This window comes from Mangifera indica, chromosome 5 (genome assembly GCF_011075055.1).
Source record: "Mangifera indica cultivar Alphonso chromosome 5, CATAS_Mindica_2.1, whole genome shotgun sequence".
NCBI lineage: Eukaryota > Viridiplantae > Streptophyta > Magnoliopsida > Sapindales > Anacardiaceae > Mangifera > Mangifera indica.
Genome location: NC_058141.1, coordinates 17,638,557 through 17,706,060, shown reverse-complemented (window position 1 = coordinate 17,706,060; position 67,504 = coordinate 17,638,557). Strand labels below are relative to the sequence as shown.

General features: G+C 35.2%; 14 protein-coding genes, 1 long non-coding RNA gene, 1 other non-coding gene and 1 pseudogene across 18 annotated transcripts in view; 9 read left to right on the top strand and 8 right to left on the bottom strand.

Annotated features, from left to right (window-relative positions):
• Positions 1–2,139, bottom strand: part of LOC123216897 (S-adenosylmethionine synthase 1) — a 2,759-nt gene extending 620 nt beyond the window's left edge. Inside the window, exons 1-3 of one of the 2 annotated variants that reach the window (XM_044637552.1) lie at positions 1,988–2,048; positions 1,096–1,177; positions 1–904 (exon numbers count right to left, since the gene is read on the bottom strand). The exon at positions 1–904 is cut by the window's left edge and continues 620 nt beyond it. In XM_044637552.1, coding sequence (XP_044493487.1) covers positions 1–895 — 895 coding nt within the window. In that variant the 5' untranslated portion in view covers positions 896–904; positions 1,096–1,177; positions 1,988–2,048. Of the gene's footprint in view, positions 905–1,095; positions 1,178–1,987 lie in introns of both variants that reach the window. The other variant, XM_044637551.1, reaches the window with a different exon arrangement.
• Positions 2,140–9,395: 7,256 nt separating this feature from the next.
• On the top strand, positions 9,396–11,509 carry LOC123216506 (autophagy-related protein 8i-like). 2 transcript variants are annotated; one of them, XM_044636929.1, is made up of 5 exons: positions 9,396–9,527; positions 9,653–9,708; positions 9,948–10,000; positions 11,026–11,144; positions 11,252–11,509. In XM_044636929.1, the coding sequence occupies exons 1-5, from the start codon at positions 9,488–9,490 to the stop codon at positions 11,368–11,370; spliced, it is 387 nt and encodes a 128-aa protein (XP_044492864.1). In that variant the 5' UTR covers positions 9,396–9,487; the 3' UTR covers positions 11,371–11,509. The 2 variants fall into 2 exon arrangements, with proteins under 2 accessions (XP_044492864.1, XP_044492865.1); XM_044636930.1 differs by lacking the exon at positions 9,396–9,527 and having other exon boundaries at positions 9,647–9,757.
• Positions 11,510–11,823: 314 nt separating this feature from the next.
• LOC123216505 (E3 ubiquitin-protein ligase ZNF598-like) lies at positions 11,824–16,463 on the bottom strand. Its single transcript, XM_044636928.1, has 7 exons — positions 16,058–16,463; positions 15,048–15,350; positions 14,353–14,561; positions 14,209–14,257; positions 14,015–14,104; positions 13,826–13,888; positions 11,824–13,694 (listed from the first exon to the last, which is right to left on the bottom strand). Exons 1-7 carry the CDS (start codon positions 16,223–16,225, stop codon positions 12,054–12,056), a joined length of 2,523 nt encoding a protein of 840 aa, XP_044492863.1. The 5' UTR covers positions 16,226–16,463; the 3' UTR covers positions 11,824–12,053.
• Positions 16,464–16,901: 438 nt separating this feature from the next.
• Positions 16,902–19,061, bottom strand: LOC123215407. Its single transcript, XM_044635479.1, has one exon. It carries the CDS (start codon positions 18,921–18,923, stop codon positions 16,977–16,979), a length of 1,947 nt encoding a protein of 648 aa, XP_044491414.1. The 5' UTR covers positions 18,924–19,061; the 3' UTR covers positions 16,902–16,976.
• Positions 19,062–19,166: 105 nt separating this feature from the next.
• TRNAA-UGC lies at positions 19,167–19,239 on the top strand. Its single transcript has one exon. It is a non-coding gene; the product is annotated as a tRNA-Ala (tRNA).
• An 852-nt stretch (positions 19,240–20,091) lies between these two features.
• On the top strand, positions 20,092–21,663 carry LOC123215409. The gene is made up of 3 exons (XM_044635480.1): positions 20,092–20,887; positions 20,961–21,082; positions 21,268–21,663. The coding sequence occupies exons 1-3, from the start codon at positions 20,132–20,134 to the stop codon at positions 21,368–21,370; spliced, it is 981 nt and encodes a 326-aa protein (XP_044491415.1). The 5' UTR covers positions 20,092–20,131; the 3' UTR covers positions 21,371–21,663.
• A 2,928-nt stretch (positions 21,664–24,591) lies between these two features.
• Positions 24,592–29,220, top strand: LOC123216250 (short-chain dehydrogenase reductase 3b-like). Its single transcript, XM_044636653.1, has 7 exons — positions 24,592–25,058; positions 25,382–25,535; positions 26,464–26,604; positions 26,758–26,874; positions 26,962–27,438; positions 27,622–28,136; positions 28,243–29,220. The coding sequence occupies exons 6-7, from the start codon at positions 28,123–28,125 to the stop codon at positions 29,012–29,014; spliced, it is 786 nt and encodes a 261-aa protein (XP_044492588.1). The 5' UTR covers positions 24,592–25,058; positions 25,382–25,535; positions 26,464–26,604; positions 26,758–26,874; positions 26,962–27,438; positions 27,622–28,122; the 3' UTR covers positions 29,015–29,220.
• A 2,278-nt stretch (positions 29,221–31,498) lies between these two features.
• LOC123216819 lies at positions 31,499–34,884 on the top strand. Its single transcript, XM_044637403.1, has 8 exons — positions 31,499–31,953; positions 33,183–33,216; positions 33,315–33,551; positions 33,739–33,828; positions 33,986–34,051; positions 34,243–34,334; positions 34,439–34,486; positions 34,561–34,884. Exons 1-8 carry the CDS (start codon positions 31,613–31,615, stop codon positions 34,676–34,678), a joined length of 1,026 nt encoding a protein of 341 aa, XP_044493338.1. The 5' UTR covers positions 31,499–31,612; the 3' UTR covers positions 34,679–34,884.
• A 2,061-nt stretch (positions 34,885–36,945) lies between these two features.
• Positions 36,946–37,663, bottom strand: LOC123216820 (ubiquitin-40S ribosomal protein S27a-like). Its single transcript, XM_044637404.1, has one exon. The coding sequence runs from the start codon at positions 37,571–37,573 to the stop codon at positions 37,103–37,105; it is 471 nt and encodes a 156-aa protein (XP_044493339.1). The 5' UTR covers positions 37,574–37,663; the 3' UTR covers positions 36,946–37,102.
• A 1,308-nt stretch (positions 37,664–38,971) lies between these two features.
• On the bottom strand, positions 38,972–40,240 carry LOC123216420 (peroxidase 5-like). Its single transcript, XM_044636831.1, has 2 exons — positions 40,001–40,240; positions 38,972–39,901 (listed from the first exon to the last, which is right to left on the bottom strand). The coding sequence occupies exons 1-2, from the start codon at positions 40,238–40,240 to the stop codon at positions 39,128–39,130; spliced, it is 1,014 nt and encodes a 337-aa protein (XP_044492766.1). The 3' UTR covers positions 38,972–39,127.
• A 3,578-nt stretch (positions 40,241–43,818) lies between these two features.
• LOC123215856 (tRNA:m(4)X modification enzyme TRM13 homolog) lies at positions 43,819–46,681 on the top strand. The gene is made up of 9 exons (XM_044636120.1): positions 43,819–43,996; positions 44,082–44,147; positions 44,255–44,575; positions 44,652–44,877; positions 45,002–45,059; positions 45,391–45,477; positions 45,614–45,748; positions 45,921–46,059; positions 46,196–46,681. Exons 1-9 carry the CDS (start codon positions 43,923–43,925, stop codon positions 46,428–46,430), a joined length of 1,341 nt encoding a protein of 446 aa, XP_044492055.1. The 5' UTR covers positions 43,819–43,922; the 3' UTR covers positions 46,431–46,681.
• A 304-nt stretch (positions 46,682–46,985) lies between these two features.
• Positions 46,986–48,812, top strand: LOC123217783. The gene is made up of 2 exons (XR_006502533.1): positions 46,986–47,574; positions 47,777–48,812. It is a non-coding gene; the product is annotated as an uncharacterized LOC123217783 (long non-coding RNA).
• A 162-nt stretch (positions 48,813–48,974) lies between these two features.
• LOC123215267 (probable protein phosphatase 2C 49) lies at positions 48,975–51,424 on the bottom strand. Its single transcript, XM_044635292.1, has 4 exons — positions 51,095–51,424; positions 50,335–50,532; positions 50,016–50,251; positions 48,975–49,907 (listed from the first exon to the last, which is right to left on the bottom strand). Exons 1-4 carry the CDS (start codon positions 51,284–51,286, stop codon positions 49,334–49,336), a joined length of 1,200 nt encoding a protein of 399 aa, XP_044491227.1. The 5' UTR covers positions 51,287–51,424; the 3' UTR covers positions 48,975–49,333.
• An 861-nt stretch (positions 51,425–52,285) lies between these two features.
• LOC123216419 (short-chain dehydrogenase reductase 3b-like) lies at positions 52,286–53,663 on the bottom strand. Its single transcript, XM_044636830.1, has 2 exons — positions 53,591–53,663; positions 52,286–53,112 (listed from the first exon to the last, which is right to left on the bottom strand). The coding sequence occupies exons 1-2, from the start codon at positions 53,661–53,663 to the stop codon at positions 52,286–52,288; spliced, it is 900 nt and encodes a 299-aa protein (XP_044492765.1).
• A 2,396-nt stretch (positions 53,664–56,059) lies between these two features.
• Positions 56,060–57,248, bottom strand: LOC123216020 (annotated as a pseudogene).
• Positions 57,249–58,711: 1,463 nt separating this feature from the next.
• LOC123217305 (shaggy-related protein kinase alpha-like) lies at positions 58,712–62,902 on the top strand. The gene is made up of 13 exons (XM_044638249.1): positions 58,712–58,922; positions 59,673–59,864; positions 59,970–60,062; positions 60,165–60,224; positions 60,349–60,621; positions 60,831–60,905; positions 60,984–61,040; positions 61,124–61,264; positions 61,352–61,402; positions 61,717–61,812; positions 61,878–61,961; positions 62,278–62,380; positions 62,479–62,902. The coding sequence occupies exons 2-13, from the start codon at positions 59,751–59,753 to the stop codon at positions 62,559–62,561; spliced, it is 1,230 nt and encodes a 409-aa protein (XP_044494184.1). The 5' UTR covers positions 58,712–58,922; positions 59,673–59,750; the 3' UTR covers positions 62,562–62,902.
• Positions 62,903–64,838: 1,936 nt separating this feature from the next.
• LOC123217575 (polygalacturonase At1g48100-like) lies at positions 64,839–67,032 on the top strand. Its single transcript, XM_044638669.1, has 5 exons — positions 64,839–65,739; positions 65,834–65,878; positions 65,964–66,171; positions 66,267–66,348; positions 66,434–67,032. Exons 1-5 carry the CDS (start codon positions 65,026–65,028, stop codon positions 66,933–66,935), a joined length of 1,551 nt encoding a protein of 516 aa, XP_044494604.1. The 5' UTR covers positions 64,839–65,025; the 3' UTR covers positions 66,936–67,032.
• Positions 67,033–67,504: the final 472 nt, after the last annotated feature.

Here is a 67,504-nt window from a genome sequence, read left to right as displayed (position 1 = left end):
CTAGACCATTTGCTACAATACTCTTGGCAGCCTGCCTGACAATGTATGCACCACTCCTATCCACCTTGGTAGGGTCTTTTCCGGAGAAGGCACCACCACCATGGGCTCCCCAGCCACCGTAAGTGTCTATGATGATTTTACGTCCGGTGAGACCAGCATCACCGTGAGGGCCACCAATGACAAAACGGCCAGATGGGTTCAGGTGGAAGATGGTCTTCTCGTCTAGGTACTTCTCGGGGATGACAGGCTTGATTACATGTTCCTTAAGATCAGCAGCAATTTCGTCATTTGTGACAGTCTCATCATGTTGGGTGGAGATGAGAACTGTGTGAACGCGGACTGGAACCATGGCGCCATTCTCGTTGTAGTACTCCACTGTGACCTGGGTCTTACCATCAGGCCTTAGCCAAGGGCAGTTACCGTTTTTCCTAACCTCTGTGAGGCGAGCACCGAGCTTGGTTGCGATGACATGGCTTAGAGGCATTAATTCAGGGGTCTCATCAGTGGCATAACCAAACATGTGACCCTGGTCACCAGCACCTATCTCCTCTGGGCGCTTAGTGAAATGACCGTGAACACCCTGGGCAATATCAGGGCTTTGTTGCTCAATGTTAACCAGGACTTTGCAGTGGTCAGCATCAAGACCCACGTCTTCAGAAACAAATCCGATGGAGCGGCATGTATCACGAACAATCTTCTCGTAGTCTATGTTAGCCTTGGTGGTAATCTCCCCGAAGACCATGACCATGTTGGTCTTGGTGCACGTCTCACAGGCAACCTTGCTGTCAGGATCCTGCTCAAGGCAGGCGTCAAGTACCGCATCAGAGATCTGGTCACACAGCTTATCTGGGTGGCCCTCGTTCACAGATTCAGAGGTGAATAGAAAGGTCTCCATCTTATCTAACTGCACAATATAAAAGCATCCAAGGATGAGCTATTGATGGAAATTCCATAGATATTTGAGAAGAATAAAGAATAAAAATAAGCATCTTCTTTACTGATAATTCTTCACACTTAATACAATTTACAAATCCAATTTCAGCACGTCATATGCTTTATCAAAGATCAATATTCCAGTGTAATAAAGAATAGTACCGTATTCTATAACCACTCCCATGAGATAGAGGATCCTCAACGATATCTCCAAGTTTAAACTAAGCAGCATATTGTACAGGCACTATAATTGCGGAATATTTTTATTAGTGTTAGAAGTATCAACCATTGAGCTTAAACAATTGGAGCATACAAATTCTTATCAATAAAACTATGTATACCTATTTTAATTACATAAATATATATACACTTATATGTGATATCATTTTATTAAATAATTTAAAATTTAAAATAAAATAATATTTAATCGTATAATAACTATATATTCAAAATAGGTATGTGTGGTATTGTCCAAACTTATTTACCCTGGCTGCTCAATCAAGATGGACATCTCATTGAGGACTTTCTCTCAGTCGGATCATTTGACCATTCAAAAACTTGGAAGGGATGCTTAGTAAATACAGTTTGACCACAATAACCTCTAGTTGATAAAATGAAAAAGGACCTCGACATGGAAGATCTAACCAAGGACAAACCAAACAGGGAAAGACGACAGCATTTCACTATCCAACAATCAAAACATTAACAGAATTTGCAGATCTTCACTCACAGCTCACACATGTTAAATAAAATATTAAAAAGTTAACATCAGATCTACTACATACAATAACAGTAACAAGTGCAAAAATACGGACTAAAACATGTTAAACTTGAAATCTTTAGATCCTTAAATATCCAAACTGAAACTTTCAAATCACACAAAATAGCATTGGACTTCAGATCTATCAGTACGTAAATCAAAACCAAAAACTCAAACTCTTAGTTGAAGCATAAAACAGTTCTAACAAAGAGAAACCTAATCAAACAAGTTAAAAAAAGAAAAAGAGAGAAAGAGAGAGAAGAGAAATTAACGTAGCATGGGATGATAAGATACCTGAGGCTAGTGTTTCGGTGCAGATCTAGATTGTAAGGTTTATGCAGTCTAGACCAGACCCCGAGTTGAAGCGGCACTCGACGACTTAGGATGCCTCTTCTGTTTGTCAAAATCCTCTATTTATAGATAAATGGAGCTACTGCCCGGTTACCGGACACAACGGTTATGATTCTTGCTGGAATCTAGATCTGCTTCATTACTGAATCGTCTACTCCTAAATTCTAGCCGTTGGATGCAAGATTCATCACAGTTGATATTGGTTGGGGTTGGTGGGCGAGAAAGACATTTCGCTGTTAGTCCATGTATTTTGCTATTATTAAATTCACCGGGAATAGCCGGTTTCTTATTCTCACCAACCCTCCGAACCGAGCTCAAGCTCGATTCGATTTATATATAACTAAGCTCGGTTAGGTTTTCATATAGTTGAGCTCGAGTTTGAGTTCATAAAAACCAAGCTCAAACTCTATTCGATTCATTTTTCATTATTAAAACGATGTCATTTTAATAAATATTACTCAAAACGATCTCATTTTATATTAAAATTTTTAATTGAAAATTTGACAAGTAGCTCGAGCTCAATCAAGCTCGTATAGAGCTAACTCATTTCAGACTTATTTGAACTGAGTTTGATTTTAAACAAACTCGATTTAAATTCAACCCTACTTGCCGGTCCTCAGCTGGAGTTGAGTAATTGGCTTCAACATGGCTTGCTTCCCTGTGTGTCCGGTACCCACACAAGATGGGTAAGGTTACAGGTTACTCGGGGTGGGACCACCGAATTAATGTTTTAAATTTATATGGTAATCTCAATTATTTTGTTGACTTACATGGTATATTAATATTTATAGGCTTAAACATGACGATATAGTGACATTTTCATTAAAAAAAAAATCTTTGTCAACCTAATTTGTTAGATGAAACTGAAGATAAAATAAAATTATATTAGATATTAAAAAAAAATTAGAATAATATTAGGTTTTTAACTATTATATATTAAAAATACGACAAAAAAATTTTCTTGGATTAAACATGTTATTTTATCTGCTGGGTGAAAATCATTTTTACGGAAAACATTTTTCAACCTTTTTTTATAATTAATTATTGTTTATTTTATTTGTGATCAAATAAGACAGAAGGTTTTATTTTTTTGTCCTTTGAAAGGGTGTTTTTGTCAGTGCACAAAAATGCAAAGCCGCCGACAAAACAGTGGCACTGGCGATGGCATATTGAGCTGGAAACCTACAAGTTGAAAGGGATATATCAAGTATATATTTATATTCTTTTGCTTTTTACAGCAAAAAGATGCATGCAGCAGAAAGCATGATATTTACCGAACAAGAATTAAAAATAAAAACTTAAAAAATAAAAAATGAAAGGAAAAATCCGACATCATGATAATCCTTGTATAAATAGCACAGACAAAATTTGAGAAGTCTCGTTTTGGGTAATATTTTTTTTTATTAAAATTAAATGGTTATAATAAATTATTTTAAGAATTATTAAATATAAATTATTATTATGTTTAATAAAAATAAAAAAATATAAATAATTATTATGTTTAATTAGAGATACTAAAATAATATTAATATATTATTTTACTTAAATATTTTTAGATATAATTATTTTAAAATATTTTTTATATTATTTGTTATATTAATTAAAAATAAGATTATTTTTGTCCTATTATCCTAAAAAATTAATAAATAAAAATATAATTATAATAAAATTAATATTACATTAGTAATTTTTCAATACTTAAAATAGAAGTAGTAATCAAATTTTCTCTTATATTAACTGTTATATTACCATTTGTAATAAAAGATCATTATAATTTTTTATTACTTACAGATCAAACAAAATAATATCAACAATAAAAAATATATTACTAAAGTGATATTTAGAAACCCTTTAACCAAACGTCTCCGAAGAGATAAAAAATATTCATTGAGTAATGTTATATATATAAATAACAATATGTCATCATATGATTAGATATTAAAAATTAAAGATAAAAAATAATTAATTATATAATAACACATCATTATTTATATATAAAATTATTCATATAATTTTATTGTTATTTTTTTACCTTCGTATCATCTCTAATTAAATATATTGACGGATGGAGGGGGTGTCAATGAGGGTCATTTGACTCTCCCTGCCTTTTTTAAAATCTCTACAAGTTTATATAAAATTTACATTATACCTTTTGTATATGTTTTAATTGATATGTCTTTATTTCTATTTTGAAAAAAATTAGTGTTTTACTCTCGCTAGTTCCATTTGTGGTTCAAATTTAGTTCGAATAAAAAATGATTTGATTCAACTTAAGTTCAATTTAAATTTATGATTCGAATCAATAACTTGAATTTATAGCTCGGATTTGTGGTTTTAGTTCATGACTCATTTACGAAACAATATCATTTTTCTGTTATTTATGTAAAACAACATTAATTTGTTAATGAGTTTTGAATTCGAACTATAAATCTAAATTATTAATTTGAGTCATGAATTCAAGCTAAACTTTAATCGCAAATTTAAATTACAGATTTCAGCTATAAATTCAAATTTAATTCAAATTGAACATCTTTAACCCGACTTCAATTTAGTTTAAAAAATAAGTCAAATATTCCTATCCAAATTTGATTTAAATTCAAATTAATCTAACTTAAATTGAGTCAATTTATGAGATCAAATTAAGTCAATTTAGTTCAAATCCTAATTGTATTTATTTTGATTTAAAATTTATTTATATTATTTTAATCTTGGCCCTCTTAAATTTTATTTCTACTTCTACCGTTAGTTAAAGATTTGGTATATGTGAAGAGTTTCTGTTGGTGAGGGTTGTTGGGAGAAGTAATATCATCTCGCTTATCAATCTAATGAAAATGACCTGCCTTCTACTCAAACTATGACAATTAATTATAACTATAATTTTTAATTAGAGTAATGTGATATGTATAATTTTTATATATAAATAATATTATAATATTATATAATTAAATAATTAAAAATTAATATCAAATTATATAATAATATATTATTGTTTATATATAAAATTATATATAAAAATTATACACATAAATTTATTATTCTAATAAATATTATTTAAATTGATAATCACTTTATTTATGGGTTGCGTAAAAACTGATCTTGTTTTATTTATTTATTTTTTTTTTAGGAATAAAATTCATAATAGAGATCTTCTAAAGAATACAAATCACAGTATCAATTACAAGTTGTGATCGGCTTGTTTTAAGATTTGCCTTTAAGAATAAGAATTTTTCTTTTTTTTTAAGAAAAAAGAATCTTAATATATAAATAAATTTTTCTGTTGTATGGGTAACGTAAAATTTTATTAAAAATTATGATAATTATCGAGATAAATAAATAAATATTAAAATAATAATTATTATGTTTAGTGAATATTGTAATTTTTTTAATTTTTTAATTTATATTAATTTGGTTTTGCCTGACAATTGAACAAGAAAATCAACCAATAATTTTGACTATTGAATTGATATTAAGTGCAATAAAACTATATTTACACTATTTACGTATATAAAATTGGTATATAAATAATATATTATTATATAATAGAATTATTTTAAATTAAAAATAAAATAATATTTAATTATAAGATAATATAATATATATATATTTATATTATATATTAAAAAAATATACAAATAGTATTGGCCTATTTAGTATATATAAAATAATACTAGGTGAAATCATATGTTGAACAACTTCCGTCTCTGTTACAATGTAAATGTCCAGAATCATAGTAAGACAAGGAACGGATAATGGGTTTGGCCACCAACCAAATAACCACTTGAAAAAGCAAATAAAACCAAAATAATAAGTTAAAGCCGAGACCGAGAGAGCAAGTGAAGCGGGAAATTGAAAATAAAATAAAATAACATGACTTGGCAGCAACTAAAGAAAGAGGGAAGAAATAGGATTGGAGAAAAGTGCTTGGGAGCAGTTGGGATTCATTAGCGGCTAAGCGAGGTGCTCTCCTACGCGCAAGCATTGCAATTCCCAAAAGGTTGGACTTACAGTGGCCACGTGGCGGTCAATTCAAGCTGATAAGATGAGATGGGACGGCCGTCTCAATCAATACTATACTCAATGATTTCCATCTGATCTAACCCTCTCCAGACATAAAATCTTTTTGGATACTCCTTTGATTTTCAAGCGAAGTTTTGATTCGATGAGATGAAAACTGTGGACCCTTGTTTGAAAATGCAAATGCAAATGAGAGGATGATGCGTGCATGGGTGTCTGTGTTATTGGTGTCAGTATTAATGGCTTCTTTATTGATTAGGGCTCATCCTACTTCATTGGCGCTGCTTAAATTATTGTTCTTTCAAAGTATAACAGGGCATGCTGCACGCATAAGTGAATCTGAGCACAAGTGTCTAAATAAACCATTCATTTATGAATGACCAGTCATCAATGCATTCTTCTTTATGAATATTTTCACCTGGTTATGCGGGCACAGTATTATAATTTATCTATTTTTCCGATGAGGATGCACGTTGCCTGCAGCATGCCGCGACAATGCTCAGCTTCCTTTCGGTTATTGGCTCTATTATTATATGGCACAAAAAAAGGAAAAAGAAAATCTTGATTACCTCATACTCCAACATTGGGAACAATAAATTAGTAAAGCTCGACCTTTTGTGTGACCAATTCTGAATTAAATGCCTGCTGTACTTGTAAAGAATTATTTAAGAATAGTCTTATTTTGCCAGAAACTAATGGGTCAACTGTCAAACCACAAACAAGATACCTCGCTGTCTTTATATTCACTGTATGTTCAGCTCATACATAAGAATTTTGTCAAGTCGGTGTTTACTGTTAACTTGGCTCGGCTCATATTGATAAGTTTGCAACTTCACCTGGTTGAGCCATCTACGAAGATTATCTTGGAATCTATATTGTAATCTTGGTATTTTGTTAATGACTTTGAATGTATGACTCAGAGTCAAATTAAACCCAGATAACGGAAAGCTAGGGTACAATTCCAATGGTCAATTCCTTATTGACTAAAAGTGAAAGATATAGTTCATTTAGCTCTGAGAGAAGACACTGTAGAGTAGTGGGTTAGTAATAGGCTAATTTGCTCTTTAGTTATGGGGGTACCCAATAATTCGAAGAAAATCCAGTGTACCCTTAATTGATAGGTTGGGGGATGAGTTAGATTTTGTATCCTTGTTTCTCATGAACCAATCAGGAAACAGGTGAAGAACTTCATGGATCGAATTGTGGACCTCACCACACCCTACATAAGACCAATCTTATAACACCAGTAAGCTCATGCTGTAGCAAAAGCCCCACTCACCGCACCCTACATAAGGCTAATCTTATAACGATGATGGCTATAACATGACCATTAACAGGGAAGACAGTTCCTTTGAATGCAGACAGTTTTCAGCAGCCGTCCAAAGCGCCAACGGTAGAATCGCAATGAGGAAAGACTGCTGCCCCCTCCGGAAGCCCCTGGTATTGTTCTGACTTCTGACCGTGTCAAGTACCTTGAAACATTCTCTGGAAAGACCCCACTTTGCCTGACTGGTGGATCCCCTGGTGACTACGGGTGGGACACAGCCGGGCTATCAGCAGATCCTGAAACCTTAACCAAAACAGAGAACTTGAAGTCATTTATGCCAGTGGGCAATGCTTGGTGTAGCTTAAATTATAGACTTCCCTGAAAATTACATACAGAACCCCCAGCTAGTTGTAACATGAAAGAAAAAAGATGCGAATAAGAGAAGTAAATCAACATAGATTTGCTAGTTAACTCAAAACTCAAAATTTGGCTGATCGGTATTTAGTTCCCCTCGCTTAAAGAGTCACGTAGCTCCAATTTTCACGTGTCAAATTGCCAATTATGACACACTAGTTAAAACTATAAGAGACAATCTGGCTATGCTGAAATAATTGGTTCCCTCATCAACTCGAGTATATGGATTGAAATCACAATCACTAGAAGCCACTTTATTGTCTCACATTCACAGCATGAGAAGCAGAGAACTCAGCTAATTGCATTCCTCTTCCAGCTACAGCAATCTGATATCGGTTTCTGTAGAGGGAAAAAAAAAAAAAGCTCCCATGAAAGATACACAAAGCAAATTGTTTTTGATAATGCACAGCATAATCACCCTTTCACATGGGACTGCTATACATTGAAAGCTGCATGTAAGATGGTTCACTCACCTGCCACAAGCTCGAACATCCAGTGCTTCGGGCTCTGGCACACAAACAATTGAATGGCCATACTCGGTCAGTTTACGGTGCTCCTCCAGGAGCCAGAACATGACTCGCTGATAAAGACCAGTAGAGAACACCCAGGCTCCATCTGTCCAAATTCCTTCATGAAAGAAAACCAAAATTTAATCCACCTAAAATCAATTAGCAATGAAAGAAGCTCACATGTAATACATTGTTCAGAAAATATATACGTCCTTTTTTCAGCAGGGCAGCATCAAGTCTTAAAAAGCATGTCTATCATAAATTTGTACATTTTGTCGCAAATTAATTTATAAACCATCATTCAAAAGCTTTTTGATATTTACAATTAATAGGAATATTCAGAATATTCAAAATATTCATGCCACTCAGTGTCTCTTAACAAAACGTCAGCAACCAAAACAGGGGAGGAAGTCTAAGTATTTAGAGAGAAATTTCTACGATAAAAAAAAATAATAATTGCCAGAAAGGTTCCAAATAATCAAACTGTAAGGAAAGCAATGGACAAACAACAAAAAGATAAAAACTTCATAGTTAGGAAGGATTTATGTGGATTAGTTATTTTACCTTTTATAGCAGAGCCGTGAGCAGAGGAACTCTGTAATGATTAAAAAATCTGATCCTATATTCTGGTTCAGCTTTTGACCATTATAAATTACGTTTACATTTCCAGGTTCAGTGTTCTAACTTTCAACATCTGGTGCAATAATCTTGCAATCCAGACCAGTAGACAGCAGAGACAAATCAAATCTAAGACAATAAATAGCTTGATCATCACCTCCACTTACCACACACAACTGAAAATTACAGTCAGTTCTTCCACAATGAGTGTGAGTTTTCAAACAGTACGGATCACGCGGGATCACGTGGCAGGAGGCTGAGTGTGAATTTATGGGCTATGGGCTGAATTGAGCTGACCCATGGAAATTCACCAATGTTGAACTATACAATCTCATGGGCTCTGTTTAGATATGGCCTGACAAACAAATGGGTTGTGTAGAAAACCACACACAGAGTACATGGCTAGCCGAAAAGAAAAATAGAATGGGCTTATAACATAAGTGGGCTATAACTGAGCCCATAACATGGATGGAACACGTGACGAACATGTTCAAGTCAAAAAATTTTTTATAATTCATTTAAATATTAGAATCCAATTCCATACCGTAACTTGACAACTCAAAATACTGGATCGTGGTGGATTATCCGTCTTGCTATCTTTCTCCTCGCGTACGGTGAAACATGGGAAAGACGAAATCTTTCAAAGATGAATTCACCTTTGGTTTGTTCTCTTCTTTCTTCTAAGGCTTACAAACAATCTTCTTTTGCTGTCTTCTGTATGTCTGTTTTTTTTTTTTTTCTCTTAAAGAAAATTATGCCCTCCATTTCTATATGTACAAATTTCAGAGCAAAGATGCGAAGAATCACGCGATATTATTGCAAAATATCCTGATCGAGTCCCCGTAAGTCACAATGGAAGAGCCACAGCTGTTACTTTTTTCTGATTGCGTGGTGATTAACTTAGAACGAACATTTATAATTTGGTTAAAATGTGTGCTTATATTATCTCAGACAAATGGAAATTCAATCATATATCCCTAGGTTCTTGCAGAAAAAATAAAAAAAGTCATGGCTAGCCATTTGTATCATCTTTATATTTTTTTAATTTTACTTTTTTTTTTTTTTGGTTATGGTTTTATAGGTAATTGCTGAGAGATATTCAAAAACCGACCTGCCTGAAATGGAAAAGAAAAAGTAAGTTTTCAGCTTTACCTTAAGTTTCCAATAGGATTAGTCCAATAGGGCTGTTAAGTCTATAGGTATCTAACGACATTGTAGAATATTTGTGTTCACTGCGTTTCTCTTTTAAGAAATGGAGTTGTTGATTGTGATGGTTTTCTCAGCTCTATCGTTAGCAGCCTGACTAGGAGTAATAGTTGGAATAGATTATATTTTCTGTAAGAGGGGCCTTATGAAGTTTTTATGGTGTGTACTATTTATTTCTGCTTGATTGGCTATTTTAGTGTTGTATAAAAAGTCTTTTGGTAGGATACTACTCTTATCAGGAAATCAAGTGGTTTGGTTTAAATCTGTAAATTTAAAAAAGATCAAGAAAAGAGTTTTCCTTTTTTAAAAGAATAAAATAAACTAGATACTGTGGAAGTGTTAGATATGTACAGTATCATCGGAGTTCTTAACATTATTGTTAAAACATTTGGGAAGCAATGGTTTTAATAATTTTGGTAGCCATGCTTTAATGCTTATATAACAAAGGTAATATTGTGGAGTGGTTTTCTATTAGAAGGATAATTCACAGTTTAATCACTGATCTAGTTCTTGGATCCTTTTTAGTGCATCCTATGGTTAGTGATTGCATTAACTAATCTAATTATGTATATTAGGTGGTGCTACAGTTATCTAATTCTTCCATCTTAAATAGGGGAAAATATTTTATTTTCATTTCTCAAAGAAATGGAATTGTGGCAATTTACTTGTGTAATTGGTAGTGTTTTCCAAATCTATGATAAATCTAGTGCTTCAATAAGTTATAGAAGGGCAATTTCTGGTTGGCAAAACTTCTGAGACCTAAAGTTTTAGTAAATTTCTTATCTGTTAGGACTTGGTTAGCCAAATTTTCACTGAATATTGCAGCTGTGTTCTTTAACGTGGAGAGTTGAAAAGGCTAATACAGTCAGAGACGTTTTTATGGAACTGAAACTTCATTTTCAATATTTTTCTCGACCAACTTAACTTAGTTTCCTATTGTTATTTAATAACAGATTTCTGGTACCCCGAGACATGTCTATTGGTCAATACATTCACATTTTAAGCAGCAGGCTTCATCTGACGCCCGGAAAAGCTCTCTTTGTATTTGTGAAAAATACATTACCTCAAACAGGTGAAGTTGGGATAAAATCTGTGTTGTTTGTCTTTTGGATATTATATTGCATGACCTTTTATCTTAGATAATCTGTTTAAATGTTAATTTACGACTGTAATCTGCAGCTACTCTGGTGGACTCAGTCTATGAATCCTTCAAGGATGAGGATGGATTTCTCTATATGTGCTACAGCAGTGAAAAGACCTTTGGCTATGCTGGAATTTATTCTTGTGAATGTTACTGAACTTCGTAAAGTAATGCTAATCCTGTATTATTCTGTGTGCAATTATGTGTTCTAGTGAATATGCCCTGTGACATCTTCCAGCTGATAGTATGGACCCGTGACATATGTTTCTTTTATCATATATTATCATAACCACCAACCTGGTTAGTCTTTTGCCTCGTCCATAAAGACTTTGAAAGATTAAAAATATTTCAAATTGATTTCATTTCATTTAGCAAAATCCTGAATGAATAAAAAATAATATAATTGCTGCATCACAGGCTACTGTTTGAGCCCCAATCTTCAGGCAGACACCCAGAAACTAGACATGACGAAGACATTCCAAAGTCCAGACTTGAATAAGGGGCAAAATTATTCGCAGTGATAACTTACGGAAAATAAGAAATGAATCACGTTACGAGCAGTCCTGTAATGCTACAACTCAAGATAGATCTACAAAGCACAAACCAAAAATTTCAAACTCTGTATCATATATTCTTGTTTCTATGAAAACTTGCGAAAGAAGATGGCCCATTCGGAATGTTGTTCAAGTGATTCAACTTTGTAAAAAATTCAAAACTTGAATCGGCTAAAGCAAACATGCCAACCCAACTTAATATTTGCATTTGATGCTACATGAATTTGGGATGAAAACAAGCATACTGGTGATATTCCATTCCTTTAAAGATTTCTTGAACCATTGCTCACGAGAAGAGTTTCTGGCCTCCACCCCTCCGCCAAACACCACGTACAGGCATCCCTTCAGCAAAGTTATGGTTGCTATCTAACCTGTTATTCAATGGATTGGGCTCAGGATCGGGATCTGAATTTTTAAGATCCAAAAGTGCTGCCATAGAGCCATCACCAAGTCGCACTCTCTGGAACTTCGAGGTTTTCTTTCTTTGCTTATTCCCACCACCCCCACCACCCAAAATTTGATTTAATCCACGACCAGCAGACAGATCACTCTGATCCCTCTCATTGACAATTGCCTTTGATTTGCCTTTAGAAGCACGGTAGCCATCCTTAGATAGCACCTCCACCTCTTCTTCTGAAGGCTTGTAACCTGATCGCAGTTCTTGAACAGTGCTTATGACACTATTTGCAAAAGTATCCCTTGAATTACTCAATTCAGCAGCAACAGATTTCCCTTTATAACTATCTGCTGATGTATTGTTGGAATTACTCTGTTCACTACCCATAGACTTACCTTTACCTTTTTTATGGCCATTAGTCTCTCTCCACTGTGAACTGCCATGGGTCAAACCATTCTCTTGCCCATCACTAGCTAGCAAACTTGCATTGTAGGTCTCAACTAGCTCTCTCTGCTTCTGAGCATCAGGAAGGAGACTAGCCAACTCAAGAACTAAATGTGACAGGTCATATTCCTGCACATTTTCCAGGTATCTTTTTGTGTCAATCAAACCTTGTCGATATTGTCCAGATATGTCTTTAAAAGAAGAATATTTTTCTTCATCATATTGAAGGGCAGAGCGGATCTTTTCTACCAAAGATTTGTTTGCAGCTTGAACATTCTCCACTTTTGATGGAGGCTGATTACTTATAGGCAATTTTCGAGTTTGCATTGCAGAAACTGGTGGGAAATCAGAAACAGAAGGTTCTAGTGATCCATTACCAGTAAGATTTGGGGCTGAAGCAGAGTGGCTTATCCTACTGTGGTTGCCAGATGTCTGTGAACCAGATGACACAAGTCCATGAACTGAAATTGGTCGAGCCTGAGCCTGAGCCTTCGTTTCAGTAGAAGCTGCATAACTTGATAGTGTAGGCCCACTACCAGAACCCCATGATGTTACAGGAGCAACATTAGCTGCAGGCATAAGTTGGATTGGGTTATTTGATGGCTGCTTTTGCCCACGACTATTTGATGTCAATGCTTGACCTGAGTGGAGAATGGTCACTTTCTTGTTATTTTTGAGTTTGAGATGTGCTGCCATGGTGTTGTTGGGTAAGCCTGTATTTCTTGGCTTTTGTTGACTGCTGCAGGAAGCCATGGGGAGGGGGGGAAAGGAAGATTCTTCCAAGGGTGCTGTCCTTGAGTTTTGCCCCAAGGCTTGAAGGTATCTTGAAGGCTCCGAATCTGTAGTAGCTAACGATTCAAAAGGCTGGATGAGCGGGTCAATACTGTCTGTTTCTCTGAGATCTGAAACTAATTGAACACTGGATGAAGATGGATCATAAGATGAGCCATCAGAACCAAAAGTCTCCAAACTAGACTGAATGGCCAGGGAAAGTTGATCATCAGAAGATTCACGATGAAATGTCCGTCCCCTTCCACGAGGATGATCTTGTTCATTACTCCGACGGTAACGAAAGCTAGTCGGTATCTGATACACAAAAATTAAATTAATAGAAAAAGGGAATTAATGCAACTTATGTCCTAGAAAAAACAAAAGCATGAGATCGAAAGATAATAATGAACCAGACCCTCCACACTAACATAGAAGATCATTCATACCTGAAGAGCTGCATTACGTTTTGCACGTGACATACGCCCACCATGTTCAATAGCATTATGCCTCTGAAAATGAAAGGAGTTCATTGAAGTTATTTAAAGTTGAATGTACTAAAAGACATGGTAATAAGTCTACCCAAACAACAAAACTATCACAGATCATCAGTATATTTATAAGGTCTAAGAATTCACCTTCATTTCTGCTTCAGATTGAAAGACAACAAATTTTTTGGCGAGGCAACCTTCATCCTCACACAAGAAATGATCCCGCCGAAAATGAATCTGCAACAAAAAACAAATTTAGTTTAAAATATCCTCGATTCAGAAACAGTAATGAAGAAGCACATCATCGTTTCCCATCCACCACAAGCGAGAATTTATCATACCTCCAGGTCATCATAATTCTTATAATATTCATACTGCCCAGGATGCTGCCTGCATCACACAAAGAACAGCCAAATATCACTTAAGCTTTTAGATATCTCATAATAAATTATTAACCTCTCATCAAAAGAGCATGCATCCACTACCTTTGGCATATATGACAGGTGTAGTGTTCTGTGGACATATGTGAATACAGCTCATTATCCCCATAGAAGGGGGTTTTGCAAAATTCACATATAGGATGTCCCATGAAGCCTCCTCTCTCACTCTCACTTCCATCCACCTCAGAATCACCTGTGTTTATATGCTGATTCAGTTGTGCTCGAGTATATAGCTTTTGTTCACAAATAAATACCTGTATTATTCAAATAAAATTGTTCAGTTAGTCATTAATTCAACAAAATAAAGACTTGAATACACAACTTCAGGTATTTTCAGGGTGCTTCATAAAAATTTGGTTGAGGAAATGCCAACAGTGTTCAGGTCCAAAATGAAATTCCATGGGGTATGAAAGTTAGAACCCATATTTGGTCAAACCTTGGAAAATCACTTGCTTTGGTCTTATTATTATTCAAAGTTACCTTCCTAAGAAATTTGTGGCTTTAACCTTGAAAAAAACTTACATTAAGACCGTAAAAAAACCAAGAAAAAAGAAAGAGGGAAGCTTTACAGTTTACTAGATATAAAATGACAATGATCAGTTGTTAAGGGCTATTAAGAAAAACCCCAAATAAATTATTGGGATCGAAGTAGATACTAGCAAATGTGTGACCTGAATTCTGTTGGCCAAATATTTCTAAGAGAAAAGTATATAAAAAATTGTCAAATATAAGAATCTAACCTTTCGTCCTTCCAAACACAAACTACACATAACCAATTTATGTTTATGAAACAAATGACCCTTAAGCTGTTCAATGTTCCGAAACTTCACCCGCCGCTTTGCCCCATCATTTGCTTGTTCCTCCATCTTATCACAAACATTGCATGAAAGCCGGCACATAGCCTTGATCATTTTGTAGTGATCCACATCATCAAAAAATGCTTGTGTGTCCTCATGGTACCAGTATGGTCCTACTCGGCCCTCCCTTAATTCAGAGGGCAGGACTGAAAAGTCACTTATCATCCTCGTATAATCACCCAGGGCCTGATGTAAAGCAATCAGCAAAGAAGTTAATAATATGACTGATAATAAGATAGCATCCATTCAATTGCAGCAACAAAGTTAAACCAGGAACAGCCATCTGAATTTAGCTCTAGTTTATACTCTTAGCAACAGTCATAAAGATGTCAGATCTCTTTGAAATAATCATCCAACTAAGAGCCAAAGTGCACTAAGAACTAGTCTCAGTATCCTTTTCAAACTGCTAATCAGTCAATCAGTGCGTTTCAATTAACTGACAGAAGAACTTAATTATTCTAGGAGACTTTTTCATGCATATATTTTACTATATCAAAATCATAATATATTGCTATGATTCACACAATATAGCATAACAATTCCCAAACTCAACGCAAAAACGCATTATTCAGACTTAAATCAGTGTGTCAAGAAAATACTGCTGAATAAGTAACCTATATGATCCTTGACTAAGAACCAAATAGCATCATTAAAATTGTTAAATAAATAACGTCCTAATAGCACTTACTTTGATGCAATAGAAAAGATTAAGATCTGAAACAACATGAATAAATCTGTAAAATTGACCTCGAAAGCTAACATAGCATAGTACGTCAAAGGCAAGGCAAGGCAAACAGATTGCCACCACTTTCAATCAAAAAACCAATCTTTAAACGTAAATTGAGATATAGAAAATCTGACTGAAATAACAATCAATGAAAAACCTAAGTGACCTTGGTGACAAAAACAACGTTGCACTCTGTTTTGCAGATGCAGCAACGGCGGTCATTACAAATAAAACGGAGCCTAGCTACGCAGGTCGAACACACATCCTGATGACCGCACGATCCATACGCCACCCATTCCAAAGTATCGGCACACACCGCACAACTATCGTCCATCTCTCTAAAACCCTAATTTCACCGGTAAAACACAAGCAAGTGATCGAGATAAATATCAACAGCAACGTAATCCGAAATTTATGCTATGCAGATTCAGCGATTTGTTGATAATTTCGAAGGAGATTGATGTCAGACAGGACGTCCTTTCTTTCGCGCTAGAAATAAGAATGCTCTGCCAGACCGCCCCAGCTCCACAATAATTTCTCCCAAATAGACTTTTTCGTTTTCTGAACACTTTGTGATCATAAATATATATAATAAAATATTATTGAGTCGGTCAAACTGAGTCCTGCCCTTCGTGGGATATTTTTGAAGTAAAAACAAACCTGATCATTCACAGAGTTTGTTGAAATTTAATATATCTAGGTATGAAATTTTATTTTTAATAAAATTATGTATATTTATTTTAGATATATATATATTATTTTTTAATTAAATAATAAAATAATATTCTATTATATATATATATATATATATATATATATTTATTTATTTATTTAAAATAACATTCATTTTACTCGTGGATAATGATACCAGATTAAAATGACAAGCCCAAGATTGTGAGAGAGACCTAGACTCACAACCCATTACACATTTGTAGGAGAAATGATAAGAGAGGGTGATATCGTTAGACTACTAAAAAAGTTGAATTTCATAATAAAGTTCAATACCAAACTATGAAAAACATTCATACTCTTATTATATAACATAACATCATGGTCTTACAATTTAATTGAAATCACTGCATTATTCATTCAATATCACAAGAGATCCAAAGTGGCTCATCAAATTGGCCCGTTAGTCTGTCCCCAACCCCAACAGACAATGACAATCTCCCCAAATCCACCTCACTCCCAGAGTGCCAAGCTGGCGTTCCATTTTCATACCCATTCCATGTCAGCCTTCTTAACCCACTCCCATCCAACCTCATTACATACAGATCTCCATACGGCTGAAAATGATTGGGCCACGACACTGGCTCAGCTGTTATACCACCCAAGTTAGCAGTAAACAACAACCATTCTCCATCTCCACTAAAGCACACGTGATTAATCCTCTCCCTGTCTGTGTCTGATCGTGCCACGTTAATTCTCTTGAGATCAGAGCCGTCAGGTTTGATGACATATATACTAAACGCATTGACTTTATCTGGATCATGTCTGTTGGAAGAAAAAGCTATGAGGTCACCATTAGGTGACCAACTTGGCATTGTGTCTATCCAAGGCCCCTCTGTTAACTGACGGATACCGCCATTACACTCTCCGTTAACAGCGTCTAGTATGTATAAGTTCTTGTGACCGGACCGGCCAGAGCGAAACACGAGGAACTTGCCATCTGGCGAGCACGAAGGAAAGGCGTTATTACCGGTTTCTTCTTTTGTGAGTATGTTTACATCACAAGGGATTTCTTCGTGATCATTGATTAGGTTTGACGGACTGAATGAGATACGAGCAATCTGAACCGTCGTCTTCACGGACTCAAAGATTGGACCCAGTGAAGTGTATATGACGTGTTTTTCCGTGGGACTCCACGAGTTGTAGAAAGCTATACGGTCTTTTATGAGAGTCCATCGCTTAGAACCGTCGGATTTTATGATCTTCACACCTCCACTATGCGGTTCAAAATCGGGATTCACTGCGATCAAATCACCGTTTGGAGAGAAAGAAGGAAATGACCCATTGACTCTAAGCATTTTGAGTTCCTTGATTGGAGATATTACCGGATCGAGATGTGGAGCAATTAATTCACGTTGAGCTGACTCACCTCGGAACCGGTGGTAACCCAGAAATTTAGAATCAATGGAGACAAACGGATTATAGTGGTGGTAATTCGGGTTGAGTGACTCAGTCACAGAGTAAAACACATTGGACTCTAGATCAAAAATCTCAATGTGCCTGTAATTCTTGTTTTTCCTCCGAGTTGCAACAGCGAGTCGTTTACCATCGTGAAAAGTCCCCGGGGTAAAGCAGTGGACCCCAGGTGGAGTCACACGAACAGGAGCTTTTGGGAAACAAGAAAATTCATGATTTTCAGAGAAGTCGACCCGGAAAATGCTCCACCACCCATCATCACTTTGGCGATGAAAATAGATGGTGGAGTCACCAGACCAGGTGGGCCACCCGCCTCGTTCACAGACAATTGCGCGCTTATTCGGATCGGATTCTTGAAAGACAACTATATCCGTATAAAGCTCGTGAAACTCACCTGCCCAAGGACGAGACCCATATGAGGCAACTGCTATAAATTTGCCAGTATGAGAAACACTAGGACTGTAATCGACTTCTCCATGTGGGGTCAATCTGGTGAATTTGCTTCCCTTAAGATCAGATGAGTAAAGTGCGGACCAGCTCTTGAAGGGTTGACCGGGTTGTTCATGAGCTGAAATGAAGTAGAGCTTGTCGTTTTTTATGATGGGCCGGTCGTGGAAGAAGCTTCTAGGTATGGATGGTAGCTGCTCCGTTTCGGTTGAGGCAGGTCCAGACAAGTAAATACGGGGCGCACCGGAACGCTCGGAGATAAAGACGACGGTTTGATCTTTGTTGTTTGCAAATTGGGCATTGAAATTGATGGAAGAAGAATCGGTGAGGCGGTGTTCAACGGTGTGTTGAGAATTAAATGGTAATTTGATGGAGAAGACATCAAAACCATACAAAGGTCTACCTACGGTGGTGAAGAGAATGGTTCCTTTTGGATCCATTGGAAGTAGTGACGTGGGAGTGTTTAAGATTGTAGTGGTGGTGCTTGTGGTTGAGCCTTGCAAGAAGCGGCAACAATGAAAGGCAATACAGAAGAGCGAGGATATCTGTTTGGTTCTAGTGTTGCTTAGGAACTGACGTAGCATATTTCTTTTTGGCTGTGGACCTGATGGTCCCCAGGGGTTAGCCTGCCATGTTTTACCTGCACTCAACACATAAAGTTTTTCATTAAGCAAACAGCGTATGGGGATGTAGCTCAAATGGTAGAGCGCTCGCTTTGCATGCGAGAGGCACGGGGTTCGATCCCCCGCATCTCCATTTTTAACCTTTTATACACAAAATGTTGCACATTTGCTTTTGTGATTGAAAAACTTTGCGAGTCATTTAGACTTTCGGAAAAAGGTAATTCATTTATAAGTGGGTACCGATTACAGGCCCACCTAAGATAGATATAGATGCTTATCCCAAAATAAATTATTGAAAAGGAGAGGACAATATCCCAATTTTATGATAAGGATTTAATAAATTAAATATATATTATGGTCCAAAACAATTATTTTATTGAGTAATTTGAACCCACCCATTTCTAAGAAAATTCGTCATTCAATTAAAGATCCTAATCAGTGGCAGCTTGCTGTACAAGTTATGACAATATATCCCAATTTTGTAATAAGGAATTAATAAATTAAATATATATTTTATGGTCCAAAACAGTTATTATATTGAGTAAATTGAACCCATCCGTTTGCAAGAAGATTCATCATTCAATTGAGGATCCCTAATTAGTGGCTGCTTGCTGCACAAGATATAATATTGGTGATAACGCTCCATAAGTCTTCACATAGGAAGTCGGATTCTGTTTGAATTCTTTATCCAACGACTTTTCTACTACTCTGTAACACTTATCGTACGAATGATTTTCCTTTTTCCTTTTTTTTTTTTGTTTTTTTAAATTCCAGCTTCCAGCCAATTTTGCTGATGAAGAAGGTTATTTCATTTACAAAAGTACAAGAAAGTCAGTAATCCATCTCCAATATCAACATTCACTAAAGAAACAAAGTAGGCGCATGATTTGTGGAGCTTTTACGTCTTTGTCCCTAGACTGTCATTGATCCGAATAAATTCGTCTTGCCCTCTTGCTAAAGTCATGTAGCAGAAGAGAAAACCTAACCCTGCCGCCACAACAACAAAACTTAACAATACTCTTGTCATGGAAGGGACGTCATTACTCAAACCAAATGCAAATCCGTTGTTCTTGTCTATGACAAGACAAAATTTTAATGGCAAGCTTTGGTGCGCAAGATCTACTATTTTTTCCCCGAATAACAAATTCGTTGGCCTTAACGCGAAAAGATTTTCGAAAATTAGTTTACTTTCAAAAGGCAAAATATATATTGCCATTGCCCTGCCGTCAGACTTTGGACCGCATTTGATGAACTCAAGTTCAAAAGAGATTAATCATCAAAATGATGTGCTAAAAACCATCTCCAAGTGGTTCAGAATTGGTGCGGTAGTGATTTTGCAATCTTTATTATTAATGATACTTTTATACGGTCGTGATTTGGCACTCGCTCGTTCGGGCGGTGTGATGGGCGGACATTCGTTTTCATCGAACTCGTTCGGATCGTCGGCGTCAAGAAGTTCAAGCTGTGGTTCTTCATCTTCAAGAAGTGGTTCATCATCATCAAGAAGATCAAGAAGTGGTTCATCATCAAGAAACGTTTCATCATCATCATCATCATCAAGAATTTCAATCGGCGGTCCATCACCATCATACAGAAGTTCAAGCAGTGGTTCATCATCATCACCATCAGCAACAGTGCCATATCAATATTCAACTCAGCAAACGGAAAATTCTGCTATCCTATGGACATTGCTGTTCATAGCCATAATTATGTTTGTTCCTTCAATGGCAAGGGACGCTCACAGTAGACTTCCTACTCGACTAACAGTTACCAAACTAGAGGTACTGATAAAATCATATTTTATACTTTGGGAAGTTATATTTTGATTCTAACTTCGTTTTTCTTTTAAATTAGGTGGGGTATTCAGTCACCGGACCAAGCCTTCAACACGGTCTTAATCGGATTGCAGCAACTGCAGACGCATCTGATTCCCGTGGATGGATTTATATACTGAATCATTTTATAGTTTTTAATCTGTAAGTGTGTTACAAGATAATCATATAATGCACATCAACATTCAAAGTCCTTACAAAATTATATTTTTTCAAAACGAAACTTAACTCATTTAGGGAGCAAGCATGCTTTACTAATCATTCATTTTGTTTTGATTACTAAAAATTGTCAACTTTTTGGTGGAATTTTATTTACTTTTCGATTATAGGAACCGCAGAAACTTTACTTCGGCATTCTCAGGATTGGGTATCCTTTTATTCATTTATAAGTGTGGATATGTTCTCCAAGATATTTGCCATTTTTTCACTTGAATTTGTAGTCTGAGATAATTTTCTTGATCAAGTAATTGGGGTACATTGACATTCAGGATAATAATTTTATGGGCAAATGTTTATACATACAAAATTACATGCATCATATGTAATATTTGTAATATTGTTTACAGGTGGATGTGAAAAAGAACTTAGTAGATACAGAAAAGTGCTTCAGGGAACTTTCTATTGAAGAACGAGCAAATTTTGATGAAGAGACTCTGGTTAATCTAAACAAAATGAAAAAGAACACCATAACTACTGAAGTAGTCGATCAATCCAAATTTACGTATATGGTGCTAAGTGAAATTAAATTTGGAATAGTTCTTTATCTTAGCAAATCTGACATTGCTGTCCTCAAAAAAATAGATTGGTTAATCAACTTCAGCAATTTTCGTTTACTATTTTTTATAATTTCTTGACTTTCAGGTGACAATCTTAGTGGCCGCCGAGGAAACTATTTCTTTACCCACAATAAACCATCGTGAAGACCTGAAGAAGGCATTGGATAAGCTGCGATACATTCATACTTCTAACGAATTACGAGTATATTTTCTTCTAAAGGTCATTTTTCTCAATCTTTATGTTGGATTTTTTCATTAAAAGATTTATCACTCGTATGTTGTTGATCAATGCTTTTGCGGGGAGTAAATGTAATGTGGACTCCTCAAGAAGGCAATGAAGACATGCTAGTTGAAGAACTCCATTCAGAATTTCCACATCTAAAGCCTTTCTTGAGCAGAGTCATATATTGGGGAACAACCCAATTCTATTTGCCCTATTCATTCTTTTTAGGCTTCTTATTACTTGGAAAAATTGAAAAGAGCAGATTTGTCATTTGCGGACCCAATATATGTCTTGGTATGAAGATTTTGATTAATTAATAACTATTTACTATAAATTATAAAAATTAGTCTAAGAACTATTAATTAAGGGAGATAAATCAGAGGCTGAAGAATTTTTAAAGCCCTGCGTCCATAAACAAACCCTAACTTGTAATGGAAGCTACAGTACTATTCAAACGAAAACCATTGCTATTGCCAACCAGAAGTCGAAAGATTCCTGGCAATCTATGCTGTATCAAATCTGCTAGATTTGGCGTGTGTTCCGAATTTGCCAGCATTGAAGTCCCCAAAAAATTAAAGAATTCGACTTCAACATATAGTTCCAAATTTGCATCATCAGTGACAACTGAGTTATTTTCGTCATCACACTAGGACAACAGAAATCTTGGTTTATTCCAACTTCATCTTCAATGGAGCGATATGGATCGTTTTCTAATCAGCATTCGTACGAGGTTTGCAAAGAAAATGATGAGAATGCTACTGAAGCTATATGTCCTATGCCCTGTCATTCAAAGGGGCGGTCGTCTACAGAGAGCGGAGTAAGCCCTTGTCATTGAAAGGACGTTATTGCACAAACCAAGTGCCAATCCGTTGTTTTTGTCTATTACAAGACAAAATTTTCATGGCAAGCTTTGGTGCACAAGATCCACTATTTTCCCTCCGAATTACAAATTCGTTGGCCTTAACGCGAAAAGATTTTCGAAAATTAGTTCACTTTCAAAAAGCAAAATATATAATGCCATTGCCCTGCTTTCGGACTTTGGACCGCGTTTGATGAACTCAAGGTCAAAAGAGATTAATCCTCAAGATGATGTGCTAAAAACTATCTTCAAGTGGTTCAGAATTGGTGTGGTGGTCATTGTGCAATCTTCATTATTGATGATACTTTTATACGGTCGTGATTCGGCAATCACTCGTTCGGGCGGGGTGTGATGGGCAGACATTCGTTTTCATCATCTTCATCGAACTCGTTCGGATCGCCGCCGTCTACTGGTTCATCATCAAGAAGATCAAGAAGTGTTTCATCATCATCAAGAAGATCAAGAAGTGTTTCATCATCACCAAGAAGTTCAAGAAGTGGTTCATCATCATCAAGAAAGCCAAGAAACGTTTCATCTTCATCATCAAGAATTTCAAGCACAGGTCCATCACCATCATACAGAAGTTCAAGCAGTGGTTCATCATCATCACAGAAACGTATATCCTTGTCTAACCAACCATCATTTTCATCACCACCCAAATCTTGTGATAGTAGACCATCATTCTCTAGCGTACCATCTTCCGAAGGTGAACCTTCGGTTTCAAAGCCAACCCAGTCGGGAGCCTCGTCCTCCTCCTCCTCCTCATCATCATCATCGTCATCGTCATCATCATCACCATCATCAACAGTGCCATATCAATATTCAACTCAGCAAACAGAAAATTCTGGTATCCTATGGACATGGCTGTTCATAGCCTGATATCCCTTATTATGCTTGTTCTTTCAAAGGCAACGGATGCTCACAGTGGACTTTCTATTCTGCTAACAGTTACCAAACTACAGGTATTGATAAAATCATATTTGATTCTTTGGGGAAGTTACATTTTTATACTAACTTTGTTTTTCTTATAAATTACGTGGGGGTTACAAGTCACCGGAGCAAGCCTTGGTATAATTTATTACTAAAAATTGTCAACTTCTTCTTGGTGAATATTATTTTCTTTTCGATTATAGGAACCACAGAAACCTTACTTCGGCATTCTCAGGATTGGGTACCTTTTATTCATATGTAAATATGGTTATGTACTCTGGACTGTGGCATCACTCGTGTACTGTTGATAAATGCTGTTGCAGGCGGTAAATGTACTGTGGACTCCTCAAGAAGACAATGAAGACCTGCTAGTTGAAGAACTCCATTCAGAATTTCCACATTTAAAGCCTTTCTTGAGCACATAATCATACATTTGGGGAACATCCTAATGCTATTTGCCTTTTTCTTTCTTATTAGGCTTCTTATGACTTTGTAAATTTGAAAAGAACAGATCTGTCATTTGCATGCGGACCACCCAATGTTTTGGTATGAAGATTTTGATTAATGACTCTTTTGCATATACATGATCTTTAAATTGTTCTAAATCTGCAATGAAGTATTCTTTTTGTATAAATTAGAATTTAGTTTTAAGAATTTATTTTAAAAATTCATAATTATTACTTGATGACACAGAATTAATAAAACTATGTGTATTTCTTTGTATATACAAATATACATATATATTTATATATGTTATTATATAATTAAGACATTCAGTATGTTTCTAGAAGTAAATTACAAAATTAGACTTTCGCTTAAATTCGTTTGACTGTAAATCAGCACGACGTCGGCTACTTACCTCGTATAAATCAGAGGCTGAAGAATTTTTAAAACCCTGCTTCCATAAACAAACCCTAGCTTGGAATGGAAGCCACACTATTATTCAAACCAAAACCATTGCTACTGTCAACCAGAAGACGAAATATTTCTGGCAATCTATGCTGTATCAAATCTGCTAGATTTAGCGTGTGCTCCGCATTTGCCAGCATTGAAGTCGCCAAAAACTACAAGAATTCGACTTTAACTTATAGCTCTAAATACGCATCACCATTGACTGGTGAGTTGTTTTCGTCATCCTCAGTGGGGCGATATAAATCTTGGTTTTTTCCAACTTCATTGTCCATGGAGCGATATGGATCGCTTTCTAATCAGCAATCGTATGCGGTCTGCGAAGAAGATGATGCGAATGTTACTGAAGCTATCTGGTCAATGCCCAGTCATTCAAAGGGGCGGTCGTCTACAGAGAGTGGCATAAGCATCACCAAACTGCAGGTTTTAATTTAGATGTTTGAAAATTGAATGAATGATATTACAAATATATAGGTCAGTATTGGATTAATGTTAATTTGCATAATGTTTATATATTTTGAGTTAGAAAACTACCCATCCACTCCCATTGATTCTTACTCATCAATTAAACACAATTAATTCTAGATGATCATAGATAAGTGAAGTTTTTTTTTTCGCTTGATTTTTAAGTTGTCATAGACTTGCACTGAATGTGGCATCTCTCTGTTTCTCTTTTCCGTAATGTAATTGTCTTTAATTATGGAAAACAATGGTTATTAATATATTTTTGTTGTCTTCATTTTTAGGTGGGATTATATGTCCATGGATGCGTTCAAACGGATCCCTAAAAGGAATCCTAATTCCCGAGAGTTGTTCAAAGAGAACTTAAAAAGGATCTCAATCGAATTGCAGAAACTGCTGATACATCCACCTATAATGATTGGATCTATATATTGGAGGGTAAATTATTTTTCTTAGTCTTTTAGTCCATAGTCCAATTAATATTTATTAGTTGGAATGGAGTTTGTGATTCGTGATGTATGAATTAATCTCTCCACAAGGCTCGAAGCCAAGGTTTCTTATTTGAAGATGGCTCAATGGTCCTAGTTTAGATTTGTGAAAGCCTTTCAATATATAAACATTGTTTATAACAATTTTAAAGAATCATAAGTTATTTTTAGTCTTCACATGCATTTTGAAATTCAAAGTCGGCATGAATTAAAGTTAATTAGAAGTAGACCTCATCCTTTTCAGCAGCCATGATCCTTTGGTACAATTGCAAATTCGATGTTTGAGTAACCTATCTTCTTTGGTATCACTCTTCTATCGTTACACCCATTTTTTTTTTTTTTTGGTAGCAGTTGTTTTGAGGATCTGTGCTAGCTTTCAACAGTAAGCTTTACAGACTTCAACTTGCCACAATCTACAGATGCTGTCTTAGTGCTGGTTTTATTTTGAGTTGTTTTTGGTGTTTCTTAGGATAAATCAATTTGTGTTGGATTAAGGCATATTACTGAAACATAAAACTAATAATACAACCAATCAAGTTCTTTTGGTGTATTTAATTTTTGGATGCTGGGACAACAGAAGCGTTACTTAGGCATTCCATGCACTGGATATTCTAATATTCATCGGCAAGGTAGTGGATATTTTATATTGGACAGTCTATAGAATTATTTGATACAGTAGGTTCTGTCAACACTAGACTGGAAATATATTTAATGGTTTTTTTTATGTCTTTTTTAACTCATTCAAAAGTTACAGACTAGCTGAAGGTTTTCATCTCATCTTCAAAAACTCCCTATGAGACTGATTTTTGTTATGTAGATCTATACATTTATGGGACCTTTAAATTTTTATTTTTTTTAATTATATCGCAATCTTGCAGGTGGATGTGAGAAACAACTTAGAATATGCAGAAGACTAAAGAGAGAAATTTGATGAAGAGACACTTGTTAATTTAAATGGAGCTACAAAGAAAAACATAGCCACTCAACAACTTGATGAATTGGGAGATACATATTTTGTGGTGAGTGTTTTCTTTGGACACAAATAATCATATGGTGATTATGTTCATGTAACTTTCACTCTGCTGGCTCATTCATGATGAATGATTTAACACTCGGAAATATTGCAACTTTTTATTCTGGGATTTGCTTATTTATTAATTCATAATTTTCAGGTGACAATTTTGTTTGCGGCTAAAGGAGAAATAAATTTGCCCATTATAAAAGACAACAAAGACCTAAAGAAGGATTTGCAGATGCTTCAGTCCATTCATACTTCTAAACAAATACAAGTAACATTACTAACACTAATCTTTATCAGTCCTTGAATTTTTTCTGTTTTTTTTCATCGATGATTTGTTGTTGGTACAATTCTGCAGGGTGTAAATGTATTGTGGACTCCACAAGCAGAGAATGACATCATGTCAGTTTCAGAATTTAATCAACTATATCCACAGTTAAGGTCATTGAAAATGTTATTCATAGATGAAGATTTCCAATCAAGTTTATCTACATTGAAGACCACTGTAGAACTTTTAAAATAAATGTTCTGAGAGAGGAACTAATAAAATAAATTATTGATTTTTTTCTGATCAATAACCATTATTTTCTTTCAGAAAAACAGAAGAAACAGAAGTTAACTCTATGTTTATAAAATCTTATTTTATTCCCTATTATTTTATGTTTTTCATACAGGAGAAAAATTGAAAGATTTTAAACTTTCTGTTTCTTTCTTCATGTGGAATTGTTGAAACTTGATATTATGGAAAGACGACAATAAAGGAAAGAGGGCATGAGCAATTCCGGAGGGGGAAGAAATGATTTTGATCTGATCTTCATCTTCCCTTTCATCTGTGGTAATTACTTAAAATCAGGAGCCAACAAAAATGTCACAGCGTATAGTGTTAATAGTATTAGCACTAACTCGAGCTCCACATCCTATTTAACGATGGTGGGGTCATCAGAGTGTAGCCTACTTTCATGGCTGTTGAAATGGTTTAAGCAATAATTTGGTAACTTACACTTTTTCTATTCAACAGTTCTATTATCCCAGTTGAAGATACAGAAAAAAAGGTGTGGAGATGGAGCCAAATTCATGGATTTCTAATTGTTTCTGTAGCTGCGGCTGTAGCCCTGTCAACTGTTATAACAATGTGATCATGTGATAATGGCTACATGAATTGAATGTACTATTGACCCAGTTGCAATAAATTAAAATTGAACTTTAAAATATTAAGAAAATTTCTGATATGGAGACATTGAATTCATTGCTAGTAGCAGTTATGCAGAGAATAGAATAATTTCTATCAATTTTAAAAGTTCCTTCCATAGATTGCTGATCGAACGGCTTCCGATTAATTTTACCGAAGTCCAAGATGGCTAAATAACAAAAATCTCTTCATATATAGTTAACAAATATTAGACTGCGCAGCCCTATAAAGCTTATAAATTTGAGGGACCAGGAGCTAATACAAACAGCAGATCCAAGAGCCGTTTAGAATTCTGAGCAAGTGTCCATCAATAGAACTTGAACTTCATCAATGTCTAAGCAAAGGTAACCATCTTTTACTTTAATCCTCTCAGATCTGCCTTTGAATTAACAATCTTTATCTTGTATGTCCAATGAAATCTCAATCTAAACTAGTCTTCTGATTTTTCAGGTTGGAGGGTAAGGTGGCACTTATCACTGGTTCAGCTAGTGGGATCGGTGAGGAGGCAGTGAGATTATTTGCTGAGAATGGAGCTCTTATTGTAGCTGCTGATCTCCAAGATGAACTTGGGCACCGAGTCGTTGAATCTATCGGCAGAGACACAGTTAGTTATCACCACTGCGATGTGAGAGATGAGAAGCAAGTTGAGGAAACAGTGAATTACACCTTGGAGAAATATGGAAAGCTAGATGTTTTGTTCAGCAATGCTGGAATCATAGGCCCATTAAGTGGCATCCTGGAATTTGACATGGGTGAATTTGACAACACCATGGCCACAAATGTTCGAGGGGTAGCAGCCACAATCAAACACGCAGCACGAGCTATGGTGGATAGAAATATTCGAGGATCAATCATATGCACAACCAGTGTTGCATCATCACTGGGAGGAACAGGTCCACATGCTTACACCATATCAAAACATGCTCTAGTTGGCTTAGTGAGAACAGCCTGCAGCGAGCTGGGCGCTTATGGGATCAGAGTTAATTGCGTCTCCCCATTTGGAGTTGCCACACCTCTTGCTTGTACAGCTTATAATCTGAGACCTGATGAAGTTGAAGCCAATAGTTGTTCTATTGCTAACTTGAAGGGCATTGTTTTAAAGGCTAGGCATATCGCCGACGCTGCATTATTTCTGGCGTCCGATGAATCTGCTTACATCAGTGGCCACAATTTGGCTGTTGATGGAGGCTTCACAGTGGTCAATCACAGTTTCTCAACCTAAGTGTCGCGGCTTTCCACAATGAAAGAGGCAATCAGCCAACTATTTTATGTATGGTTGGCACTAATTTATTGCCTCCATGAAAAACTGAAGTATTTTTATTATTAAGTCAAACCTTGTTACCTGCGCTTGGCATGTGCATTTTCCTTGTAATCTGCAATGCTATTATTATTATGCATCAACCTTTTATTCTCATGCATTAACAGGCACCCCACTCTTCTTCCTCTGCTTCTCTTTCAGCTCTGTTTTCATTAAGGACAAAGACCCTGAAAAAGAGAGAGATAGCCTTATTTATTTGAAGGGCCGTTTCAATACAAATTTCTTATAAACAAGTCGCACTTGCAACCCAAAAATAAATAAGCTCGTCTTATAACTTAGGCTGTTAATTTATGATATATAGATAATAAACTGATGTGATAATTCTGGCTCTCGCGACTTAACGCTCTTGGGCTTTGGTGAACGAAGCCTTTCCTTTTTGTGAGGTATGTTTCTGAGGGCTGTGGAAGCATGTGTATGTAATGTGGTTAGCATGTATTACGGCGTACGAATCAAGCGTTATGTGGGCTTTTTCACCTAGTCAGGGGACAAGTGTCATGTGTGATTTCTAGTTTTTTGTGATAAACTTGCCCACTTGAAGCAGAAGCATCGCTTCAATAACTTTGTTTCGGGCATTTAAACAATTTGTCTTCACTTATAAAAAAGAGCCATGCTTCTTCTTGGTTACCATTAATTCTACACGTGTTATGTGATTGTGAATGTCTTATTGTTCGAATTTTATAATTATTTATTAATGAACCTGAAATAATAATAATAATAATAATAATAGCTCAATCACAAAAGGGTATAAAAGATTTTAGGAAAATTGTAAAGAGTGAATATGGTAATTAAAAGAGTGCGAATATTTTTTAATAATAAAATTATGTAAATTCATATTTAAATATTAAATAATATTATATAAAATTTAAATTTAATAATCGAATTTATAATTATTAAATTAAATAAATTAAAATTTTTATGGTAGACTTAAACCATGCTTTCCCATCTTTTAGCACTTGAACTAGCGATTTGGGCTTAACTTGGAAATTCTTGGGTTTGTTGTTGACTTGTTTTGCTTACATCCGAAGTAAAAGCACCAACCATTCAATTCATCGCCTGGTTTTTATTATTCTTGTATGTTTAGCTGAAAGGGAAAAACTCTCCATGCTCGGCAACGTTATTTTTAGGCCAAACGTATGTCCCACCCAAAGTATGCGCTATTATCAAGTTTTCCCCCATTAACTTTGAAAATATCATTTACCCACCCGTGGCCTGTTAAAATTAACGGTTTTAAGGGTAAAATCATCATTTTGTTTGTATTATTAAAAACAAACTTATATTTGATTTTATTTTCTCCCTTAAACCCTAAAAACTAACAATTTTCCCAACCCAAGTTTTAAAAAACTGTATTTTCCCCCTTAGGGTTTTCAATTTTCTGAGTTAGTTTTCCGACGTTATTTCTTCCTCTCTGGTGACCTCCAGGCCACTCCTCTTTCTCTCCGGCATGGCCTCCTTTCGACGGTTGTCCTGGAAGCTGTCGTCGACGAAGACGACTTGTCTTCGTCAACGAGAAGTCTTTGTCGTCGAGACGATTCATCTTCATCATCATCAAAGACAAAGGACGAAGACGACTCGACGATCGTGCCTAGCATAATCATCAGAAGGAGGAATCGTCTGAGAGGAAGAGGAATTCCCTGGAGGTCATTGGAGAGAAAGAAACGACACCGAAAAACTAACTCTGAAAATTGAAAACCCTAAGGGGGAAAACGCTATTTTTTAAAACTTGGGTTGGGAAAAATTATTCATTTTAAAAATTTTAGGGGGAAAAATGAGATAAATTTTTTAGAAGTTAGGGTTCCGTTAAATTTAACAACTCATGGATGGGTAAGTGGTATTTTTAAAGTTAATAAGGGAAAACTTGACAAAAACGCATACTTTGGGTGGAAAATAGTTGTTTGGCCTTATTTTTACCAATTTCCTCAACCGACGGTCCACGCCTACCGAAATCTTGTGGCCCAGACCAGAAATCATCTGCCCACAATTTCTAAAACACTGTAAAATTTGAGCGGATATTCAAATTATCTTTCAGTTTACTGTTCAGCCTAGTGAAAGGAAAAGCACATCCTTGAAATGAGTGGACCTAATCACGCTAGTGTAACCATGAAATCAGACATACCATCAATTCATCTTCATCAAAATTTGCTTTAAACTGAGATTAATCTCTAAATTCTACTATTAATTAACAGTTGGTTCACCTTCACCCTAACAATGGCTGTATCTTTATCATGATTGTCCTTTTATCTTTCTCATACTTCATCGCCGACCGAGCTCCCAAAGTCTCAAAATGACTACTGTTCCCTACTTAACCCTTTATTTATTTATTAGTACAAACCAGACAGTCAAAACTACCAGTCCATATCAAATTCAAGCCATCATCTAAAATGTTCTTATCCAGGGCAATTTGTGAAGCATATACCTAAGAATGAACAACTGCGTTTCCTCTTCCTGAGATCAATTTGGTCACATCTTCGGGGACAAAATATATATACACATAAGTATATCACCATGGCACTGGTGGTGTATTGGTATGATTTCGTTTGTTTTGGCATTGTGGCTGCTGCTTTTATTGGATCCTGGTGGGTGCTATGGAGGAAGGAGCGTGCCTCCAGATGTGATGATAATACCATTTATGAAAGCCTGATAGCCTCTCGACCAGACAGTGATGGCTTTGTACGTGCCATCCCCAAGGCTCATGTTGGCTCATCCCAGCTTTGGACCAGTTGCTGGAAGGGGGTGCACCCTGGATGGCTCTTGCTCACTCGTTTCGTGTCCCTCGTCGCCATGGCCGGATTCTTGTCCTGGGATATTGCGGATTGGGGTGCAAGCATCTTTGTCTACTACACTGAGTAAGTTCTAAATACTTCACTTTAATCAGGATTTATTAATTTGATATTGCGGTTTTTACAAGCTATCGGCATATTTTTTCAGTTTATATGTTAAAAATGAGTACTTTTTTGCTTGGAATTTGGCTAATTAATCAAAATTTTAGAAAACTTCTGAAAGACGCTAATGTTTTACTGTATAGAAGAAACGAGACGAAGTATCTTGGACTGTCTGGTAGTCCATGAAAGTTTTCCAAGTATAAATTAGATTTAAGAATTATCTCTTCAGTGTGACTAAGAACAGCAAAACAAATATTTTATGATCTATCGACCAATCTTAGAATGACAGAAGGCACATTCAACAATGTAATATGTTATCAATAATAGTCACGAAATTTTCTTTCATAAATGGTTAAAAAAATTACAGGCTAGTTTAAGGGAAAAAGACTGGTCTAAAGTATGGTTGTAGTGCCATGGCGATAATTTTAACAGTACAATCTATAATCTATGACATTATACCTAAAATCTTCTTCTACGATCTTACTGCTGGTGCTAATTTGTGAAGCAATTAATTTTTAAATTTTATTGAACCAGTGAAAGCCAATGGCAAAAGAAGCACTTGGAAAGGTTGCTTCTGTAGTTTCACAAATCGGTTCCTAGATCATGCATTCATTGTTATCTCACAATGGTATATTGTCTCTTCAATGTGAAACAGTCTTGTCAATGGAAAAACAGAGGACTTGTTTCTAAACATCCCTTTTGAACCTGCCATCTTTATTTCTCCCATTTTTCTTAGTTTACAATGTTTATTAGTCTAGCCTTGATGGCAACTGCCAATTATCTTAGTTCCTGCTCTAATAGCTTGTAACGTAATAGCAAACCTTTGAATTTTGATGATCTTCGGAAATTATGTTGGAGAAAGCTCAATCTTCTCCAGCTTCTCATCTATAGAGCTTATGGCTTTTCACTGTTTGGCTCATAGGCGAGATTGTTACTCAGTGAGTTAATATCCAATTTCCCTTGTAATATAATCATTTTTGTATCCAACTCAACAGCAATTAAGGGAGGCAAATAAAATTTTTGCCTATTGCAAGTTCTTTTTCATGTTCCTTGAATCGAATCTTCTCTTAATTGGTAGAACAGTGTTTTAGTACTATTTGACTTGTCATAGGAAGGAGATTCTATAAGTATAGGTGAAAGACTTTTATTGTTTCTGATGAATTCCTATTTTTGGTGGTATAATTGATCTGCAGGTGGACATTTACATTAGTTATAATCTATTTTGGGGTACGTCTCTGTTGCCTTCATTAAAAATAATTGTCTACACTAATAAATTAGCCAATGACAAACTAATTTTAAAGCCACTGATGAGTTATACTATGTAGCTGGGGACAATTGTATCTGCATATGGATGTTGGGTTTACCGAAAGGATCCCCCTTCTGCAAATGGGGTAAGAGATGAGTTTGTGACAACGGATATTGAAGAAAGTATAACTACAAACACTTTGACTTACGGGGAAAACGAAGTAAGAGGCAGCATCAAATTGCAAAGCCACTATGCTGAGGAGGTGATTCAACACCGAGCTGGATTTTGGGGATATCTTATGCAAACTATCTATCAGGTTAATCCTTCAAAACGATCATGTCAATCCAAATATTGCCTGCGTCTTTCAGCCCTCAAACGTTAATTGACTTGGTTATTTCATGTTAATTTATTTTTCCATCGTAGTGTCTCTATTCCATAGTTAGTCTTAATTAGTAGATGCTTTTACTGACTGGTTTTTATTGTGTTTTTTATTTTTTGCGCAGACTTGTGGGGGTGCTGTTATCCTAACAGATATCGTATTTTGGTGTATTATTGTACCTTTTTTATCCAATGCTCATCTTGCACTGAATATGGTGGGAACTCACTTCTTTATTATCTAAATTTCAGTTGATTTAACAGCAAAAAAATCCAAAATTCCATAACAAAGTTATATGTATATTTGTTTTACACATCTTTTCTGAATTGTCCTATAATCTGATCTGTGCTATAATATTTATCTGAACTTGGCAGTTGATGGGTTGCATGCACACATTGAATGCTGTTTTTCTTCTGCTAGACTCGGTGCTCAATAACCTTGTGAGTATGCACAATCCATTATAAGAGGCCTTGACATAAAATGATAAAACCAGTTATCAATAGATGTTTTGTTTACTGAACCGGAAGTAGGGGAAAAGATTATTTCACGCATCATTCAACAACATTGGGATTTCTTTAGTATGCTATGCTTTCACAGGTTGAGTGATGCCAATTTTCATGTTGTTGTGCAGCCATTTCCTTGGTTTCGGCTTGCCTACTTTGTCCAGTGGAGCTGTCTCTACGTTGTTTTCCAATGGGTCATTCACGCCTGTGGTTTTTCTTGGTACGCCTAATTAATTATTACATTCACTTTGCCCCTAAAATTTTTCTTGTTCATATTTTCCATTTCACATTAAGACACATTAACATATTTTGAACCTCTTGCAGGTGGCCGTATCCTTTCCTTGAGCTGAACAACCCTTGGGCTCCTTTATGGTATTCTATCGTTATCCCATTATTCTCATCCTTAAATATAATTGATAAAATTAATAAATATTTCTGCCGTGCAGGTATTTCTCTCTGGCTGTGGTTCACATACCCTGTTACGGCATATATGCGCTGATTATAAAGGCGAAAAATAGAATTCTTTCCAGATTGTTTCCTCATGCTTTCCTGAGGTCATACTAGTTTCTTGATAGAAATGTCTTTCATTCTTCATTCCGATTGCACGCTTGAGTTGAGTATGTAATGCCGGAAATATTCAAGGCCAAGCCGGTTCCCTCTGGAAAATGGTGGCTATTTGTCATTGGACAGTGTCCGAGTGGTTGTTGCATACATATATTTCTAATTTATGTGAAATATCATCAGATATGCGCTTTGTTAGTACAAAGAAATTCCTCCGGATAACAAAATCCAGAATACTCAAAGACCAATATTTACTGTGGTAGTTTTCATTGTCATATGCCACAATTAATAGTTTGGATTTTCACTGCAACCAAACGGCCAAATGACTATTTCTTATCCAAACTTTATGAAAAGACCATTTCTTAGCCTTTAAATTTGAAAAGTTCAATTTTTTTTGGACTAAAGTTTATTTTTGTTGCTTAAAATAGATATATTATCATTTATATTCAAATATAAATAAATTATTTTTATCTTAACTAGTACCTTATCTATCTTTTTTTTCACCTCATCTTCTTTTATTTCCCATTCACCACTACTGTTCGTGAAGCCTCCTTATCCCTTCTCCCCTCTTTCCGCACAAAATCTTCCATTCCCATCATGAGTCCCTAACCCACGAAGGAGGAGGATTGAAAGCTGGTGAGTATGGTAGAGAAACTGGATCAGTAAGACCAAGTTAGAGTTAGAGGGTGCTTAACACCACTGATTTGGCTCTAACTTAGGGGCTCCGATTATTTGGGGGATTCACTCTTTGAAATTATAGGGTTTGGCAAGTGAGACAGTGGTGGATGAACAAGTGAAAGTGAAGAACAACTTTTGGCCATTGAAATCCCAACCTCTATATGCTCCTAAAAGCAAGTGAGATACACTCAACATCCATCACACTAAACTTGATGTACACCCGTTCTTGAATTAGCCAATTAACAGAGCCAACAAGGTTGAACTTGATTTTGACCCTGTAAAAGGGTTAAAGTGGAACCCTGTTGCATGAAAAAAAGGAAGAAACTGACTTTAAAAAGTTGGTGGAAACAACTCAATGCAAGGGTGACAACACCTTGAGAGGAACAGTGACCATAGAAAGGAACAAGATTCAAATCCCACTAACAACTTTTATAATTTAGAGGTAAATAAAATTTCATAATTTTTTGGTAGGAAAATTATACTTCTAGCTTCAACAGATTCTTAATAAATTTTATTAACAAATTTAATCAAGAATAGAAATATATTCTTTTCAAACTTAGATAAAAATAGTTGTTTCATCCAAAAGTCTAGGTGGGAATAGTCATTCGCACAACCAAAAACTACATTATGAGAAATGACATCAGCTATGAAAGTATAGCTCAAATGGCTCTTCTGGTCAGTCAACTAACCTTTACAATTAATAGCTGTCTTAACCATACTCGACAACCTTAAAATTTCAACAGTGTGAACCCAAAATGCTTCTAACTGAGGCATTTCAATTGTTAAATTTGCCCTACATGACGAGAGAAATAGCAGAATATATTCCCCATTTCTCCTGCCCCAATTAACGATGAATCAGAAAACAATGAGAGGTTTTTCTTAAGTGTGATCATATTATTGAATTGGCAACAATATAAACCAGCCAAAAAAAATTGTATAATCCTGCATACACTTTTATTCAGCACTCCCAACAAAGCATTCTATTGGCCTAAAGCCCCTAACAACTATAGTGGAATGTAGTTATTTCGCAATTTTAATCACAGTGCAGAACATGTCTTCAAGTTTTTATAAGTCAAAGCAATTCAGTCCTGATCATGCATACACATTTGACCAAAATGCTCAACTTAATATGATTCATACCAATCACAGAGCATATCAATATCATGCGAACATAATCCAAAGCTATGGAATCGAAGGCAAAAACACAAGAAATCTTTGTACATTAATTTCTTCAAAATGACTAATAAATTCCCACATGACAGACAAAAATTATCGTTGGTCAGGTTGAAGTTCTTCGTTGTCTCAAAAGCACTTAAACCCTAAAATAATTCTAGCAACGGCATATACTAGATGTAAAACAACACATCAGATAAAAAACAAGAACCTATAAGCAGTAATGTGCTCATTTATGATTTAGACCAGAATGATATAAATAAAACGAAAGCACAATAAATCTTAAGAGGACCTGCCACAAACAAGAGATATGAGACCATTCCACCATGGATACTAACTGAACTAATCATCCATAAATAAGAAATTAAACAATTCTCCAATAAATTTCCATGATCAAAATGCCACAAATATCAATCAAATAATAAAATAAAATTTCTTATATAAAAAGCCAACAACAATGTAATTAATCCATAACAAAATCTAAAATTAGGATTAACCGAAACAAAATTTAAGTCCGACGATTACTTTATTTATAAAATTAAAGGATCTCGCTAAGATGAAGTAGGTTGAGTGCGATTAATCACCACCAGCCTTCTGGTAAACATAAGTGAGACCACACTTACCACAGTAGTGCCTATCAAAATGATTGGCCATAAAAGTCCCTGCACCACACTCAGCATTTGGACACTCCTTCCTCAAACGCTGCACTTTTCCAGAATCATCCACCTTGTAAAACTGCAACACGGCCAACTTCACCTTCTTCTTCTTGTGCTTGATCTTCTTGGGCTTAGTGTATGTCTTCTTCTTTCTCTTCTTGGCCCCACCACGAAGGCGAAGCACCAGGTGGAGAGTTGACTCCTTCTGTATGTTGTAGTCGACCAACGTACGTCCATCCTCCAGCTGCTTCCCTGCGAAGATTAGCCTTTGCTGGTCCGGCGGGATTCCTTCCTTGTCTTGGATCTTGGCCTTCACGTTGTCGATGGTGTCCGAAGACTCCACCTCCAACGTTATGGTCTTGCCCGTTAGGGTCTTCACAAAGATCTGCATCTTCTTTCGCTCCTCTTGATACAGAGAGAGGATTACGGGACGGCAATAATGTTAAAGGAAGATGAAGGGGAGGGTTAGGGTTTGTGTAGGATTGGGGGTGAATGTGTATGTCTATTTACATATTTAACCTTGAGCATTCTCGGTAATGGCAAATTAGATGGCTGTATTTAGAAGTATGATGGCAAATTGGTATTGGTTGCTCAATACCAACACCATAAAAATAGATAACCATTTTTTAAAATTTTTTGCACATTTTTGATATACTAATAAATATATATTTATATATATTAATAATTTTAAATTAATTATAAAATAATATTTAATTATAAAATAATAAATTAATAATATATATTAATTTATCTATTTAAATATATACACATAATTTTATCGTAATACATAAAGAGCATTTGATTTGGGTAATATTTTATTACTAAAATAGAAAGATTACCTTGAAGATAGATTACTTAGAAGATTACTGGGTATAAATAATTACTATGTTTGATAAAATTTGATAGGTATAAATAATTATTGTGTTTGGTTAAAGGTAATAAAAGATTACTAGTAAATTATTTTACTTAAATGCCTTTAAACATAATTATTTTTGAATATTTTTATATTATTTATCATATTAATTAAAAATAAATTTATTTTTATCACAAAAAATTAATAAATAATAATTTTTTTTATAATAAACTCAAGATTACCCTAGTAATCTTTAAATACTTAAGGTGAAAGTGGTAATCAAATTACCACCTATATTACCTGTCACGTCAGTATTGGTAATAAAAGATTACTGTAATTTTTTATTACTGATAAATCAAACAAGAGAATAAAAAATAGATTACCAAAGTAAACTTAAAAATCATTAACCAAACGCACCCTTAATAAGGGGCATAAATTTATGATTAATTTTGACATGTTTTTATTCTTAACTAGGCGTAGGAAAATTCCTGAAAACAAGTCGAAAGTAGCCCGGCCCCGTTACACAAAAACACAAAATCTGTTGAAAATTATTTCCAATTAATTCAATATTATATAACATATATTATATGTTCTTAATTTGATGGAAGTAGGCCGAAGAGGCTTGCCTGCCATTAGGACCAGAATCACAAATGCGTCCAATTCCCGTAAGTTCAGACATGCCAACACCTGAAGAAACAAGGGCTTTTTTGGCCCAATAATTTTTGGTGTTGACCATCGGCCAGTAAGTATGTCTTTGTTTTCATGTTACTGTCAGTTTTAATTTGCCCTCGTGTAATAGTAGAATCATCAACGGAAAATTAAAGCCATTACATAACTGTTGAGATCTCTCCGTCTTGTGCGCCGATCAAGTACTTAATTTGTATCAACCTAGCCTACATGATACCATACTACATGAAATCAGACGATAAATCAACATAAAGCAATCTTAGCACTTTGTGATATATTGTAATCAGGACACAACATCTTACGCGTACATTACATTTGGAAATCTCACACACACAGAATAATTGTCAGATAAAATTGTTAAAGAATTGTGCAAACGATTTTCTGCAATAATTTAGGGGAAAAGACTTAATTGACAACACTGCAACATCTCCTGATCTCACCCTGTGTGCCTGTAAGCACATCAAGGGAACCCATGTGCACCATTGCTTTGGCATACTTGGCGCTCCACTTTGCTCCATTGTTTGCATATTTCAATACAATCTTTGAGGTTAAGGGGCTGTCCATCAATGTCTGATCCGAACTCAATAACCCACGATGATTTGTCAACTCCTTGTAGTAATTGTTGTCCAAAACACTTGGCGTCACAGATTCGAGTGCCAATATTGGGTTTCTTGGCACATTTGTTGGTGGTGGACACTTGGTTTTCAGGAAAGCTGCAAAACTAGGATCCATAGCTGGATCTTGGGCATGAGTTTTATTGAAAGAGTAGAGACGGTTTGAGAATGCAGAGCAATGTGAGACACCAATGGAGTGAGCTCCTGAGAGTGTTACCATCTCATCAACCGATAACCCTTTTCGTGCAAACAATACAGCCAGTTGCTCCGCACTGAAAAAAGATGGAGGGAGATTATTTCTTGCTTCATCGCTAACAGAGACCCGGCCATCTCGTCGTCCAGCTGGAACGGCGTAGTTTATACCACCAACTTTGTTGGAACTGTCGCGAGCAGCGAAAGCAAGAATGTCGGCACATGACACAGTTTGTGGACATGCAGCCTCTAGCTTTGCTTTGACCTCGTCAATCACCTCGAAGCCACGTAAGCTTGGATTGTTAATAGGATTGTTTCTCTCGACTGCGGTGTTTGCCGGTGTGGATTCCAGCAGCACGGAAGCATCACAACCCTGAAAATAGAAACAAAATGTTACGTTAGCAATGAGCAATCTCGTTTATAATTAAACAATAATATCAAGTTATCAAAAAGATGAAAATTATGAGCATACCCTAACAAAGCAGTCATGAAAGTGCAATCTAATCAGACCAGCAGCTATTCCAGGGTTGTGGGACACGGCTTTGTTTACGACATTTCTCACAATTTTTTCTGCCGATGGACATGTTGATTTATAGAAGCCTACTTTGAGCTTGGCTGATGATGCCAAAGGTAGAGTGGAAACAAATATGATGCATAAGGTGCAATAGAGCACTGCAAGGTTCTGCATTCTATAGCAGCCACCAGTAATCATTGTTATGACATTAACTTAAAATATGCAGGAAGGTGTTTATGAAGATGGCAGTGGAGAGACTGGGTGATCCTCTTGGAGTATATATAAATTGAAAGACAGCATGGGAAGCTGTATAAAGAAGCTGGTGAGTTGGTGTTACTGGAAGCCCCGAAAGCGTGTGTAGCTGTAAGAGTTGAAATTTTCCAACCTATGATAATCACCATAGTTTCCCTGTTTCTTTCTACGAACGGTTTCCTTGGTGCCACCTTTGGTAACTTTGTCAAGGTATGTTTGTCATCTTCTTAAAATCAACTTCAATAAACCTATATATATTACAGTGGCATATATGTAATTTTAAAATCAATTACAAGAGAAAAAGAATAATTAAACTTTATTCATCAATATAACAATATGCAATCGGGTAGTTTAATTTTTAAACTAATTTGTAGCTCCAAAAGAAAAGTTACACGTTTCTTTGAAATTTCAAAAATTCAGATATGCAAGAAACCGGTAGACGGTCTTGTATGACAAATGAGTTTCATTAATCTATTAAACTTTAACGGAGTTTTCTAATGTCATTGGTCGTCAAAAATATATATTAGATTTATAAATGTAAATATTAAAACTCATATTACATAAAATTAATTAACTTATATTAAAGTTTAATCCACATACTTATATACCATTTACTTATATTACATTCAACACCCCTCTTCAAGTGTAATTATTTGAACTATTAAATCCATCGTTTAACTTAACTGGTTTTTAATTAGGTGTATTGTTACTTGTATCTAAGAATATTTTAAGTTGTTAAACCCGTCATTTGGTTTGTTCTCTGATATCATGTCAAAAATATATATTAGATTTATAAATGTAAAGATTGAAATTAACAGATGTATCACTTAATCAAGAATCTGCCCATCAATCGTCCAATTAAAATGCCACTTGGAATTATCTTCTTAGAATTGAATAAGCTTGCAAAACCCATAAGTTAAAAATGCCAGTGAGTGAGCTGTAGCCACTGACCTTGTCATCGACCAAAAATACAATCAAGATCAAGATGCCAGGAAAGAAACACGTCACCACCGGCAGTGAGTTATTATAAAGTTTGTTTCTAATTATGCATCGTTTTTTATTATTAATAACATTATAAAATAAAAATAAATCTGTCTTATAAATAAATTAAGCAGCAGTGGACTCCAACCGAGCTGGTTATGGATTTCAATTTATTGGACAATTATGGTAGTGTAGCTTTCTCAACTGTACTTTGACCCAATCTTCGTAATTAAGATTGCAGAAAATAGGCCTTGATGAGGACGTGAAGGATTTAAAACCTTGCTAAATTAATTAATATTTTCGGACAGATTTTGCTTACTGTAGAAAAATACAACTGCCTTTGAGATTCCAGAAGGTGATTTAATAAATAGTGTGTTGGGATACGAGTGTAAGTTATTAATGTTTTGATTTAATTGATATATATATATATATATATATATATATATATATATATATATATATATATATATAAAATAAAAATATTTAATTAACAGTAATAAAAGAATTAAAATACAATTATATTAAAATACCTCTAAATTAAAGATGTAAAGATTAAGAGAAAATGTAACAAATTAAATGTTGGTGCTTAAATGAAAAACGGTAAGAGAAATTTGTTGTAAACCAAAAGGTGGGGGTTGAGTAGAGTCTGTTAACGACGGGATCAAATAGTATAATAAATCTATATTTTAGATGGGTAATGACAAGATTAAAAAGAAAAAAAAGTGAGATTAAAGAAATGAAAGTAATTTGATGGAAAATGAGAAGGGGGCAACTATGAAAAAGAGGTTGTCACACAAAACTAAATTGTGAAGTTTTAATAATGTAATAATGGATAATAAAATCAAGAAATCGAGATCTAAATAAATGTTATTATGGAGTATAAAAGTTTAGTTTTAAAGGTAATAGTGGCCAAAGAATCGAGATTTAGATGAATGTCATTGTCGAGTTTTTGTTTTTCAATGGTGGTTGTTGCTATTTTGGTTTGTTCTCACCAACTACCATTGCTAATGGTTGGTTGTGTGGTAAAGATTGGCGGGTGGTAACAATTGGTGGTGTTAGTGTATGTTATGCAAGCTTTCGACAATGGTGATAGTAAGATGGTTTTGGTATCAACAAGTGGTAGTGAGTGGCGTAAATATAATTTTTATTAAATATAAAGACGTTTTGTCTCGAAAATATATTTAATTTATAATTTAACCGATTAAAAAGTCATTCATGTTTAAAAAAATAATAATAAAATAAAAACTAATTATATAATAATAAGATTAAAAGAATAGTTTAGCTTTATTGACGGCAGCTTACCTTCATCAGTTATGGAGCATTAGACTAGGAGGGTCTGTTTGTTTTTATCAAAGTGGAGCAGCTGATAACACGAAATTGAGTCCATAGCTTATTCTGGATACCAACTCAACGAAAGATGACATGCCTTTCACGTATCGAAACAAACAAAACGACTTGGCATTTTTCGAATTCGGTGTATGCATACAAATTGTAACCAACACTTTTCTCCCTGTCTTTTACACACCAAGAACACAACCCTCCAGGCTCTACCTAATAAGATTAGTTAATTAGATATATATTTTTCAATAATTAAAATGTGTTATTAATTAAAATAATCAGATTTTGGCAAGATTTAAAAAAAAAATTAGCCGGGTAACTTAGGACTACATCAATAAAACCAACAATTTATAGGCTGGCAAGAATGACTCTAATATAAATCAGAATTTTAATCATTGTCTACAAATTTCAAAAATTTATCCTAGTTTCCGGCATTTTTGACTGGCATATCGAACGAATACTCTAAGATGTCTAATTTGGGGGTGCGGGGTTGTATTTACACTTTTTGTAACTTAAGGGGCTACAAAAAAATATTGTACGTATATAGTAAGCTATAAGTATAATAAAATCTCGATTTTCTTAAGTTCATTGTAAGTAAGAGATAAGTGTAAAATTTTCAGAATAAGGGGATAACTCACCCAAAAATAATATACTAATAACATATTTCTTATACCATTTTTCATTTAGCCCCCATTAATTTATAACTTTTGCACAAAGATCCATAAATATGCCAATGAAAAATCAACCCCTTATTTTTAAATCCACAGTATCCCCTCATTCTATGTTAATACTTGAATTTAATGATTAATCTTATGTATGAGATTTTGTAAATGAGAATATAAAAGGCTACATGGGAACTTTGGCAAAAATAATGTATTTAATAATGTTTTACTTCTGGACTAATTTTTTATAACCCTTCAAAAATATTATTTTAATTTGTTACCCTAAAATTTTAAAAACAAGAAAATAAAAATAAGTATTATATTCAAAACATTTTAAATATAATTTGAAATTACAAGTATTAACCAATATAATATAAAATCGAGTGAAAAAAGAATTGAAGTATAGAAAAAAATGTCAGTGTATTTATTTTTTTAAAAGAAATATTCAAATATTTGATAAAATTTCTTGGTGAAAAAAAATGAAGTTACAGTTTTCAGAGACCTAAAAACGGAAATATTGATTTTGTAAAAAACCTTAATTTTCCCGCACCGGCTCGCAAACCCATCCGGGAACAACTCTGGGTTCAACCGGAGTGATTCAAATAAGGGTTGAGCTTAGGCGAGTGTGTGTTAGAAACACAGCAAGAATGGAGAAACGCTGCAAATTCTGGCTTCCCAAGAAGAACCGATTCTGTGCTAACCTCCCTCTCAATGATTCTATGTAAGTTATCTCTCTCTCTCTTTTGTTTTCTCTCGGTTTGCAAATTTCTAAAATTCTTACATATCCTGTTATGTAATTGTTTAAGGTTCTGTGGCAATCACAACCCGAGGTCCGGTAATGAGTGGATTGCATGCCCAATTGACCCTTCTCAGTAAATTCCTTTCACACTGCTCGGCTTTTTTCTATCGATATTTTTTCATTTTTTTTCCTTCTATAATTTATTTTCTTAGTTATTTAAGTTCTTTTATGACTTGATAGTTCTGTTCTCAAAGAAAATCTTGAAGGGCATATGAAGAGATGCCCATTATTGAAACAAGTTCAATCTTTGGCTCTCCAACCATTTTACCAAAAGGGCATCAATGCTGGAATAGAAGATGAAGAACAATGGGATACCGGCACTGTTAAAGATAATGTAACCTCTGAAATGAAGAGGAACACTGTTTATAGCTTGACTGTTCCTGAGTTCCATAATTTGATTAAAAAGATCGAGTCAATTCATGATTTAATATGTAATGATATAAGGGAATCATTTAAGATACCAGAAGCTTGCAATGTATGGATTAAGAGAGAAATAGACAGGTGATGAAGTTGAATTATGCCTTTTGATTTTAGGTTGGGATTGTTTGAATTTGTGAGATAAATTGATTGTTGGCAGGAAATTACCATTTCAGGAGAAACATGTTGTGCAACAGGCATCAATTCTAGGGAACTTGGAAGAATTTGGGGTATTGAAGAACTCTGATGGAATGGATCAAGATGATGAAGAAAGACCTGCTGTGGTTGAATTTGGAGCTGGGAGAGGGTACTTGACACAAATGCTTGCAGATTGCTATGGCACCAAGAGGGTCTTTCTGATTGAAAGAAAGTCATACAAACTGAAGGTCAGATTACTTTCATATTATTCAGTTTGGGTATTGTAATTGCAATTTGTGTGTTCTTGAGCTTGTCGAAACTTTATTTAGAAGTAACTTATTTATTTTTATGCTATGCTGGTGCCACTCTCAGGCCGACCGATCCTTGCGACAGAAAGAGTGCTTGACAATTGAGCGTTTGAGAATTGACAGTAAGGCTTTTAGAATCTTATTCTATGAGTATTTTCTTATTTCTTTGTAAAGTCCCGGATGCCTTTTGTTTTCACATTAGCTTTACTGAACATGAGTTTTATAGTTGAAGTGCTGCTGGTGCTGGTGTGATATTTTGATCTAAGAATCCTTTTCATGAGTGAGAATCTTCATCTTTGCAATGTACTTTGTTAAGACGAAATATTGTTACTTTTTGTGCATCCATCTATCATGTAGTTTGTTTGTGTTTTGCTGTTTGAAAGGTACATGGCACAGATGTCTCTATAAATTTTTACTTTTCAATAGTTACATTATGAAATCCCAATTGCACAGTTGAGGACCTGAACTTGAACGCTGTGGAGTCTTTAAGGGAAGTTCCTTTTGTGGCTATTGGTAAACATCTCTGTGGCCCTGCAACAGGTACTTTGTACTTTGATTTGATTATTAAGCTTGTAATTATGCATCACGGGTAACTATTCTATCAGCCATGGGAGAGTTTTTACTGACTGTGTTGATATCAATTTTCTATTTTCTGCATGGAATATGCTTTCTGCAGATTTGACTCTAAGATGTTGCCTGGGCGGACAAGTGAGTCAAGAAAATGGTGAACAGTGCACTGGTAAACGCTACATGAGGGGTCTTTCAATAGCAACATGCTGTCATCATCTTTGCCAATGGAAACACTACATAAGTAATTAATTTTTCCTGCCTAACATATATGTGTGTGTGTATGATAAAACTACTAACCAATGGAAACACAACAATTTTTTTTTCCTGTTGTGCAAGTGCATAGCAAAACTACTAATCAGCCTTACGGAGAACATTTTATATGGGCTGACCAAATATATTTGGGCTCCTTGCAGATAAAAAGTATTTATCCAGTTTGGGGATTGCTAAGGAAGAATTCCATGCAATTTCATGGTTTACCAGCTGGGCAGTAGATGCTGATCATGGTTCAGATGATTTTGATGTTACTGATAGCACATTGAATTTGGAATCTATGTAATGTTGTCAAACTTGTGCTAATGCAAAGGCCTCATTGATTATTTGTTTGGAATATCAATAATTTGCTGTTTTTAACTAACTAGATGGATTATTGTCCTCTAATTGGGGCATTATATGTTTTTCTGGTGTGCAGTGGGAAAGAAGTAGGTGGTGAGGTGAAAGGGGGAGTTGAAGAACTTGTGAGGAATACGAAAGCAGTTGAAAGAGCAGTGTTGGGATTCAAGTGCAAGCAGATAATTGATATGGGAAGGTTGATGTGGATAAAGGAACGTGGCTTAGTCACAGAATTTGTTAAGTATGTCCCAGCAGCCATCTCTCCTGAAAACCATTTGCTGATTGCCAGATTTACTGACTTCTTGAGGTTGTAATGTTAACAATTTTGCTAAATTTTGGTCGTAAGTTAGTTAGTTTTGCTACAATATATTGTCACTGTGATTGCCCACATACAGTTGGAAGTCAGGCTCAGATTGTTGAGAACTGCCAATATTTTTCTGCATCCTGACCAAGTATTGAATATTTGGGAAATCATCACTCATTGTCGTCTAGAAGATTAGAATATTGTAGTACAATTATATACATTTTTTCAGACTCAAACTTTAAATAATGATTTTCCCTTTAATCTTTTTTTCTTCACTAATGATGCAGTATAGCACATTGCCAAATTTTAACTGGTAATAGGTAAATGTTATATAGGTATAATATTAATCTTTTATCAAGAGTTTACACCATTGATAACAATTTGGGAGGAATGGATTTTCTTCCGCCCGGAATAAGCAACTCTGTCCTTGGACAATCCAATTTGGGGACCCCCATGAAATCACGTTGTCAAAAAACATATACGAAACGTCGTTTTATCTGTAAACGCAGGCAAATGTCGTTCAAACATCAGGTGGACGTTTGACTAGTCTGTCCTTCATATCATTACCGTCCGTTAGTCGATTATGGTGAAGCCGAAAACGCCATTATACCCGAAGCTAAAATATTAGTTCATTGTGGATTTTGTTGAAGTTTTGTGGTGAGACCATTTGTGGAGGAGTATATCTATCGTATTTGTATTTGTGGAGCATGTCTGCAGCTGCATTGGGCTTTATTTCGGCTCCCAACTCAGTGAGTCTCAGCCTCACCCACCTGTTGCCTCCAAACACAAGCCTGATTTTCTTTAACTCTCTATCGATGCCCACTTATGGAAACTCTTGTTTATCGAAGCCAGCTTCTCTTAGTTAAGTATTATTTTTTAGAGTTCCATATGGATCCTTCAACACCAAGCGCAATTCCTTCTTCACTTCCTTTAAACCCTTTTCTTCTCCTGTCATGCAGTGGCAGGATTGCACGTAATGCTCTCTCATTTTTTACTTTAATTCAGTTTGATAAATGTTACTAGTTTCAACAGCTTACGGGCAAATTGAATGCAGGGTAAGAACTGAAATTGATGTACCTGTTTCGGTAGCTTATAATTGTTACTCTGACAGCGAAGCCATTCCTCGTTGGATGCCGTTTATTTCTTCTGTAAAGGTTCTTCTTCACTTCACCTATTTGCTTTAGTTTTATCTATTTATTCTTTCCTTTCATGTGAATGCAGGATTAGTCAGCCAATTATTAGCTACATTAAGGATGAAACTTATTTCCTAATATGTGAAATGATAGATATATGTCAGAATTAGTTCATCATAACCAGGTGAAATTGATTTTTGATGTAGTGGTTCTGTTATGATAGGTATTGGAAGACAAGCCTAACTTATCACAATGGTCTTTAAAATATAATGCTTTTGGTCGTGATATAGAATACTCTTGGCTTGCTAGAAATTTGCAGGTGAGTTTCACTGGACAGTGTTTACCCATTTACTCTTGACTCTTTTATTCAATTGATTTTTGTGTTATTTTTTTCATGTTCCCTTTTATATTAGGCTTTAATCTGCTACCTGCAGCCTATCCCAAATCAGAAAATTCACTGGAGATCTCTAGAAGGTCTTCCTAATAGGTAACTGTAATAAAACCCTGTGGCCAAAACTTACGACTTGCAAGCATGATTTCATATTTTTGACTATATTGTAGAGTCAACGAGAATTTTCTTGTTGACATTTGTGACTGTTGTCCAAGGTTTAACAGAGTAAAATCTGCTGGCACATGGAAGACAATGCTATATTTGGGAGCTCAGATTGATTCAATATAGTGTGGACACTTTTTCATGGCTTCATGCTATGGCTTGGAGAGAAGAAAGTACAAAAGAAAAAGATAATAGGCAGAGCCAGAGCTCCGAGACTTGTAGGAGAGAGAAGAAATGTCCTTTCTACTTCAAGCTGTGAACTAACAAATTATATAAATCTTTTACAGCTAACTGTTTCATATGAGGTTCCTCAACTTCTAGTTCCAGTTGCATCTGTAAGCTTTCTCACCTTCGATTTAGAAGCTTTGGTGGCTTGTGATAAAGAACACACCTATTTTAATATCTTGGAAAGAAATAGTGGAAGGAATATTGTATTTGTTTGAATGTGCCTCAACATTTTGATGTAGCATGCATCATCACACGTTTCTCTGTTAACATTTTCAGGCCCTTCAACCTTTTCTAGAAAGCTTACTCAGAAGGGGTTTGGAAAGTTTTGCTAAGGTTGCAAAAAGCTATTAGGCGAACTCAATTTATGACGGTCTCAATTCAGTAATAAAATTTTCAGGTTCATTATTGTAACCGATTTTTTGATGTGGATGCTCTTTCCCTCAATGAAGTATAGTTCTCTTTTGTCTGTATTGTCCATGTATGTGTGGTTACCAAGGCTTTAATCTTAAGCTTTGGAGTTACCGTCAGATCTTTAGATAGACGGTAGCTTTTTACATCGATGTTGTACCGTCCTTCTTGTAAAAGAATCGTTCTTGCAACAGAGCAGTTTAAGCTAACTGAAGGGAGAAAAAGAAAAACGAATACAAATATCAAAAACTTCATTAAAATGAGAAAACGCATTTATGATACAGACCGTGTCACAAATAAAAAATGGACTACATCAAACGGGCAGCCACCCTGAAATTGGATTATTTACGAAAAAATAATCCATAATGACTTTACGCAAGAACAATATATCAGGATCATTTCTACAACCACCGCCATCCGTCACTCTATGTACATCAGCCAGGCATCAGCCAGGAACTCACCCATCGCAGCTGGAAAATGTTGATACCTACAAAACTGGTAGCTGCTTTTTCTAGCATCTGACTGAAGCAGCCAGAAACAGTAAGAATTCTCTCCTAATCAAGAGATTTTATTTAGATATAATATTTACATTCAACGGCCTGCACTGCCATTCAATAAGCTCTTCAAGCTGCACAAGGCCTCTGCAGAAATCTTGCAACACCTCGTTCTCCGTTGTTGAGGTGGTGATGGCTCCCGGTGATCAAGGGAAGTGAAGCATATAATTATTACTGTGAGATTGTCAAATGTGTTGAGGCGCAAGGCCCCCATGACAAGGTCCCTGGCACACTGTTCAGGGTCATCATGACGCCGCAGTCCTCGATGTACAAGGTTTACTGCATGCTGACTTGACATCACATCCCAGATTCCATCACATCCAATGATGAGAAACTCGTCATCTTCTGTTAAAACCATCTGCTGAAATTCAGGTTCTGCTATGAGAGGTGAACGAGAACCCCAAGGAAACTTCATGTCCCAATCACCCAATGCACGGGACACTGATAAAACACCATTTAGATATCCATCACCCCCAACATAACCACCCAACCCTTCAACTCGCTTCTTTTCAGATGGATATATTGGTCTGTGGTCTTGAGACATGTCAATTGCCTCTCCCTTCCGGCAGAGAACTGCACGACAATCACCGGCATTAGCCACCATCAGAAGCCTGAGGAAAAGAACAAGATCAATAAGCAAGGATAGAAGAAAAAAGAAAGAGCACGGCATTTAAAGTAAAGTGCATAAACTGATTCAAGCTTCAGAAGAATGAATTTACCTTCCAAATATCAAAGCAATAAGTGCTGTTGTTCCAGAGGAGCTACTCACGCTGGAGTCAGCAGACAAAGCCTTGTCTGCATGCAGATATGCATTCCGAAGGGAGTTCTCAACCGCTTTCAAAAAAACATCATCATCTTCAGATGATTGGGGGAAGTTGACATCTTCAAAAATAAATCTAATTACATTTTTCCTGATGTATGCTGCTGCTTCGGGTCCTCCATGACCATCAAACACCTGATAGTCAGAACAACTTTAATCTAACTTTTAAACAATATCATTAAAATGAGGTAATAATAGAAGTCTGAAAGGTTAATTACCCCATAAAAAGCACTAGGCTTAGGAAATGTAAAGAGGGATCCCAAGTGAGATGACAGATCATCTATTTTTATATGCTCATCTTCCATGTCTCTGCGTGGACCGATGTCTGCAAAACTACCAGATCGAATGCTAGGAACAAATTGCAGGTCAGGAGATTCAAGACTGTCATCTGGAATCTTTTCTGCAGATTTTTCGTCCTAAAATACAGAAAGTTATCTGACATAAGTATACCACTTTGAGGGTTACAAAGCAACAAATCTATGGTCTCTGGCTTAGAGAAAGATCACTGATGAAATTAACAGGCTTGTTGCTTCAATTAGGAAACAGTTCTGAATTCTACAAATAATTTACTATAAAAAGCAACCATACAAGCTTTCATACTAATATTGATTAGAATCGAGATCTTGTGCAACTAACGTTTCATATACCAACCATACTAAAAAATTTGCAAGAAATGAAATTCTTTTTTAAGTCCATCAAATCACAACAAAAATGTGCAATCCAGTCAAACATTACCACAAAATGAGATCTTTTATGAAATCTTCCCAACTCACTCCAATGTTAAGACTTAACTAAACCTAACCTAATTAAGGTATTTACAAATAATTCACTAACTATACAGAAACATAATAAAGCAACTCTGTCAAGAACATTCTTAAACTTCCTAGGCTAACTAATCTTTGAGTAATCAGAATCTTAAATCAGTTTATACATAGGAAATAATCAATTTGATAGAGAAATCACAAGATCTTATCTAACCACTTGAGAGGTGGACAAGTCGTTTGAAACTGACTCCGATATACGAACTTGATTCACAGCTTGCGGAGAAACCGGCGATGTAATCGTAACAATACCTTCAATCTCTTCAATTTTGCTTCCTTTACCGAAATAATTAACATCCAACGCAGCCACCCTCTGCTGCAAATGCAAAACCTCTGATTCAGCTACCATCTTCAAAAAGCATTTACTAACAACCAAAATTTCGTCAAATCTCTCAAGATCTGAACCTCCCAAACTAAATGAATTTTCTAATATTTATTTTCTTTTTTCTCGTGTCAAGGTTTTTTTAATTCTCGAGCAAAATGATCAAACTTCGAGGATGGTGGGCTTGAACTTGTTTATATTGGGTGAGGACTGAGATACCGGTAACCGGTGGCTACAGATGAAAGTAGTTCTGGAATAGGACACGTGTAAGTCCTTGATCCATATGATTATAAGACCGTGTTGATTACACAACGGAAAATTAAACGAAAGGTTAGATTGATGGACACGTGAACGTTCTTAGGTTGACGCGTGACCTTTGAACTTTTGCAAGAGTTGTTTGATTGAAAATGACCTGATCGTCCCTTGTTGTACCTTCCACGGTTGAGTTGTCACGTTGACTTTTATTAACAAAAAGAGGGGATATGATTGGGATTTAGGAATCAGGTAGGGGCCTTTACGGCTATACGACCTTTTCACCAACGACTCAGTATTTAGCTGATTTTTGTAAAAAATATTTATATCAAATATATAAATAAGAATATATTTATATGTATTATTATATAATTAAATATTATTTTATTAATAAAAAATATACTTTAAAAAAAAATACACAATCATATTAAGTCAAAGTTATACAGTTTGGAATTTGACACACGCAAACACATTGATTTCAACCTTTTCATCAAACTATAATTTCTTATACAAAATGATTTGGGGATTATATATTAATGTGGCAACTATCTCTTAATTATTCTATTAATTAATGTATGCGGTGTGCATTGATATGGATAACTTCCCTAAGCAAAATATAAGGGGATGGGGTTCAAGATTACAGCGTTTAAGATTTGGGCCAATTTTAGTATCCCCCCTCGGAATTTAGAAATTTGTCTATGACACTTGGCTTATAATTTGTAACGTTCGTAGCCAAATTAGCAAGAAATTAGCATATATTAAAAATTACAGATATCAATCTGTGATGATTGACATGATGTTACTAACAACACTTGTTCCTCCATCAACGACTAAGTTATGTCCACTTATGTGAGTTGATTCATCGGAAGCAAGAAAAAGTGCAGCCTCTGCGACATGTTTAGGCTGCAATTTTACTCCTTTTAAGCTGGCTAGAGAGGAACCCAAAGATTGCAGTCTATTCGGATCCAAACTGTGCTCGTTTAATGCCAAGGATGTGGCAACTCCAAATGGGGAAATGCAATTTACTCTGATCCCATATCTCCCAAGCTCACTTGAAGCTGATCGAACAAGACCTAACAAACCATGTTTAGAAATGGTGTAAGCAGGAGGCCCACTTCCTCCTTTAGATGACGCAATACTGCCATTGCATATGATTGAACCAGCTATATTTCTGGCCACCATTGCTCGAGCACCATGCTTGATGACTAGCGCTGAAGCACGCAAATTTGCAGCCATTGTGTAGTCAAAGTCTTCAATGTTCATGTCCAGGATGTTATCCATAGGACGTCCAAGGACGGCAGCATTGCTGTAAATGATGTCAAGGCTGCCATATTTCTCAATTACATAGGCCATTGTTTCAGCAACTTGCTTTTCATCTCTAACATCACAATGTCGATAGCTAGCTTTGTTAAGGCCAATTGTGGCGACAACTTGGTTGCCCAAGTCATCACGAGTGTCTGCCATGACAATAAACGCTCCATGTTCTGCAAAAAGCATTGCAGTGGCTTCTCCAATGCCACTTGCTACCCCTGTGATTATAGTAACCTTCCCCTTTAACCTGAAATTGTTTAAGATAAACTTGAAAGGCCAAAACACTTTTACTGAAAGAGAGATCGGTTTAAAAGCCTCATCTCACCTTTGCGTAGACATGAAATCAGATATGCAACTCTTTAACAAGTATTTATAGTAACCTCCCCTTTAACCTGAAATTGTTTAAGATAAACTTGAAAGGCCAAAACACTTTTACTGAAAGAGAAATCGGTTTAAAAGCCTCATCTCACCTTTGCGTAGACATGAAATCAGATATGCAACTCTTTAACAAGTATTTCTTGAAGAGGACCGCTTTTAATTAATTGGATTGAACAAGTTGCCCTAGATCTCGACTTCAGCTTACGCAACCTGGCTTATTCCCTTCTCTTGGTGCATATTAATGAATGTGAAACTGATATTGTTCGCAATGCATCTTTGCAATATTTTGAAGGCATGCTTTGTAGAGAACAAGGCGAACGGCGGAGGGAGGAAATTTTAGGATGTATCATTGGAATTAGCCTATTAATTTCCACCGAATTTTAAATCTACCTTGTAGTAGACATGCATCATGCCGGCTGAAATATATCCTTCTCTGCAACTTCTCTTCAAAGTGATTACTCATTGTAAATTACAAATTTCTTGGCGCTGGCGGACTCGCTTGATATTGACAGATGGTTTTTTATTATTTAATAATTTCAAAGGGTAGGTTTGTTTGAATTGATGTAAACTTAAATAGACGAACTTAATTGCCAGAATTTTTAAAGTGATCGTGGAGAAAGCTTAGCTGGTCTAATGCAGGTATGTTTACTTCTTGCTCAGTGTATCATGTCATTATTACTAATTAAATTCAATCAGTATAATTCCTTTTGTATTGATAATTGTTACACTGTGGTTCCTTGCCGCAGAATTATTTCTTGAGAATGGATCATTTCTACAAGTGAAAAGCGGTGTCTCAATCTGCGGATAAATTCTCTCTCTTAAAAGGTGTAATCCGTCAATTCACATTCCTTATATATTATCTATTTCTTATAGATATTTTAGATTGTGTCATTGGTTTTCAACTATTAATAAACTGATCTAGCTAAATAAGTTTGTTAGACATAATCTAATTTGTTATTACGACTCATCACCTAAATACTGACACAATATGACTCATTATCATCTCTACTTATAATTATTTTATATCAAACTAATATAATTTTGTACGCTTAAGTTGGCTCGATAAACTTGACAAACTCGCAAGTTTGTTGAGTCTCCTCCCAAAGAACTCAAAATTGGTTTGTGTATAGATTTGGGGCGCTCAAGCTTGGCTCTTAATTGAAGGAGCTGAACTCAATTTATGATGAGCTGAGCTGTTTATGAGGAGCTTGCAGCTTGCAGCTTGGCTTGCATACACCCCGTATGAGAGTGTTACATTGTACATTAGGAGATGGGAGTCCCATACCTGATCTAGCAATAAAAAATTATTCTTTATTTCAGATATTTTTGAAAGTTCACACTTTGATTTGATTTGATTTTTCTTTGTTCAATATTTTGGAGGGATTGTGGAAAGCAAGTCAACCTTGGTGAGTTTGTTGACTTATTCTCCCTGTGTTTTGATTCTGGTCAGTTGGGTTAAAAAATCGGCCGGTTTACATTTTTTCTGATACTAAAATTTAAATTTTTGCAGGAGTTTTTGACACAAGAAAAAATCGGTGGTGACGACGATGGTGGCGGTAATTGAAAGTGGGGTGTTGACGATAGTGGTGGTGATTGTAAGTGTTGCCGCTATTGACGAAGATGAAGATGAAGAGAAAGAAAAGAGGAAGAAATAGACAAAATGAAAATTAATAGTTAAAATTAATCTAAAATTTTATGTAATATTAATAAAATAAATGGATAGTTTGGTAATTGACAGTTACATTAGGTATAAAAGTGACAGGTGCTGGAAAAAACTCATTTCATCAAAGCGTGGGTGGAAAATAGCCCTGAGACCGATTTTTATCATGACTTTTGCTTTTCAAATCTGGAGTCTTGAAATCTGAACCATGAAATTTATGTGTTTTAAAAATGGTATGGTAGACGAAAAAATATATTCCAGGCCTAGGCCTAGCTATTAACGTAAGATTGACAGTCGTAACTTACATTTCTGACCAGCGTATAGGAACGGAATTTTAAGCCGGCCAATGGATTAATTATTATTAGGATTTTCTAATTAGAAATAAATTTTATTTTATTAATAATATTTAAAAAATTTATTATATTTCCATCTAAGTTTTAAAAATTAGTAATTTTTTTCATGTTTAAAGTTTTTTAATTTTAAAAAATCTCATTTTTCTTAAATTATTTTTACCCCATTGAGTATCATCTTCAATGTTGATAATATTTTCTTTTTATTTTAAATAGTTGACTGATGCATAAAAAGAGATTTTGAATCTTTTTATCTCATTATCGAAGAGAAAATCTTGATAAATATCTTTTCTTTGTCTTCAATAAAAGGATTTATTCTAAATTATTTTCTCTATGTCAATCACTCATTTAAGATAAAAAGAAAAGACCGTTTGTGCTAAAGATGATAACTAAAAATATAAAAAAAAGAATTGAGAAAAAAATATGTTTAAAATTAAAAAATTTAAATATGAATAAAGTTATTAATTTTTAAAACTTATAATTTTTTTAATATTATTAATAAAATAAATTTTTTATTTTATTATTTTATTTTTAATTAAAAATTTTAATAATAATCAACTTCTCAAACCTTATAAATATGGTTTTTGAAAACGTATTAAAATATAGGTGAAAAAAAATCCTTCGGCCTTTTAAGTCCAACCTCGCCCAGTCAATCCTAGGCGTGAAACGAGTTAAGTTTCGTGGGCCAAGATCAGGGCCGGGATTCAACGAGCGTTTAGACTTCAGAATTGTGCCGTTGTTGATTTGGATGTACTCTAAAAAAACATGTGATCTCCATTATCATCTTTTGTTTTTCATTTATAGCTCTCTCTTCTTTGCCATATTTGTTTTAACACCAGACAATATATCTAAAACTTAAAACAACATTTTGGTTCATTTGCACAGTACATTAAGGTCCAACAAAAACATGGTGGAAAAATTGATGATTTCGAAGGGGTTGGACGCCACAATAAACATGAATAGATCAAAATTTGATCATCGACATTGCATTGTTGACAACAGTGAAACCCCCATCAACAGCTAGATTGTGCCCACTCATATAAGACGATTCATCCGAAGCGAGAAACAGTGCAGATTCTGCAACATGTCTAGCCTTCAATTCAATACCTTTTAAATTGGATAGTGGATTACCCATAGCCTCAAGGGTGCTTATATCCAGATTGCTCATCTGAGATGCCATTGGTGTGGGAACTCCAAAAGGAGAAATACAATTCACCCGAATCCCATACTTCCCAAGCTCACTTGAAGCTGCTCGAACAAGGCCTATTAGACCATGCTTGGAAATAGTATAAGCATAAGGTCCACATCCACCGAGAGAGTTGAAGCGACACTTCCTGTGCAAATTATTGAACCCCGAATGTTTTTAGCCACCATGGCTCTGCCTGCATGTTTCACGGCTAATGCTGAGCCTCGCAGATTAACAGCTATGGTGTTGTCGAATGCATCGATTTCCATGTCTAGTAGACTCCCCATAGGGCCAGCGATCCCAGCATTGCTATACATGATATCAAGGGTGCCATATTTCTCTATTGCGTATGCTACTGTTTCTTCAACCTGTTTTTCGTCTTTCACATCACAACGACGATAACAAGCTTTATCAGGGCCTATTGAATCAGCAACTTGGTTTGCCAATTCATCTTGGATGTCTGCGATGATAACAAAAGCCCCCTGCTCAGCAAAAAGCTTTGCAGTCGCCTCTCCAATCCCACTTGCTGCTCCTGTAATAATAGCAACCTTCCCCTCTAACCTGCACAAATTGGTCAACACACAAATCTATGAGTTTTGCAATAAAAGATATATTCCTCAACATGAATTTTCAATCTTAATTTACCTTAGTTTGGACATGGTCGCGGCCGCTACTTCAGTGGGATTTTTCTCGAATACTATTGCTTTCTATCTACGCGCAAACTTTCCACTTTATATTACCGTGTGCAGGCCGGCTAAAGGCTTTTCGTGCACGCCATTAACGCTGTACTCGGCATTCAAAGACGAATCTGACATTCATATATTGGAGTAAAAGAAGCTTGGTTTTTAATAGCCCAAAAAATTCCAGATAATGAATTGTGCTTTTATTAACATCCCTTTTTTTAATAATATAAATGTAAATTTACAATCAGAGCCATGCTGCAACACAAATTTGACAAAGCGCAAGCCAGCAGTTTTGTAAATTGTGAATGAAGCTTGTTTGAAGGGACAAAACTGAATTAGTCAAGGTTTATAGTCGTAGTTTTGATTTCTGACCAAAGAAGGCATGAGACAATTTGGAAAATTGAATTGGGAGTGGAATTTTTCTGCCAACGTAGGTCAAGGGATTAAATTGGGTGGGTCCAATTAAACGTTTTGGGTCCGAAATTAACATCATTGGAGTAGTTAGACGGTTGCTCTTGATGCGATCAACCTAGTGCGTTTTCTACCTAAGCCTGCCTAATTATGCCGGCAACCATACTTATTAATTACATTGAAAATTAAGATAAAACTTATCACCATGGCATCAAGATTCATAGATGAATGTGCTTGGCTTTGAAGAGGTAAATACTAATCCAAATCCACGTGGCCTAGGCATTGGAATCTCAACTTTATGAGTTGTCTTTCAACTGGGGACATGTGACCCCCCACTCATTTTAATCCAAATCTTAAACTTAATTAACTCAACATATTGTATTATTACAATACTAAATTTCAATTATAATATGAAATAAAATTAATTAAAAGACCAAGTGACTATTTCTCACGTAAGTTTTAATTTATTTTAAAAAAATATATTTATAATATTTTAAAAAATTATATATTAACTTATAAATTAATTTTTATCAAAATTTTTAATTATATATAAAGATAAAATTATCATTTTACTATTAAATTCTAGAACCTTAAAAATTAATAATATTTAAAAAATTAATATTTTATTTTATTCACAAAATTTAAAAAATTAATATTTTATCCTTAAGATTTATTTACTTTACCCATCATTATCATTTTGTCTAATAGTTGGTGTTTTCTACCTATTTTCAAATTTGATTAAAAAAGATGATAAATAATGATCTCTCACTACCACGAAGTATAATACTTATTATTTAAAAAGAATTATTAATTTTTTAAATTAAAAAAAATATAATTGTATTTATTTTAATATTATTAATAAAATAATAATTTTATATTATATAATTAATAATTTTAATTAAATTTAATTATTTATGTATATATATTTAAGTTTTTAAAATATGATAAATATAATTTTAAAAATAAATTAAAACTGGATGAAAAATAGTTCTTTTACCTAATTAAAATGATAATAATACGCCTTCAATTCCAATTAATCATCGCCATTCCGGTGACAGTTTGGAGAGGTTCAAAATTTGCGCTCTCGTTTAAACGACAATAAAATCTATTTTTATTAGTATTTAATTCGGAAAACGATTTTATTTATTTTTATGGTTAACGGTGAAATAAAAGAAAAAGGAAAGAAAGCTGAGGAGTGTGTCAGAGGGTTTGAACGGTCAAAAAGAAGCAACTGCGAAAAGTGAGAAAAAGAGATAAAACAAAGGCATAAATGTTTGGGCTCTGTGTTGACTGTCACCGCCACACCACCATCAATCAATATCTCTTTTTCAATATATCAACCTCATCTGCTTCTTCCTACAGATCCGTTTCAGCTTCCTTCATGCATCATCCATGCCTACTCTTCCATTTCTGTAATTTCTTTACCCCGTCGGTAATTTCTTCTTTCTTTCTTATTTTTAAGAATTGTCTTTCTGATTTTATTTTTTGTACCTGGATCAAGTGTTTTTATGTTAAGTTATTTTCTTTGGCTGATCTGTGCATCTTGATCTTCCTTTCTGTTTTTGAGGTTTCTAATGGATATTTTTTTTTGTTGTTCTCCTTTGATGTATTCTAGCATATCTTTAATTTAAATAGCCAATGTTAACAAGTGAATGAGGAAACCTAATTAATACTAAAAAACTAGAAAGTATGTTAGACGGTAAGCTTCTTTTTGTAACAGATGTTAACAAACACTTCACATAAGATGGTGTGTTTTCTGATCTAGAGCTTTTTATTTTTTGGTTCTTTGATTTTCCTGTGAAGCTCTTTGATACACTGCCTAGTTAAACAAATTTACATTTTTTATTGTCTGATTATGCACTAATCTGGTTACAGTTATATATAAAAAGAAATAAACATTTTTTATGTATAGGGGATGTGATTTACTGAGTTTATTACATTTCTATTCTTGGGTTGATGAAATCGATATATTTTTTTTAAAATTACACATTGATACAGTAATTTTGTTCTCTGTTATTAATTTTCTGTATTTTTAAAACTAGAATGAGCATTGAGATCTCTATCGTTTTTATGAAAAGATGATAGACATGACGATGGATATATTTGTTTACATATTTATTGTGTTGTGTGCTATTTGATTTGCTTTTGCATCAGAGCTTTAATGCTGTAATTTGGTTTGCAGGTGAGCTATTGATTTCTTCAATCAAGTGGAGAAGGTGACGTCAAAAAGGGGATTTTTTTTCATTTCCATTTTTAGCTGATGGCGTCTGTAAGTGTAGTAGCTGCTTCTGGATTGAGAGACCCCAAAGGACATACAGTTGGTGTTGATAGGTTGCCTGAAGAAATGAATGACATGAAAATTAGGGATGACAAGGTAAATGACACTTATTTTTTTTGGCTTTTACCATTTTACCATGTTCTTTTCTTTTTTAAATTATTTTCTGGGTGAGTTTATGAGAAAGTTGTTTTATATATGCAGGAAATGGAAGCAACTATTGTTGATGGTAATGGAACAGAGACAGGTCATATAATTGTCACCACTATTGGGGGAAAAAATGGCCAGCCAAAGCAGGTTTATTTTATTTTAGTTTTTGCTGAATTGCTATGTTGTCCTCTTGATGATTTAGTTATATATTTCCTTCGTCTTATACTGTTATATTTTGCCTCATTGCAGACTATAAGCTACATGGCTGAGCGTGTTGTTGGGCATGGATCTTTCGGTGTAGTTTTCCAGGTAAGCTAGAGCTTGGTTGCATGCTTGTAGTTGAATATTTAAAGAATAATTGATTGGTTTTATCTGATTTCCTGTTCTTACACTAGTTGAGCGCTTATTTTGCTGCCATGCTGTGGTTGTATAGGCCAAGTGCTTAGAAACTGGTGAAACTGTTGCTATTAAGAAGGTTCTTCAAGACAAGAGGTACAAGAACCGGGAGCTACAAACCATGCGTCTTCTGGACCACCCAAATGTCGTTTCCCTGAAGCACTGTTTCTTTTCAACAACTGAAAAGAATGAACTATATCTAAACCTAGTTCTTGAGTATGTGCCGGAGACTGTCCATCGTGTGATCAAACACCATTATAAGATGAATCAACGAATGCCACTGATATATGTGAAACTTTACTTTTACCAAGTGAGAACCCTTAATTCAATATATTCTATAAAGTTGTTTATTTGTTTATATCACATTCAAAATGTCGGGTAAATTTTGTACTACCATGTCTTTTCTTAGTTTTAATTAATTTTTATGATGTGTTATAATGTTTTATTCTGCCTTATAGTAAACTTGTTACTTTTAACTTTTTGTTCTGACATGAAGTTTTCTTTCTTATGTCTCTGCAGATTTGTAGAGCGCTAGCTTACATACATAACACCATTGGAGTGTGCCACAGGGACATAAAGCCACAAAATTTGTTGGTATATTAATGACGACCAGTTGTTTCTTGGGGTTATAAAGTGTTTAACACTGACACAAATTTGCTTTCTTTGTAACAGGTCAATCCTCATACCCACCAGGTGAAATTATGTGACTTTGGAAGTGCAAAAGTCTTGGTTTGTACCTTAAGCATCATACCTTATCAATATGCTTTGTCATTGCATATCTGGATGTATTGATTGTGTTCTAATTGTAACAGGTTAAAGGGGAACCAAATATTTCTTACATATGTTCTCGATACTATCGAGCACCTGAACTTATTTTTGGTGCTACTGAGTACACCACAGCAATTGATATATGGTCTGCTGGCTGCGTTTTGGCTGAACTACTCCTTGGACAGGTAGATAGCTTCTTTCTGTATGATTGGGTTCATATTTTAGACATCTTCTTCTATATGTAACTCACAATATGGTTTTTTTGGTGCCAGCCCCTTTTCCCTGGTGAGAGTGGTGTAGACCAGCTTGTTGAAATTATCAAGGTACTTATAAACCAAAATTACTTGTCCTTTAGAAGCTACACAATGATCTCAGCAAGTTGTGTTAGTATCTGAATTTTATAGTTGGTTGGAAATTGGACATTCTGATTATTCTTAAAACCCTTGGGCTTCTCAATGAAATTAACACTGGAATGATTATTCTTTAAACCCTTGGGCTGATGTTAGTCTAAGACTTTCTTTACTTGTGGATGAATCCAGGAAAATTTTGGTTTGATCATGCTGGATTCATGTTTTGTTTCTTCTCCCTCCTCTTTTGTTAAATGTTCCTTGTTGACAATTTTGTTATTTTCTTGCAGGTATTAGGGACCCCAACTAGGGAAGAGATAAAGTGCATGAATCCTAACTACACAGAGTTTAAATTTCCCCAAATCAAAGCTCACCCGTGGCACAAGGTAACATGGATGTCACTTTGTCTTTTTCTAATTAAGAGTTGATTAATCTGTATATTGTTTTCTAGATATTCCACAAGCGCATGCCCCCAGAAGCTGTGGATCTTGTCTCTAGACTACTGCAGTACTCTCCCAACCTTCGAAGCACAGCGGTGGGTACAAATTTTCATTTTGTGAAATGCTCAATAATTTATATACCTTTAAAGGCTTTTTGTTTATAATGAATGCAATCCACTTGTTCTCATCTTATGGAAAGCTCGTTTTGATTTAGTGTGTGTGGAGTTTTTGGGGTGAACAAATGCCTATTGTTGTACAGTTTCTGTGAGGAGACATGCCCCGTTGCAGCTACTCTTTGCACTATATTGGCCTCTATCCTATCTTAAATATCACTTCCATTTGTGGTTCAAATTTCTGTTTTCCTTTTTCTTTAAACTTGATGATGAATGAATTGTTGTTTTTAAAATGCAGCTGGAAGCTCTGATTCATCCCTTCTTTGATGAGCTACGTGATCCTAACACCCGCCTTCCGAATGGACGCTTCCTTCCTCCATTATTTAACTTCAGGCCTCATGGTAATAAACTATTATTGAAATGATTTATTTTATTAATCCATTTTTGTCATTGTTATTCGTGACCTGACTATGACTGTTGGTGCCTGATTGTTGAGAAGAACTGAAGTCGGTGCCGGCCGAGATGTTGTTGAAGCTAATCCCTGAGCATGCAAGAAAGCAGTGTGCCTTCCTTGGATTATGATATGGTTGTCTGCAGTTTATGCCTGCTCCTTGCATGAAAATATGATGTGGTATAGAGATGTAGCTAGTGGCCTGTTTTAAATGAATATGGAATTTGTGTTATTTGTTTTGTATCTCCTCCTATGTTCATTTGTTCCCTTCATTGATTTTTTTGTTTTCTTTTTAGCATTTACTGGCATCTTTGTATGTAGAAAGCAGATAAGAGAAGCTTCTGCTTAAGATTTCAGATAAGACAATGGGTAAGCTGAGCTGACCCATATATTCAGTTGATAGAGACAAATTGTAATGACTTATTGGAATGCCATGTGGAGATTATAAAATCTTGCAAGGTAATTACTGTGATATTATTTTGTAATTTTTGAAATTCAAGAAGAAATCAGAGATGACATCGAATGTCTAATCTATTGCATGAATATTCTCGTTTACCCTTGTTGGTTTTAAAAGAGGTCCTGCGGCTGGATTGAAAATGCAAAATAACTATTTTATATATGATTTTTCTCATTAATTCTTAATAATAATAATTTTATTTCACGTTGGGCTAAAGGATGACAAATTTCAAAAAATTAAATTTTAATTTTTGGTAGTAAATTTGTTTGGTTCTTTGAAAAAGACTATTTTATATTTTTATTAAAATTATGAAACTATCTTAGTTTAAAAATTTATTACTTTAACTTTTAAAAATATGAAAATCTCCCGTAATCTGTATTTCTATATTTTAAAATTATTAAGAGATATATTTAAAATTTTTAAATATTTAGAAAAATTTTAAAATTTTTTCTAAATTTCTAAAAAATACTTTAAAATTTTTTTCAATACTATTAATATTTTTAAAAATTATAATTTATTTGCTTAAAGAATGAGAATTGTTTCATTCCAACGAGCCCCCGCCTTAATCTGTCAGGGGAGGTGTATGAGGTGGGTAGGCTTTGTCTTATTTGTACGAAAGTGCGTTTAGTCATGCGCATGCAGCCGACTTGAATGGATTAAAAGAATCGGAATATTGAAGGTTGAAAATAACCTCTTCATAGCCCAATGCTCAGCACTGGAGCATGAATGCTAGTAGTTGACTTCCTGATCAGCTTCCTCCTCCTGCTCCATTCATATTCTAAACAATTACAGGCTTATAGTTCTGGCAAAATGCATTCACCATTGGAAGAAGCAATCATGATAATTGATAGATATGCAAACCATTAACTTGGTCGGCGAATAAAGAACAACATCTGCAAATTGCAATATATTGAAGAGCTCTAAGTGGACTGTCCACATAAACCGAAAGTGATCAACAGAAACCTTTTAGGCCACGCCATAACATGGCTCACATAATTTGAAATCGAAGCAGGAAGTGGTTGGCTGGTTAAAGATAATGTTGATTGTCTCTTATAGTCCACTGCACTACCATAGCATATCAGCTTGCTGATATCATATTTGTCTATATTGACCAATGAGCTATGCTGCATTGCTATCTTTTATATGTCTGCAATCATTATGTAACCATCCAAAACAAAGAATGACATGAAATTGCTGTCTTTCCTTCACCATTTACTTAGTGCGACATGAAAAGTTTCTTCTTCACCACTTTGTTCTGTAGTTCTCTATCTAGGATAAGGAAGCCTTTTCTGACTTTTCTTTTATAACCTCACTTGGTCAACAAACAAACTACTTGCAAAAGTAGAGTGGATCTTGTGGCTCCACGTTTGAGATTTCATACCTTAACCAATTGTCCTACCCGTGTTATTGCGAGTTTCATTTGCGACTAATCTCTAATAAACATGTTTTCAGTGTATAGAGATTGCAAACCAATAAGAAATTATGCGGTGCAAGCACATGGATGTCAAGCTATTCCTATTTTGCTTAATATAAACACTGATAAATTCTGCATACGATTTCAGGACTGTCTTCTGAAATTGGGATGGTATTGAAGTTATGGCTTTATTATAAAAATGAACTGAATGTTGAAAAAAAAAAAATATAGGGGACCGATGAAAGTGAAAGTTATGGGAAGAACATGGGAGAGTTATCAACCGCCCACACATCAGGTTTCTTGTTATTTCGTTTACCTTTATCCAGAACAGTCATATGCAGACTCCACATTCTCAAAAAGAGCCAATAACTATTTGGAAATGGATGGTTCCCGCCACCAAAGCCATTATAATATATTAATAAAATTAATAAAGATGCTCAAGCTTTTGAATGGCCCCTTCCACATCCACTATATACCTCTTATTATATATATGGGAATTCAGCCTTTCAGAATCTGCATGCATTCCAAAGCCAAACCTGGTTATAGTATTCCGCAAGTTGCTCAATTGCTTATAGTCACAGAGCTCATTTATGCTAAGAATCCAAGTGTTCACCAACTTCTCTCAACTTCCAAAAACATAGGGTGCCTCCATTCTCAGCCTGTACTTCTATTAGTTCCTGATAGTGACAAATTGCAGAACCAAGTTAAGCTTGTTAGCTCTACCATGGCGCACTCGCGGGTGTCACTGCTTTTATTCTGCATTTGCTTCTTTCTAACCGTCCAAGCTAGAAGGCATAACCATGTAAAACACAAGCATGCTCATCATCTTGACAAAACTGATGAAATTCAGGAAGCTCCTGCTTCTGCACCTCAGCCTAATAATCCATCTAATGGCAGGAATGCCTATAATTTTACTGCTATCCCGCCTAACCATGGGAATGCCTATAATCTTCCTGCCGCTCCTCGTCCTTCAGCTGACACTTCTAGCCCACCTAATTATGGGAATGCTTATAATTCTACTGGAGCTCTATCTCCTTCACCAGCGCCTGCTAACCCACCTAAAGATGATGATTCCAAAGCTGGTGTTTTTGATGTGCGTAAATTTGGCGCTGTTGGTGATGGTATAACAGATGACACTGAAGCATTTAAGATGGCATGGGACACTGCTTGCCAAAATGATTCCGCTGTCATTCTTGTTCCGTATGGTTTTACCTTCATGATTCAATCCACAATTTTCACTGGTCCTTGTCAAGGTCGCTTGGTGTTTCAGGTTGATGGTACTCTTTCGCCTCCAGATGGACCAGACTCCTGGCCACAGAAAAACAGCAAGCGCCAGTGGCTGGTCTTCTACAGAATCAATGCAATGTCACTACAAGGGGGTGGCGTTATTGATGGCAGAGGACAGAAATGGTGGGATCTTCCTTGCAAACCCCATAAGGTATTGCTGAATGTAATCATGAAATCATTCTCTTCCACTTCTATCACTACTTAATTAGTTTAATTACTACTGATTTTTCGAATCCATTTCATAGGGCGTAAAGGGAACAACATCTCCAGGGCCATGTGATAGCCCCACTGTAAGTAGTGCGGCAGAGTACTTTGTTGCTATCTTTGTTTTCCTGTTAACTTGGAAACACTGTTAACTTAAAATTCACAATGCAGGCCATAAGGTTCTTCATGAGCTATAACTTGACAGTTCAAGGAGTAAGAATCAAGGATAGCCCTCAGTTTAACTTCAGATTCGACAACTGCAAGAATGTCCATGTAGAATCCATTCACATAACAGCCCCTGCCCTGAGTCCCAACACTGATGGGATCCACATAGAGAACACTAATGGCGTTGAAATATATAATTCAGTTATCTCCAATGGTTTAACCCCAAACTTATAAAATCATTTAAATTTCTTAATTTACTAAATTCTGACCACAAGCTCATCAACTTATTTGTTCCTTGTCTTCTTTTAGGTGATGATTGTGTATCCATAGGATCAGGTTGCTTCGATGTAGATATAAAGAACATCACATGTGGCCCTGGTCACGGAATCAGGTAAGCTATTGCTTCGTTTCTGAATATTTTAGCATTGCCATTTTTTACTAATTGAAAGCTTAATTTTTACTTGGCCTCCATTCAGCATTGGGAGCCTAGGCAACCACAATTCGCGAGCCTGTGTTTCCAATATCACAGTAAGTGACTCGGTGATTAAAGTTTCAGATAATGGAGTTAGAATAAAGACATGGCAAGGTGGATCTGGAGCAGTATCAGGAATAACATTCAGTAATATTCACATGAACAATGTAAGGAACCCAATCATAATCGACCAATTCTACTGCCTCAACAAGGCTTGCACCAACCAAACTTCAGCAGTCCATATATCAGATATTCTATATTCAAACATCAAGGGAACCTACGATATTCGTAGCCCACCAATGCATTTCGCTTGCAGCGATTCCGTCCCCTGCACTAACTTGACACTCTCAGACGTTGAGCTTCTACCGTCTCAAGGAATGTTGATGAAAGACCCATTTTGTTGGAATGCTTATGGCGATTTACAAACATTAACCATTCCACCAGTCTCTTGCTTGATGGAGGGAATTCCTCAATCAATCTTGGATAGTGACATAGAACATTGCTGATTCATATACATGTAAAAACTATAGTTTCAAATAATCACTGCGGAGTGATGTGTATTATTATCTTCTCCCTATATAAAGCATGCATGGTCGTCGTTAATAGACCTGGTAACTAAATTACCTCAAAATAAAAACGAATTACTGGTTTCCCGACGAGCCGGTTCACTCGTACATTTGATAACAGCCACTTTTTTTCGGCTGGATCGGATATACCCATAAATACCCGCAATTTTAAAAACATTAATTACAAAGTTGAATATAATGCAAGCTCTGATATTTTTCTAAATCTGCCAATAGACCTAATCCACCATGGAAAAAAATGTCCAGAAGCAAGAATGTTGACCCAATTGAGGTCAAGATTTGCCTAAATTTTGCAAAAAATGATCAATTAATTAAGAACCCTCAAAATAAAATTGTTATACAACAATTCCCTATTTACAAGACGTCTCCTCCAGAAGTAGATATATGTGAAAGTAACAATATGCTTTGACTAATAGATAAACATTCCTCATCTAAAGAATGCAATATGTTGGTTAGTATCCCTTCTACGTCATCTTCAACAAGTATCTACA

Excerpts from the sequence above, each read along its gene's own strand:
- LOC123216506 (XM_044636929.1), top strand. The coding sequence starts at position 9,488 with ATGGGAAAGACGAAATCTTTCAAAGATGAATTCACCTTTG. Across the intron at positions 9,709-9,947 it reads AATATCCTGATCGAGTCCCC|GTAATTGCTGAGAGATATTC; the intron begins GTAAGTCACAAT and ends ATGGTTTTATAG. Across the intron at positions 10,001-11,025 it reads CCTGAAATGGAAAAGAAAAA|ATTTCTGGTACCCCGAGACA; the intron begins GTAAGTTTTCAG and ends ATTTAATAACAG.
- LOC123216505 (XM_044636928.1), bottom strand. The coding sequence starts at position 16,225 with ATGGACGATAGTTGTGCGGTGTGTGCCGATACTTTGGAATGGGTGGCG. Across the intron at positions 15,351-16,057 it reads ACGTTGTTTTTGTCACCAAG|GCCCTGGGTGATTATACGAG; the intron begins GTCACTTAGGTT and ends GCTTTACATCAG. Across the intron at positions 14,562-15,047 it reads TGTGTTTGGAAGGACGAAAG|GTATTTATTTGTGAACAAAA; the intron begins GTTAGATTCTTA and ends TGAATAATACAG.
- LOC123215407 (XM_044635479.1), bottom strand. The coding sequence starts at position 18,923 with ATGGATCCAAAAGGAACCATTCTCTTCACCACCGTAGGTAGACCTTTG.
- LOC123215409 (XM_044635480.1), top strand. The coding sequence starts at position 20,132 with ATGGAAGGGACGTCATTACTCAAACCAAATGCAAATCCGTTGTTCTTG. Across the intron at positions 20,888-20,960 it reads TAACAGTTACCAAACTAGAG|GTGGGGTATTCAGTCACCGG; the intron begins GTACTGATAAAA and ends CTTTTAAATTAG. Across the intron at positions 21,083-21,267 it reads CATTTTATAGTTTTTAATCT|GAACCGCAGAAACTTTACTT; the intron begins GTAAGTGTGTTA and ends TTTCGATTATAG.
- LOC123216819 (XM_044637403.1), top strand. The coding sequence starts at position 31,613 with ATGGCACTGGTGGTGTATTGGTATGATTTCGTTTGTTTTGGCATTGTG. Across the intron at positions 34,052-34,242 it reads ACTCGGTGCTCAATAACCTT|CCATTTCCTTGGTTTCGGCT; the intron begins GTGAGTATGCAC and ends GTTGTTGTGCAG. Across the intron at positions 34,335-34,438 it reads CACGCCTGTGGTTTTTCTTG|GTGGCCGTATCCTTTCCTTG; the intron begins GTACGCCTAATT and ends AACCTCTTGCAG.
- LOC123216820 (XM_044637404.1), bottom strand. The coding sequence starts at position 37,573 with ATGCAGATCTTTGTGAAGACCCTAACGGGCAAGACCATAACGTTGGAG.
- LOC123216420 (XM_044636831.1), bottom strand. The coding sequence starts at position 40,240 with ATGATTACTGGTGGCTGCTATAGAATGCAGAACCTTGCAGTGCTCTAT. Across the intron at positions 39,902-40,000 it reads TTCATGACTGCTTTGTTAGG|GGTTGTGATGCTTCCGTGCT; the intron begins GTATGCTCATAA and ends TTCTATTTTCAG.
- LOC123215856 (XM_044636120.1), top strand. The coding sequence starts at position 43,923 with ATGGAGAAACGCTGCAAATTCTGGCTTCCCAAGAAGAACCGATTCTGT. Across the intron at positions 43,997-44,081 it reads CTCCCTCTCAATGATTCTAT|GTTCTGTGGCAATCACAACC; the intron begins GTAAGTTATCTC and ends TAATTGTTTAAG. Across the intron at positions 45,749-45,920 it reads CCAATGGAAACACTACATAA|ATAAAAAGTATTTATCCAGT; the intron begins GTAATTAATTTT and ends GGCTCCTTGCAG.
- LOC123215267 (XM_044635292.1), bottom strand. The coding sequence starts at position 51,286 with ATGGTAGCTGAATCAGAGGTTTTGCATTTGCAGCAGAGGGTGGCTGCG. Across the intron at positions 50,533-51,094 it reads ACTTGTCCACCTCTCAAGTG|GACGAAAAATCTGCAGAAAA; the intron begins GTTAGATAAGAT and ends TCTGTATTTTAG. Across the intron at positions 50,252-50,334 it reads AGCCTAGTGCTTTTTATGGG|GTGTTTGATGGTCATGGAGG; the intron begins GTAATTAACCTT and ends TCTGACTATCAG.
- LOC123216419 (XM_044636830.1), bottom strand. The coding sequence starts at position 53,663 with ATGAGTAATCACTTTGAAGAGAAGTTGCAGAGAAGGATATATTTCAGC. Across the intron at positions 53,113-53,590 it reads TGATGCATGTCTACTACAAG|TAAAAGTGTTTTGGCCTTTC; the intron begins GTAGATTTAAAA and ends TCTCTCTTTCAG.
- LOC123217305 (XM_044638249.1), top strand. The coding sequence starts at position 59,751 with ATGGCGTCTGTAAGTGTAGTAGCTGCTTCTGGATTGAGAGACCCCAAA. Across the intron at positions 59,865-59,969 it reads TGAAAATTAGGGATGACAAG|GAAATGGAAGCAACTATTGT; the intron begins GTAAATGACACT and ends TTATATATGCAG. Across the intron at positions 61,962-62,277 it reads CCAACCTTCGAAGCACAGCG|CTGGAAGCTCTGATTCATCC; the intron begins GTGGGTACAAAT and ends TTTAAAATGCAG.
- LOC123217575 (XM_044638669.1), top strand. The coding sequence starts at position 65,026 with ATGGCGCACTCGCGGGTGTCACTGCTTTTATTCTGCATTTGCTTCTTT. Across the intron at positions 65,740-65,833 it reads TTCCTTGCAAACCCCATAAG|GGCGTAAAGGGAACAACATC; the intron begins GTATTGCTGAAT and ends TCCATTTCATAG. Across the intron at positions 65,879-65,963 it reads GGCCATGTGATAGCCCCACT|GCCATAAGGTTCTTCATGAG; the intron begins GTAAGTAGTGCG and ends TTCACAATGCAG.